This window comes from Camellia sinensis, chromosome 5, assembly GCF_055761805.1.
Source record: "Camellia sinensis isolate YWXY chromosome 5, ASM5576180v1, whole genome shotgun sequence".
NCBI classification, from domain to species: Eukaryota; Viridiplantae; Streptophyta; class Magnoliopsida; order Ericales; family Theaceae; genus Camellia; species Camellia sinensis.
Window position 1 is genome coordinate 57,883,193 of NC_138965.1, and position 72,089 is coordinate 57,955,281.

The following is a 72,089-nucleotide window of genomic DNA, read 5'->3' on the forward strand; positions in this document are numbered from 1 at the left end:
ATGTGGCCAAAGGCCGACTTGTGACTTATGAAGCTATGAGGCCAAGGGCCACACTTGTGAACTTGTGAATCCAAAGGGCCGAAGGCCGATGTGATAAGTTGTGACTCTATGAAACCCAAAGGCTATTGTGAATGTGAAAACCTCTCAGGCCAAGGGCCGAACTATGAAATTGTGAAACCGATAAAGTCATCTGTAATCTAATGAAAATGTGCTTACTTTTCGTTACTAATTATCAGGAATGTCCTATCAACTTTACGTTAATTATGTCAACTCATGGGAATGATGTAACGGTTACCATTAGGATTCTGTTAATTACAAGGCAAGGCAACTATGTTAACATATATGAATGATTAAACAAAGGTGTATGCTATTGATTAATAGAGCACGTAGAGTAAGTCATTTACCCAAAAGAGCTTATGTTCATTCTTGAATGATGGATTCTGAGTAAATATAAGAGTAACTATGTGCATCCATATGAATTGAAGTTATTTTGCTATGATGCTTATAAATTGGAAGTTATTCAGAATCTACGTTATAAGTGCAAAGTTTAGAATCATTGTGTGAACCTCATGAAAATGTGAATTAGTCTCTCATTGTTAAGCGTACGATAATGACATGATACAACAAGAAATGCTCTAGTTATGATATGTTCCGTTCGAATTAATGAATGATGTTCAAGTGTGTTTTAGGCATGTTTCCAGTATGTTACAAGTTCAAGCATATTCAGGTATGTTTCAAGTGTATGTTACAAGTTTAAGTCTGTTACAAGCTTAAGGATGTTACAAGTTCTTTGTTTCAAGGGCCTTAGTGCCATATGTTATAAGGGCTTCATGCCACATGTTTCAAGGGCTTATAGCCACCATGTTTATGTTGCAAGATTGAACCTAAGGCCATTATGTACTTAGCACAGAATCAGACTAACTATCTGAATTCCACATCTTTATATGCATTGCCCTGTGTTATGTTTCAAATTAAGCATCGTTTTATTTATGTATTACTATTCACTGAATCTGGCTCACTCTCTGTTATGTCTGTTTCTGTAGGTCACCAATCAGATGGTCAGTCCTAGCCATGACGCTGCCTTCTTTTGTCAACCTTCGTGTGTCCAGGCATTATACACAGTCATTGATTTTGTTAAGCTGATAAGATGTTGGCTTGCTTTTTGAATGTCTATCTAAGAGTGATGTATATAGCTCTCATGTTTTTGTACATGCCCAATAATAGGGCTGAGTCTGTATATATATATATATATATATATGTATATAACCGATGTTCAGGTGTATGTTTTAGATTTTATTTGTTTATTAAAAGTTTGTGATCCTGGCATGATAGTAGTAGCTTGATGGAGTTTGTTTTCAATGTCAAATTTTAATATTTAGTGCTTCCGTTCAGGCCCCATATATATAGATATAAAACAGGTTAAGTGTCCGTTTCTGAAGTGGTCATGCCCAAACGTCTAGGGGCGGGTTTGTGGCGTGACACCACCAACCTTATATCGCCTGTACCGATAAGAGCCGAAATACCTTCCCGTGCCATGTTAGGGTTCGCGACTCGCTTGCGCAAAATTCTAAATCGGGCTCACCCCATCTCTTTTAAATTTTGATGTACCTATTCGATTCCATGTCCCTTTACTTTGTCCAATTCACATTTTGATGCATGTACGAGTTTTAGTTTGAAAACTATAGTGACATAATGTTTATATAGCACGACACAATCGTGTATGAAAACCAAAATAAATATGATAAAATGTCTTAGGAATTATCACAAAATTTCTTAGGAATTCACACACTACTTCTTTCAGCACTGTATGGTTAAAAAAAAAAAATTTGAAACCCATACCAAACGATGTTCAACCATTATAATATTTTAACTGGTGCTAGTTCATCGAGTTAGGAAAATATTTTGAGAAGAATACCAGGGCTAAAAATGATTTTAAAATGGAGAATTTTTTTGAAGAAGATTGGTTTGTTGGAACAGTGAGTTACATTCACCTCCAGCACAGGTGATCTGGGTTTGAAAAATAAATAGGGGCCTCAAACGGTGTTAAACATAGTCATGGTCAGAACATTTTGCTAAATTTTTTAGTTTAGAACATATTTCCAGAAGAATGTGAAGGCTGAAAACCAGCCGAAGATGGTCAAATGATTTTTATAAGAAAACTGGACAGATTCTGTCACCTTTTGAAAAAATTGGTGTTTCTCTCTCAATACTTAGAAAAAAAATATGAAACTAGTGGCGTTTGAAAGGTAACTTAAAAATATAACTTTTCCAATTTGAATCACTTGAAAATTCATTTTATGGAATAAACAGTGACCTGGTAAAATCAGCATTGTTGCTGCCTCCAAACAGCAATGAGGTTAAAAATATATTCAGGCCATGAAAACGTTGTCAAATAATTTTCTTCAATATTCTAGTGTCATGAAAACATGCTAAACTAACTCCAGTAGTTTTGAATTTTATGAAAGGGTTCTCATGAGTTTGTTTAGGGTTTATTCAAAACGGATTAAAATATGTTTTTTTTTTTTTTTTTGCTAGAAGTTTATTAGTTTTGCGAAAAACACACTTTGTGTCCACCATGAATCACATGCAAGACAAAAAAAAAATGTTTCTTACTATTATTCCCATGTGAAACTCTAATCCTTCATATTTACTTTCATTAGTGATAGCAGAAATTAATATTGATGAAGAGTAAGCATAAATTCATAAACATGGGAGATTGATTCAATAATGGAGAATACTTGATCACATAAAGAGCAAAACCATTAGCTAAGCCACCTAACCCATATTCGTAAAAAAAAAAGACAGAAATCACATAATCATAAGATTATCATTCTATCCAAATATAACATGCATTGAGCATTTGTGTATTATCAATACACACACTTGCATATTTTTAATGTGTAGGTTTAAGAAAACATCTAACGAAAGGAAAGGTAGGGGTTGAGTATTTCGTTACCTCAATGAAGTAAGAAAAAAATTCTCCAAGTATTGAGCCCTTCTACTCCTCTCTTCTCTCCTTCCCCTCTTGCTTTCTCTTCCTCTCCCCCTCTTGTTTGGTTAGTTACGTATGTGTGTGCAAGGGACTGCTGAAGAATGCTCCTAATTGTACAAGTTTGAGGCCTAATTTATTATTATTATTATTATTATTATTATTATTATTATAGTTTTACTTTAATTTATCTCTACTAAATTTTCCTATTGGCTTGAATTGTTATCTAAAAGTATAGCCTAGGGGTGACTGTAAGCATGCTTGCTTAGCAGCCTTCTTTCTTGGAAATGAAGGGCCGAATTCCTTTGCCCCAAAAAAAATTCTGATTTCATTTTTTTTTTTTTTGGTGTAAAGATAAAAATCAATAAATATATATATATATATATATCGTAGTCACTAAATATTTTGCTCTCTACTATTCTATAACTAACTTAGTTATTATTTGATTAACTCATTTAGTTTCCACAACTGTATTTAGATACAAAAAATTTTATCACAAAAAGATAAATAATTTTATTTAAAGGAATCTAATATTGGTATTACCCATGATGCTATTAACATTATAATTCAATAATTTAGTAATTTAATAGTCTCTATTAATTGACTTAATATTATAATATTATTATATGTAATTAAAAAACTTGAGATTGAACCAATTAATATCCATGGGTCAATTTTCTTGTACACAAATTGCTAATGCAAAACTTTATACAGAACGATTATACAGAATAATAAATATTAAGAATTAGATTTCTGTAGTCATAAAAGTGATGACAACGACAACAATAATAATAATACTATGAAGATAAAAATTGTACTAATTAAATAATTAAAAGTTAATTATAGAATTTCGCCACAAAATGTTGTTATGGAGTTGGATTATAGATGTTGATTACAAAATTTAAGTAGCTAAATATAATTACCAAAATAATTTAATATGCAAAAATACGGGTTCTCACAAAGGGAGTCATCGTCATCTCCCCCGCTGGGGAAAGGTGGAAGGAATCGGTGGTGTCCCACCACCTCTTCACTAGTGCGCCAAGAAGGGGCCTACTCGCAATGAGGCGCGAAAGTCCCATGCAGAAAATGCCGAAGCCGGCCTGATCGACGATATGGCGAACCACGTCGGGCAACTCCATGTACCAACCTCGGGCAATAGTGTTCCCATACCCCCGGAAGGCATGGGAATCTCCCTATGTTTAAGACAAACAGATATGAAACAGTGTTAGAAATAAGTGTTTGAATGCGTTCAGAATTGATAAAAATGCAGTGTGTGTGCATGTGTTCGAGTTTACACAGATATCGTGTATGATTGTGCTCAGGGTGAACTAAGCATATGATGTATCAGTGTGTTTGGGTTATTCGGTTGAATAACAGAATTGACTATTCTAGATATCTAATCTACATTGCAGAAAATAAAAAAGAGGAAGAGTATACCTCAGTGGCGCCGAAGGATAAATGCGACTCTGGCTCATGTAGCAGGAACTCCAATGGCGCGCCTCGCACGTAGCTCCTGAACTGGTGGATGCTATCAGGAGGCAGTACGTGTATCGCCGGCCGGTATGTCACCGGGTCGAACGGTCGAACACTGAGAGGCAAGAGCTCGACCTCAAGATCCGTATCCATCTCTGGGGGAGTCCCACCTCGTGGAATATTGTTCGCCATCTCGAGAAGAGTGCAAAAGTGGTCGAGGGTATGGAAAATGGGTGAAAATGCAAAAAGTCAATCAAAAGTCAACCCCGAGGGGTGAAAAACAGAGGAAAATGACAAGGCTCAGAAGAGGGCACGAGAATCAAGGTAAACTCGGGGGAAACAAACCCCAAGTGGTGGAAATCGAGAAGGAGACACCGAAATCGTGTTTTGTTCGGTTCAAAGTGTTTGGAACGAAGAGATTTTTGCGAATCGGAAGTTGTGGGAGGCTCGAAAACAAAGGAAAAATGCGGATCGAAGGAAGGAAAATCACCTAGAGAGAGAGAGAGCAAGGATTTTCAACTAAGGAGGAGTGAGGAAATATGGTTTGGAACCCTATATTTAAAGACCCAAGGCAAATGGACAAAATTGCCCCAAATCTGCTACTTTTGGCCGATCGGCCAAATTGTTAGCCGATCGGCTAAATTGTTGGCCGATAAGCTCATTTGACGGCTGATGGATGGCCAATGGCCTCCCCTTGTGGTCGATGCACCTCCAATGCCCTTGTTTGGGTCAGTTTTGTTGATTGGTACCCTAATCTCTCAAGAAAGTGCAAGAAAGCACACTTTTGAAGCTTAAGGGGCCTTCGTGTTGACCTCGAACCGTGTCTTCCATGTGCGGCACTCGATATGCACAAGGTGTATCCTTTTTCGTATCCTTTTGTATATTGCGAGATTTGAAAATTGCTTTGATATGTTGCATTACAATGTTTTGTCATGTTTGTGATAAGCGCGCTTGTTATATCTCTTTTCGCTCTTGAATTGAGCATGCCTCGTCTTGCTTTAAAGTTGCATCTCAACATCGCGAATAACATGCCTTTACCAAGCTTCCGTTGAACATATGCCTCTTTTTGTTGTTGCAATGTTATGAACATCCTACTCGCATTGTTATGCGCACGTCACTTGCATTGTCATGCACATCCTACTCACATTGTTATGCACACTTTACTTGCATTGTCATGCACATCCTACTCACATTGTTATGCACACGTCACTTGCATTGTCATGCACATCCTACTCGCATTGTTATGCACACATTACTTGCATTATTATGCACACTTTGCTTGCGTTGTCACACACGTTCGACCTATATTATTATGCGCCCATTTCGCTTGCATTGCCATGCATCTTTTCACTCGCATTGCCATGTACCTTCTCACTCGCATTGTCATGCACCTTCTCACTCGCATTGTATATGCATGTGTTTATCTTATATTGAACTGATATCTTGATCTAACGTTGGACGTGTGTTTCTACTATATTGTACCTGTTGAATTTTTTTTCTTTTGCAGGAATGATATTGTATGTGCGGTTGCTTAAAATGTGTAGGACTGTTATTTCTAATTCGCTTGCTTAAAATGTTGTATTTGTTTTGCATGAATGCTTCATTACATCTCTCTTTGCATGATCATGAGTTATGCTCAGCATTGTGCATGTCATTTACATCTTGCCCCTGCCTGCGAGCGCATATCTTTGTCATCTTGTATGCTTGTCTAAGTCTTCGGCCTTGTCAAAAATGGGTCATCTCTGGGCTTTGACATTCACTCTCGTCATCTTATGACTTTCGAGTTCTGTCAAAGAGGGGCAACTACAGACACTCCATTTTTGACCGTCTTCAAGACTTGGATGTCATCGTTTGAACACTCGATGATCATCCATGCTCGTGTTCGTTTTGAGTTCCCAAAGGTCTCAGCTGCGCACCTTGCCTTAGGATCTCTCAACTTGTTTGTTTTATGCTTGGTTGTGGACCAAGGACTTGTGGTTTTTGCTTCTGAGGGAAGAGGGTGGCTTGTTGGCCATCCCTACAACCCATCGGCTAGGGCCCTGTGCCATCGGCCTTGTTTTCTTGCCATCAGCCATAAGTGGTGGCCGATTGGCACTCCTTTTGGTCGATCGACACCCCTTTTGGCCGATCAGTCATATTTCTTGGTCGAGACCTTTCCACCTGCTTTTGTAGATATTTTTGTGCCAGCTGTGACAGTTGGTGAGCACAATTCTCATCCTCTATACACGTGTATGGAGGGATTTAATCAAGACTCAAGCTTGTTCAACAAGCTTGAGAATTGATTTTCTATAAGAAGGGAAGCCCCTCTCCCTTTCCAGAGGTTCTGAAAAGTTGATATACAAAAACATATATCACTCTCTCTATATATTTTACCTCTCTCTCTCCATTTGCTCTTGTTTGTGCTCAAAAGTGTAAAATCTTCATACTATTGCACACAAACACCTACTAGAACACCATCCTTTTGTTGCTGAGGTCCTTAGAAGCTGATGTTAGAGTTTTTGGTTTGGTTTAAGCTCAGAAAAGCTGCTGGAGTTGTGTTCTTGAAGGTGTTCTTTAAGGGTGAGTCAACTAGCCCTTAATCCCTTGTTTTGGCTTAAGCTTTTAGACCTATTTGCATGTTGATTTAAGCTTTTCTACTGTAAAAAGTTCTGATCTTTCATGCTTGTAATGTTTGTTTAAGGTCACTTTTGTGTTGGGGGTTGTCTACCCCCTCTTAGGCATTGTTCGGTCATGTTCTTGTGCCTTCCTTTTAAGCTATTGGGACCACCTTGTTTGCTCACCACTGAAACCCAGAGGATTTTCAGTGGTGGAAAGGTGGTTTTGAGGTCCCAAATAGGAGAGGGTCATCCCCTCTCCTTGTGTCTTGTATGCTAGTATAAATGGCTCATAATAGTGGCATGTTTGTCTAGTATGTTTTGGCTCCATTTCAGCAAGTATTTGGTGTTATTTTGCCATGTTATACCTCTGTTTAAGGTTGGTTTAATAGCCTCTTGCATGCACTATGCACTTGTAGTGCAGTCCTCTCTATTGCCTTAACATGTATCTTGTGTTTAGATCATCATTCTTGCATGTTTTGGCTCAACTCAAAGAAGTTTTCCCTCATGTTTTACCATGCTTGAGCTCTGTTTGGTGTTGTTTTAGTCATGCATGCACTGTTTTGTATAGCCTTGGTTCAATCTAGCTTGTTAGCTTTGTGTACCAAGTCCACTAGCATGCATTGCTTAGACTATTCTCATGATTTGGTATCATTTGAAATGATATTTCAATGCATGTTTCATGGTCATACACTTGCCTTTGTCATTCTTTCAAAGCTTTGAAGAGTTGGTGTTTTATGCCTTAAGAATGGATCATAGTGTATGTCTCCATGCTTAGGCCTTTGGGCTATCATTCCAGTGCATTTTTGGGCTTATTTTGACATGACATAACTCTGATTTTTATTGGTTAAGTCATACCATGTATCGTTTTGATAGGTGTAGTGCAATCCCCTTTGTTGGCCTTACTTGCATCATGCCTTATGCCTTTCATGTTGACTTGTTTTGGCTTTGGTCCATACATGTTTTAGACTCACTTTGGCATGATCTAGGACTTTTTTGTTTGTCCTTGGTCTTTTTGGGGCTTGATTCATGAGGCCTTGGTACAAGATCTTTGGCTAGCCTTATGCTTTGAACCTCCTAGCATGCTATGCATGTATTATGTGCATGATTTGGCATCATTCCATGCATGATTTCAAAGCTGATAGTGTTGTTACACTTCCACTTTTGTCACTCTTTGAGCACTCTTGAGAGTTGTGCTCTTATGCCTTGGTGATACGCCATTACATGTGCATGCTTTGTTTTGGATTTCATGTCATCATTTTATCATTTTGGCCACTGATTTGGGCATGATTGAGGTCTGTCCATTTTGGTTTAAGTCCATCTTTGCATGTTGTTGCATGTTTGTTCCATTTTGCATATTGTTGCATGCTTATTAGATTGCATGTTGTTGCATGCTTGTTCCATTTTGTTGTCATTGCATGCTTGGTACATTGCATGTTTGCATATTTGTTGCATTGCATTTGGCATACTTTTGTTGTATTGCATAGCATCTCCATGTTGTATACATTGCATTGTGTGTGCATGCCTTGCCTCTTGATCAAACATGATAGAGGTTAAGGTCCCTTATGTGTTTCTGTGCATTTCATTTACAGTGATTTGTGCGACTCGGCCTCTTTGGCCATCATGCATCGAAATGCGTGATTGATGGCCCGAGGGCCAAGCACTACACTCCTTTGAGCTTCAAACATGATAAGGGGTGTAGTTGCACAACATTTTCTTGCAAATGTATTGCCATGCCTCTGTTTGTACTCTGCTGCAGCAAAAGAGCAGTTTGCAGGAAGAGATGGCCGATCAGCTATCTAGTGTGCCGATCGGCTATCAATATTTGGCCGATGGACTCAAAACTGGTCGATGACCCTCATCTCTTGGCCGATGACCTCTCAGCATATCCCTAAGGTGGATCAGACGTGTTTCAGAAGTTGGCATAGTTTTCAGCAGCCTAAAACAGTGCAAACAGAGGCAACATGAGGCATGGCAACGAATTTTCGAGCGAGGCGATCAAGTATGCATCATTCATCATTCCGAGGAAGAGTTGTGGTAGCTTGTTTTAGCTTCTTTCTTTTCTTACTTATCTTGTTTTGTAACTTAATTAATTTTCTTAATTCGTTAAGGTTTTGTAATAATTAATTAGTGTAGCATAGCTAGCTAGTTGATTTATTCAGACCCTCTATCGAAAGGGCAAATTTTGTAATAAGTGTGAGTGAGTGTGTGAATGTCTTCCAACCCCACGTCTTTCTCCCTTTTACTTAACCGATTATGATGGTTAGTTCTAGGTCATATTTTGATTAGCATCCTTATGCTTGCATGTTTGCATTCATTCATCTGTCTTGTATGCACCGGGCTCGGTACATCATACTAACTGCATTGTATTTCAATACATTTACTTGAATACGTGTTCAACAGTATGTTATCAAGTTACATTTCATATGCCATCTTAGAATAGTCGAGCCTATCTTAGTTGAACTTTTTTTGCATGTGTTGCATTAGCCATCTTAACATGAACTAAGATCATGCATGATTTCTAACTAGTTCTCTGTTTTGGCTCGGAATACACTGTGAGTGTCTACGCTTTAGCATACTGCATGAGATGTGTATGTTGCCATGTTAGCATGCTTGCCATGAGGCTAACTGCTTAAGTGATTAACTGCTTGAATGCCTGTGGGTGAAGGTTGGATTGCTTGAATTGGAACAATTCATCAAAATGCGAGCTTTAAGCCCACTTGAGGTGGCAAAATCATGTTTTTTAAGCCCACTTGAGGGTGGCAAATCTACGTCTTAGCCTACTTGCGAGTAGCACCTTCAAACCATTTTCAAACAAATATGCAATGTTTTGTTCCAAATTAGGCAATCTAGTCTATACTTGAATGTTGTGTGCATCACATAGTAATTCTAGGTTAATAACTGGAATAAGAACACATGTGTTTTAAAAAAAAAATATCATGTTAGTAAAGGCCGATCTTTGATCGGGCGAGCTGGGGTGCTCATTGCATGACCTTCCCCTCTCGTACCCAAGTTCCCGAGCCGAGGCAACTTTGGTGATGACGGACACGTGGCCTTAGGCACGAGTCAGGGTTTCCTAAATTTCCCAAAACAAAACATTTAGGTGACGACTCTGTATCTGGCAAAGCAGTCCATGTGTGGCACTTCTTTATAAAAACCAGTTTTCCAAATCGATTTGCCGGATTTAGACTCTTTGGTGATTTATCGGTCTTGCATTGCACTTTGGAAGATTAGATTCAGAACTGTGACATTGAGTCCGAACTGTAGTAGCTAATGAACAAAACGATTTCATACCTACGCGCGCCGAGCCGAGACGTTTGGGCACGTCTACACTACCCTCAAGGGAACAGACAAGCTGAGGCGACCAACAAAACCCTTATCCGAATACTAAGTAAAATGATGGATAAAGCAGGGGGCACATGGTCCGAACAACTCCTCGTCGTGCTCTGGGCATATAGAACGTCAAAGAGAAAGCCAACTCAGGCAACCCCATTTTCCCTAGCATATGGGTCTGAAGTTGTGTTACCAATTGAGTTGGCAGTACCCTCAATAAGAATGGCTATGTCAACACACTTAGTTCTAGACAGCAGGAAGAATGACGTAGAGGCAGCTGAAGAAAGAAGAGATCGGGCCTCACGGGCAGTGGAAAAGTATCATCAATCCAGAGCCCATACCTATAATCAATCTATTCAACACAGAATGTTCAAGGAAGGGGACATAGTATGGAAAATAGTGGATGGAATTATGCAGGGGCTGCGAATTCCCAAATTCTCACTCAGATGGGAAGGCCCCTACAAAGTTGTTGAGGCAAGCAGTAGCGGGTACTACAAGTTGACAAGAATAGATTATGGGTGCAGAACTGGCCCTGTCAACGCCAAGTGTCATACACTTAGTAAACCTTTTGCTCTCATATACACTTAGTTTGAGAAAAGTTTTCCATACTTAGTGAAATTTTACACTTCTAAAAGATTAGTCATGGTGAAGTTTTTCTCACTACAAGAGTTTTGCTTATCTTTAGAAGCTATGTAAAAGCAATGTAAAGAAAGCGATGAAATGAAACCCAAAAGTACTACCAAACATCCATGCTTTTCATTAAAGTCAAACTTCCAAAACATGATTACAATGTTTGAAAAGAAGTTATGACATAGAAGCAGAATAAAAAAGGCGCACCAAGCGTGATGAAACAACAAAATAAAGAAGGGGAAAATGGAAGAAATCATAACAAAGTCACAGAGTTACAGAAAATCAAGTCAAAACCTTCAACAGGGAGTCCATCAAAGTCACATCTCAAGGCAACTGGGCAACCAATGTAAAGTCTTTCTCTTTGAACCGAGCCAGGTTTTGCTGGTGCTGCTCCAGGGCACCCTCACACTCCTTAATAGTCTCCTCCAAGGACGCAATCATCGCCACATTGTCGGCGTGCTCAAGGAAACCATCAACTGCCTGAAGCATGTCCCTCATCCATGATAGGTTCAAACCATTCCTCTCAAAGCCGCTCAGATTGGCCTCGGCACTCTCCACGAACTTACTGGGAGTCGTCAGGATCTGCTTGGTAGCAAGGTCACGAATAAAACCAGCAAGTGACTCCAGCAGCGCCATCTGTACTATAGATCCAGGAACATTAAAGGCAATAAAGGTGTCTGGATGCAGTGCTTGGGTATGAGTAAAGGTGGAAGCAGCTTCGGAAGAAACCTAATAACTTAGGAAGGAAACTTTCTCTGAGGACTGGGGGGACTGTCTCACACCACCGCCAGCTTCAATCACTAGAGGGAGACTGATGGAGCAACCACCAATGGTCTGAGGGCGGCACACTTCTCCTAAAGATGATTTCCTAACAGCATTGGAGTGAGTAGATGCTGGCTGGCGCCCGGGCGAACTGGCCTCACGAGAAAGGCCAAAGCTGCCTGCACCGTCGTGCCGCTTTGAAAAGAGGTCGTCCATCTGATAATCTCTAACATTCAGATCTGGAACAATAGTGGTATCCATCCCAGCATAAAAATCTTGGGACATCCCAAGGTCAGCTGGCACTTCGGGGAAGTGAGTGGGGTACAAGTCTGCCAGCTGTTCAGAGGTTACCGAAGTAACTGGGTCAGAGGTCCCAACGGTAGCAGTAGCAGTCTGGGCGGCTAAGATGACAGTTACCTCTGTAAGTCGGTCCAAATTCAGAGGGGCCACGGTAGGAACAATGGCAGCAGCCGCTACACCTGCACTCCCCTCAGCCACTTGAACGTCTGGAAGTGGAGTCTGCTGAATTAACGGAGACTCGGTAGACTGGAAAGAACCGCCAGATGCAACCCCGATGGGAGGTGGCGCTACATCCAGCGGCTCTCTCATGTCGCGATCTTCTCTAAGGGTCTCAGGTACGAAATCATCTCCGCCAACAGAGGAACGGCTGGAGTGCACAGAGTCAGAAGGATGCGGAGGCTCTAAACCCTCAGCAGCTATGTCAATCACTGCAACTTCCACAATAGGGGGAACTTGTACATTGTCTGCAGCCTCCACAACTGGCTCAACCTCGGCAATTGGTTCAGCCTAAGTAGTCGGTTCGGCTCTCACACTTGGTTCCTCTTCAACATCTGGAAGAACTGTCCTGCCGGTCCTAAATCTTGTGACCCTAGTAGCAATGGGAAGGTTGTCATCGTTCTCTGAGTCTGAAGAAATGCCAATGGCAATAGAAGAACCTCATGGACCAGAGGGTAGTGTGGTCGATGGACCCTAAAAAGAAGAAGAATATCATGCGGCTATTAAAGTGAATACAAGAAATCCAAAGAAGTAATATAAAAATATATATATATATATATATTTTTTCTAAGTATGGATACCCTTCGGAGTTTCTTCCTACTGAGCGAGGCATGCACCTCAGGAACTGATGTTGCTGCTACTTGGCCTGCCCTCAGCCTGGAATGGGTCATGCATACTGTTGCGCCCACTTCAGGGGGAGCAATTTACAAGGGTTGAACAAACATTGCCCCGGAAGAGTGAGGCTCTTCCACGACAGGCCGGGATAGAAGCTTGAAGTGACAAAATATGCTAGTCTGTTTCCCTCGGCCAAAGAGTAGACGAAGGGACAAGTCAGGCTGCGGGATGGGCTCCATCGCAGGAACGACGGGAGCACTATCACAATTGAAAAAAGAATTAAGGTTGCGGTGCCAGAATAGTTTGTTGCTGGGAGTAAAGGCTCCCTCTCTCCTAAGTGAAGGAAGCTCCATGAAGCCTAAGCCCTCCACAAGTAGAGCAACGAAGTCGCAAACCGCTGAAAGCTCTGGTGGAAATCAATCTGAGGAGGAGGGGCATGTGGGATACCCTGATCCATTCCGAACTACCTAAGGACCCTGTCCGGTCAATAGACGACGCTGGACATGCCCTCTTCATTCCACACGAGCAGAGATCCTGGGCGTATCATAGCAGCAATGAGAAAGGAGTTGGCCTGGACACTATCGAGAGAAAAATCAACGTGACGAGCCTCTGAAAAATAAAATGGAACCATAGAAATGCCTGGGAGAGGCTGAGTGAAAGGGCAGGACACGCACTCCTCCATACGGTCAACATAGTCTGCAAAAGGACTGTTGGTGCCAAGACCAGACCACCGAGAGATGCGAGGAAGGGATTGGCACACTTGCCTTGTGACAGGCCGGCCCTCTACATCTAAAATAGGGCAACCCTCCACATCAAAGACTTCATCGGTGAAGAAAGATTCATGCTCCTTAGGGATAGGGCCCATGGCAGGAAATCTTTTATAGAAAAAGGCAATCAGGAATTGAGTGTATACAAAGCTCCACACATCATAGCGGCCCATGTATCGCTCCATGTCTGAATGGATAAGGTCAGGACGAAAATATAAGTAACCTAGAAAAAGAGGGGCTAGAGGAATCTAATTGCCATTGTAAAGCTTGACAGCCAAAGGAAACACCAAGGGATTAATGCTTTCGGCAGGGTTACTTGGTAGAATGATGAAAAAGATAAAATAGCTGATGAAGGAAGCCAAGTACAAGTCGCTGCGGTAGCCCGGCCCAATTACAGAGTCACGGTTCTCCTCGATGACGTCGCGTACAACTAGTTGTAGGTCCTTGAAGAAATGTTTCAGCCAAGAAAGGTAGGTGGTTTTGTCCTTTTTAGGCCTCTCCTGGAGCAGTTCCCCGGTTCTAAGGTCATACGAGGAACCAAACTTTCACATCTCCTAAAAGGCGCTTTGGAGAGCAATGACGGCAACTTGGTCTTTAGAGGTCAAGAACGCTAGGTCAAAGGGGTGATCTCAATGGGTGCTGAGGTGTAGAAGGACAGCAACATCTTCCAAGGTTAGGGTTATCTCCTCCCATGCCAAGGCAAAAGTGTGAGTGTCACGACTTCAGCAGAAGACGACCATGTCAGTGTTGGTCTGCACCTTGGGCACCGATAACTCCCTTGAAATCAGAATGGCGTTGAAAAGACAGACATCTCACAAACACTGCTCAAACCCATCATCAGCAATAACGTCATCAACCCAGAGGGACCAATCTGCTGGAGGACCTGAGTGAGTGCGATAATAGACATATGAATGTGGAAAGTCACCACGCTCCATGCGAAACTGCAACACAGAGATTAGGTTCACCATGTCCGCGTCATCCAAAGTGGTCTCCCCAAAAGGAAGCAGAGGCTCCTCCAGAGGAAGGGCATCAAGAATAAAGGAGTCAACTGCCTTTCAGAAAGGGCCAGCCAGCCCCCCCGAAGTATGGGGCCCTCCTCCGCTCAGTAGGGAGTGGGGCAGCCCTGTCGAGAAGAAATCTCGTGCTGGCCATGAGGGAGAATAAAGAATAGTGAAAAGGATTTGGAAAGTGGGGACAAGAAAGAGAAGAAGACAAAAGAGACAGAAAGGTGTATTAGGAAGAAATAGGGGACCAGTGGACCTAAGGGCATTATTTATAAAAAAAAATCATCAAAGGGTGCCAATACGTTTCCCTAGGCCATTATGACTTGGCAGTCAAAGAGGCACATTTTCAGAGCTGACGCAACTTCTGACCCAACTGATGCAATCCTTGGGTTGCTTGCTGATGTCATGCACGCGCAAGAATCAAGGAGCATGTCCCACACGCGTGCAGGGGGCAAAATGTAAAGGGTCAAAAATTAAACCCCAAACTAAGTACGAACCTAAGCACTGAGATCGCCCCAAAGAGGCGACCAGGGATAAGAAAGGAGCACGGGCCAAAGCACAAGGGAAGTGGGCCAACAAATGGGTCGAGGCAGGTCCGACCCACCAGGGCTCCAAATAGACTCCTCGAGGAGAAATGCCCAAGTCAAGTTGCAGAGGCAACACCTGCAACGGTAAAGTTACTGAGGGAACATGTATAATGGGAAAGTTGTTGAGGCACTTTGCCTCAGTGCCGCCATTCCTAATATCTTCGGTTCTGCTGCCATCCGAAGTTGCTGAGGGAAAGAGAAAGCCGAAGCAACTAAGTCGCAGAGGCAACACTTGCAGCGACCAAGTTGCGGAGGCACTTCGTCTCAGTGCCGCCATTTCAAGTAATGTCGGTGCCGCCGCCATTCCAAGTAATGTTGGTACCACAGCCATCTGGAATCACTGAGGAAAGGAGAAAACCGAAGCAACTAAGTTGCAGAGGCAGTACTTGCAACGCCCAAGTTGCGGAGGCATTATGTCGGCGCCGCCATCTCTAATATTCTCAGTTTTTCCGTTTGGACTCGCCGCAGGAAATGATTACCGCAGCAACTAAGTTGCAGAGGGAACATCCTACCAAGGTGATAGCAACCTTTGAGAGAGGCTTCCCTCTGCAAGTAGAGGCTAATGCTTGGCGCTGATAGCAGGCCCCAAGGCATTACTAGCCTAGGGCTGATAGCAAGCCCCAAAGTTTATTAACTTGGGACTGATAGCAGGCCCCAAGACTTGCTGGTTGTAGCTGATAGTAGGCCCAGAAATACCAGTTTATCGCGGCAACCCCACGAAGATGAGAGCAAGGTAGCCCGAACATAAAGGACTCCATTTCCATTACCCAGGTCATGGACCTGCCTTAGTCATACTGGCATGACTAAGAAAGCCCCATTGGGCTTGGTACTAAGGCACAACATAGCTGATAGCAGTCTTGGCTGTGGCCTTCGCCCTGGGAAGCTGGGGAGTTTGTGATTAAGTGGCTAAAGGTGGAGGCTACGCTAAGGTGAACATGAATGTAGTCGATAGTAGACTAATGGAGTCCTGAGAATGCATGTACTAGCCAAATAGAACTACGAAGGCAAGTGCAGCGGCAAGGTTCACCACTGTAAGTGCACTTGCTAAGGTTCAAGCTAAGAAGGCAAGTGCAGAGGGAAACACTCCCGCTACAACTGCACTTGCTGAAGCTCAAAAGGGAGTTGCAGCGCCAAACATTCCCGTCGCAACTACACGTGGTAAGGCTCAAAAAAGGTAGTTGCAAAGGCAAACAGATAGTACACAGTATATGCAAAGGGACACGTGGCACCTTCAGCCTGGTGGCTCAAGGCAGAATATTTCATCTGATCCTCTAGGACACATGTCTTCTCTCTATTTGGCCACTTGGTTTCCTCTTGGTACCAAGGAAAATCCTATAAATAGAACCCATTTCCTAAGGTTTAACAAGGGGAATTTTGGGAGATTTGGGGGAGATGCTGTCCATTTTGGCACTGTCACTATTTTCTTCTTGAGCCAGTTGCTTCACACTCACCCAGCTACAAACTCTCCAATTCCCAGATAGTTGTTGCTACTCATTCTTCAGCCACTTTTTCCATTATTGGACCATTAATATAGTTTTGTCTCTCTAATCACTTCTCTAACCTTGAACCCCCTACATGAATTAATTTGAAATGAGTGATTAATATATCACTTGGGATTAACTGGATGGGGTTAATATTCATAAAATGGTAACTAAACAATTGTATTATATCTCATACTTATAGTCAAAACAGGATTTTGATATAATTGGTTGGTTATAGTCCAAAGGGAATTTTGAGAAAATTAGATAAGTGTTGAAAGCTAAATGAAAATTGATTTTACGTAAGTATGCAGTAATTGCACATGTGTTTACTATACTGAATTGATTTCCAGAATTTGTGTCGGGATTATTGATTTTATGGTCATGACTCGGGTTATAGGCTTATAGCTGATATTATTGGTCTAAGTTGTGAAAGATAGCGGTACTAACTATCTGTGCTGTAGAAGTTTGTACATTGCACAATTGAGAGAAATAGTAATCACAGTAGTTGTGGATGAAGTTTCTTTCTGACACATAGCTCAGAATGAGCTTGAGGTGTGGTAAGGGTAAGATCTATGGCCCCGTTTGTTTGGGGTTATGGGGAGGGGATTGGGTTTGATAGTGAGGAGGGGATTGAGAATGGAGTGTTTGTTTTGAGAGATATGGAGGAGATTAGTAATTCCTTGGTATTAGTAAGGAGGAGGAAAGGGGATTGGTAAGGAGGAGATAGAGATGGTATTAGAAAAATAGTGAGAGGATTAGAAATTTTTTTATTTTTTTATTTTTTATATATTGGGAATTTTTTTTAAATATAATGTTTATTTTTTTATATTTTTTTATTTGTTTTATTATTTTATATAAAAATAATTTAACAGTTCCTCACTATTAATCCCCTCACTATCAATCCCCTTACTATTAATTCCCCCCATTATCAATCCCCTCACTATTAAACCCCCCACTATCAATCTCCTCACTAACAATCCCCGTACTATTAATCCCCTCGCTATCAATCCCCTGCATTCTATCTCCCAAAACAAACGGGCCCTATTATTGATTTTACGGCTACAACACGATATTGGCCCTGTTTGGTACAGCTTAATTTCAGCTTATTTCAACTTTCAGCTTAATTTAAGCTATTTTGAAGTGTTTGGTTTAGCTTAATAATACAACTTATAACTTTTTGTAAGTCAAAAATCAACTTATTCTTTGAGTAGGGCAGGAGAAGTTTAATTTATAAGTCAGAAATTAACTTATGTTTATAATTATGCGTTATAAGCTGTTAAGATATAAATTATAAGTATTTTTTCACCGCCCTAGCAAACAGGGTCGTTAATGACGGGTTATTGCCATGTTGACAAGTATTGTATGCCCTTTCTGATAATTATTATGATTGTTTTCCTATTGGCAGGAATTGTACGTCCTGTTAGTGGATACTATATTTCAAAATTTATTCATTTATTTAAGTTATCTAGAGTAATTTAATTAAATAACATGAGATTTAGACGTTGGCGGCTATAATTGTTTATTTATTTGAGTTGACATGAGTACATTAAATAAAAACGAAATTGATGTCCTCACCGTGTTTTGTTTAATTATTTATTTAATTAAAACAGATAAATTAAATATGTTGGGATGGATGTCATGTTGACAGTTTTATCATATTTTGGTTCAATTATTTAGTTAAATTAATCGGTGGGGTTAGTAAATCGATTTTAAGAGATTAACTAATTAAACTACAAAATTTGACATGGTATGATATTATGTATATATACAATATCATTGCACCTGTATGTCTTTTAAAGTAATGGTATGAGATTATTTAGTCAATGTTTGGTTTGCTGACTCCCTATTAGACAATTGCAAGTGGACATCTACAGATTTGAGGATCAGACGTCTTGTTTTGTCACATTATTATTGTAATGTGGTGATGAGCAGTATGCTCTTATTTGTTATATTTGGCTTCAAACCTTTATTTCTTCGGTTGAGTGTCTTTCCCTTGTATATCCTCATTATTATTGTAAGCCCCTGGGCATTCGGTTGGTAAGAAACATAAGCAATGTTTGATTCTCAATATTAATAGTAAATTATTAATAATTTTATTAATTTAATATAATATTTACTATTTAATTAGATTAATAAGACAAATTATTCATTGGATTAATAATCTCACTCCTACCCCATTATTAATAATTTTACAAATTTGTTAAATTAATTATCTATTAGATTAATGATCCTAAACTAAAATATTAAAACAAACATAGAATAATTAAGTCTACGAATTAATAATCTCAATATCATGCTCTAATCCATCCAATCAAACATGCCCATATTATATTAAATTTATTGCGCAGAGAGTGCATTCATGATTTCTATTTATGTTATTATTATTTTGTTCTTCAAATATACTATCTTTTGAAATAAAGATTTGGGATGAATTTTTTAAGGGTAAAAAAAAAAATTGTTAAGAAAATTGATTTTTTGATAATTAAAGGAATGAAAATGAGATTTCTTTAAAAAAAAATTATACTTAGATTAATTAGTTTTAACCTAATTAAGTTTTGAAAAGTAGGATGCGACAGTGGTGGTTGTAGAGCAAGGAGTCAGGAGGAAAATGAGAGTGAGAGAGAGAAAGAGAGAAAAAAAAAAAGGGAAGAGAGTTGACTTGATTTTTGTCCACCTCACTTCTATGTCACCATGCCTTGAAAGATGGAGCAAAATTAGGGGAGCCACATTGTTTGAAATTAATTGGGTAGACTTTATAAAAAATAATTTTAAATTAAAATTAACAAAAATAATATTTAAATAATATGAGAAAAGAATAGACAATTTATTAAAAAATATATTTAAAATGTGTGTAGTTTTAAAAAAAAATACAAAAACAAAAATTGTAAAAAAAAAAATTCTCAAAATTTAATCCTTATAACAAATTAAACCTCAAACTTTAAGTTTCTTTAATCCGTTCACTTATGTTACTTAAACTTTTTATCTATTGATTTATGTTAATTTTGTTAATTTTTCAATCTTTATTCTCTTTCTCTTCTTGTATTGTACAAACACCATCACCATGAACAGTTCCATCACCAATGCCATCTTCATTCTCTCACATCTCTCTCGGCTACTGTCCCTCATTTTAAACATGTTGGCTTTTTTGGCTTTCGAAAGTTATTATAGTAATTTTGAGCGTGCCAGCAAGGATCAATCAGTCCTTACGGAAATTTAATTGCCAACCAATTATCAGACGATTGTGTTTTAGTTCTTTCAGCCTCAATGAAAAGGACTTTTACTGGTGGCTTTACTTAGGAAGAATAAACTGACAATGATTAAATGAAGAACAATTACAGTATTTCATTAAGTAAAATGAAAGACTTACAATGATCCAATTCAGTCTCGTAGAGGTTTATAGCAACAATTTACTTGAAACTACTCCTATGAACGAAGTGCAGTGCAGTGCAGTGCAATACAGGAATTTTAAAGCATAGAAATACAAAGAACAGGAAATGTAAAACTAGAAAGGAAATAAAGTAGATAAAACTGATTTTTTTGATCGGAGTCTAGGGGTTTTTCTAGGGCTTTCTCTGCTATTTATACTTCTCAAGGATGACCATCGAACTGCACCTTTAACCGTCAAATCGCTCCTCTATGATCGTTGATCATGTTGCCTTATAATTAGCTCCACTATGCCATTACCTGCAGTTAGGCTTCCCTCATGATTTTGAATTTGAATGTGAGTAACCATTGAAAGCACATCACTTTGCATCTCTTTGTTGATCTAGTGCTACGCAGATCTTGTAAGAACCAATACTAACTGTCACGTGTACGATCACGATCGAAGACTTGAATAGTCTTCCCGTATTGCCCTTATTCTGCCACGCGTTGAATTGTAATTGGTTTATACAAAATATGTAGTCAACATTACCCTCCGCACTAATATACCCAATACTTGGTGATATTAGTGGATCAAGGTCTTTTATCCATGTCGTAGAACGTGCATGGGCTTTGCATTCTTCCAGAAATGCAACCGTCATTCATCATTTGTATTAAATTCTCTTTTAATCTTTTGAACATCCCCACCACCTTAGTATTCGAACAGACTGATACATCTTTTATGGCCAAACCAATTCTCTCTTCTATTGATCGAGTATACGAAAAGTCATCTGATAATGTTGTTCTTCTTCGAAAGAACCTTCATGCATTGATTAGCCACCTTTACCCACCTCTCTATATTCAAGACATGGAAGCTTTTGCAAACTATCAACCTTTGGATTACGCACCCGCTACTCATAATTCTCTAACCCAAAATTTTGCAAAAATGAACATTGGAAGCTCTTCTTCTTATTCACAATCTTCTGCATAGGATGAGGTTGTGGCTTCTTCTTCCTCTGAGGCTTCTGGTTGGAGAAGCTGGTCAGAACTTGAGGCATGGAAGTTAAGGGAGCGAGTTAATCATCACTTTGTCGAGTTCACTGATCCTCTAGAATTCCATTATGATGCTCGGAGTTCAATGGTTTATCCTTACGTGCCCATCAACCGCCGACGTAGTTTAGAGGACAATCTGATTGTAGCATGGTACACATCCTCCATGCCTACAAAGATAGTACAAGCTACCCAATGCCCAGAAGAGGCACAAGGGTATAACCCATCGTTCTTAGCCCAGAAGGCGAGGCTTTGCTCTTCTGACTGGCTTGATTGTGTTAATGCCCCTCTGTTTCCTCCTCCTTTTGAAATGGAAACTTCTATACCTCCTCCTCCGCAAAATCCCTGCTAGATAGAGAGACTGAGGCTTACACTTTCTGCGGACAAGGTTTTTCCCCCCTATAAGCCTCCACCTCCCCCTACTCCAGCTCAACGAAAGCAAGCCCAACTTCTGCTTGCGGCTTTTTCTCGCTTGCTTTTCAATGTTCTTAAAGACGATGTTCCTCTCAATAACTTTCAATGGGCTTGTGATGTTATGACTCGGGGTCACGTCCTCAACCCCATCCCCCAAGCAGAACTTCAAATGTTTTTGGACCAACTCCCGTTGCTTTTTCATTGGCACCGGACTTCTGTGGTTACCACCCAATCTTTGAACCAACTTTCATTCCTTCGAGTTCATACCCAGTACGAAGCAGAGAACCTAATCGAAGAATATGATGACTTCAAGAATAAAGACTCTGCGTACTGGGATGACTTGGATATGGATGAGTTGGAACAAGGGTTAAAAGAAACAGCGTTTGAAATAAAGGCAAAAGAACTCTTTTATCAAGTAAGAGCCCATCAACTTCAGCAGCCAAGCTTGGAGAAAATAGAAGATAGAATAAAAAAAAGAACATAAATTTATTGACCATAACTGGATCAAATTCCATGATCTTGTTATTTATTCTGTTCCTTACTTTTATGAACTCGAATTTGTACCCAAAGAGGGCCTTTTGATGTAATTACTTTTGTTTCAATACAACTAAGACTTTTCTCTTTGTTTGGCATGATTTAACTTTATCTCCGTTTGTCTTTACAAGCAAATTTAGGGCTTCGAACTCAACAATCTCATCCTTCGAATCTAGATTCAATCATCTCAAATGAAACACTGAAAAACCAACATGAACTTTTTCAATTCATGGAATACAGTTGACAACTTTTGCTAGTTTCCATTTAGAATCAGTGCTTCGAATTTAACAACCTTACCACTTAAAGCTTGTTTTAATCATATCCAACATATGGTCATGGTTAGTACGATCAACCAGTTTTAAATTGACCATTTTTGCTTCGAACAACAGTTCATACTTTCAAAAATATGGAAGCCCCCCTCGAGGGCTACACTGTTTTAATCCGAAAAAGTAATCTTTTCCATATATTATCAAACCAACTATTGGTTTTGATACTTCGAACAACAATTTTCATCCTTAAGGGATCTCAAGTTTTGCTTCGAAGGATCTACTCTCACTAAGAAACCCTAAAACAGGCTTTCAATCCTGTTGAGGTAAACAAATACTTGAGCATCCTTGCATCCTTAGGTGTGGAATGTGCTTCGAAGCCGACTTCCCAGTATCAAAGCCGTTGTTATTTGACTTTGGTGCCAAAATCTGGTTTCGAAGCCAAATATTTTATTTCGAAGCTGTCATCAGCATCTGAGATGCGTTTCCCTCCAAAAGTATCAATATTGAAGAAAACTCTTCATATCTGTACTTTTAGTACTTCTTTACGAATTACACGATATATTTTCCAGACACAAAGGTTTTAGAACCCTTTTATTTCATGCTCTGAATTCACTCGTTTGCTCAACACATAAACCCTTCCCCTCTATTAATCCTCTCTTCCTTACTGCTTGCCACTGATGGATTTTTCTTCTCTAAAAGTACCAACTGGTGATCGTATAAGCCCAACAATGGCTTTGAAGAGATGTATTGAGGAAGAGATCGCCAAATTTACAGCTGATGGGTCAAGTGCCATAGACGGATGTCTCTTTGTTCCTCGCCATAGCGATAAACAAGAATATGTCGTAGGTCCCATCTTTCGGGAAGCTCTCACTCAACTTCCAGCTTTATACCCTCGTTTGGAGGACCACTTTCTTCTTTATAGAGGGGGGCTCGACTGGGAAAATTGGAGAATGACCCGACCTCACCATTGCTGGCCGACATTAAGGGCTGAGTGGGAGGAATTGTATGACAGAGTTGTGTCTGCAAGAGAATGTGACCTGCAAAAGCTCTGTATTCTCGACTCCCTTCATCTTTCCAGGTTTATCATTCCTGAAGATCCTTTTTTGATTTCTGTTGCTCTTTGCTTTTGGAACATGGCTTTTAATTTTTTTTAGTTTTGGTGTGGGGTTCTTGATATCTAGCATCTCTTAGGGCTTTCACCACTTGGTACTCCTTTTACACCCAGCTACCCAAACCTTTATGTTAAGTTTTCCCTTCCACCCTTAAATTCCTCCTACAGTGATTTTGTAAAGGCTGAAAATAAAAGGGAAGGCCCCGTGAGAGATAGAGAACTCTTTTCCTTTATTTTATACTGGTTGTGTAAATTTTTCTTTTGGACATCATCTCAGCGGATCATGCCTGAGTTCGCCCCACTTGTGAAGGCCCTTGTTTTGAAGAAACGCATAGCCTTGGCCCCTTATCTCTTAGGCCATGTTTATAGAGCCTGCTCCCAATTTTGTGAGAAACCTCTTGATATCAACCAAGGAGGTCCTCTTTGGGTGCTCCAACTCTGGCTCTTTGCTTACTTTACTGATTTGCATCCCAAATGCTTAAAATTCTTAGTTCAGGATCCTAGCACCTATGGAGAAAAATATGCCTGAATTGTTCTTTATCCTGCTTCATTTGCCTATTACATCACCTTTTTTCATCAACTGCCCCCTTCCTCCATCTGCCCCCTTCTTCTGCCCCTTTGATGCCAACAAAGGACCAGCTTGGCTGCAAACATTCTTGGCTGATAAAGAGTGTTCCATCCCATCACACAAAGATATATGGGCTTCCATTTTGTTACCGAGGGAGCTGTTCATTGGTACTTTAAACCCTCGAGCTTATAAGTGTATATCTGAGGTATACTGCCCTTCTCAGTTTGCCAGGTAGTTTGGGTTTACTCAAGGGATTCCCATTCCACTTTGCAGCCTCTCGAATGTCCATCTTACAGCTAGAGATCTGAGAGTACCCAAATCAAAACTAGAAGAGGCAACATTTAAACTGTTGAAAGATTTGAGTGAGTTCAAATTTGTCCCCTTCCTTCCCTCTGGCTTGGCTTTGAAAAGATTTCAAAACTGGTGGACAACCAATATGAAAATGCGCCTAGCAATACACCCTCATGATTTACTGATAGGGTTAGGAGTGTCTTCTAAGGCTAAACCAACAGCAGTCGAGAACATTCCCTCTCTTTCCACAGCTGCCAAGACTGTTCCTGCAGCCTCACCCCCTCCTGCTAGAGTTACCAGAGCTGCTTTGAAAAAAGGTAAGTATTTTCAGGTTTCTTTTCTTTTAGACTCTTTTGTTTGTTTCCTTTACATTTATATCTCTTGGTGTAGGGTCTCCACAAGAAGAATCTCCTAAGAGAGTTGAAGCTCTAGCTACTCTCAAAGACAAACATCAGCAGAAAAAGAAAAGGAAACTAATACTCACTCCTGAAGAGTCTGAATCTCAGATGGAAGAGAGAGAGATTGAGAAAGAGCAGGAAGCACCATTACAGAAAAAAGAGAAAGAAGATGACTGTCTCTCCTTCTGATTTGGTCGAAGACTCCAAACATGAGGCAGCTGCCAAAGTAGTAGAGGAGGAACTCACTCCTGAAAAGTCTAAATCTCAGATTGAAGAGAGAGCGATTGAGAAAGAGCAGGAAATACCATCATAGAGAAAAAAAAAAAAAGAAAAAAAAAAGATGACTGTCTCTCCTTCTGATTTGGTCGAAGACCCCACTCATGAGGCAGCTGCCAATGCAGTAGAGGAGGAACATTCCAAAGAAATAATTGTTTTTCAAAGAATTGAGAAAAGGCGACAACAACAATTACTAAGGGATGAAGCAGCCGCCACTGATGCAACCCAAAGGAAAACAATGAGAAGGCAACACACTGCCGAGCATTATTCCCTCCGTAATTCTCCTGTCATTGCCACCACATCTGAAACCAGTAATTTTCTTTCATGTCTCCACTTTCTTTTCCCAAATTGTTGATATTGAGACTTAACATTGTTTTGTACCTCTTCCTTTGCAGTGACAACTACTGTGCCTATTCTCCAAATAAGGACTGCCTCAGTTTCGGTTGAAGTTGATCAATCGCAAAATGTGAAGTCTATTCAGATAATACTCCCACTTTCTAGGACTATATTCTCTGTACCCTCCTTGCGGTCAATTATCCCTATATCTCCTTCTTTTGGCTTAACACCGTATTTTCCTCATTTATCCTTCGATTCAACTCAATTTGATTCTCTTTCAAACTTTGCTTCTTCCCCCCTTCCTAAGGAAATTTCAGCTACTATTTCATCTTCGATGATAGTTGATTCCTATAAAGAGGGTACCGGTAACCCTCCAGTTCATGGTCCATTATCTCTGCCTATTTCCAGCCCTTCTTCACTTGACCAACTGGTAGCCAAAACTATAGAGACTACTAAGGATACTCCATCTTCTTCTCCTATTCCTATGCAGTCCTTTCTTCCCTCGACCAAAGCTCTTTCTGCACCTTTCATGTCCACAGATGAGGTGGATATCTTCGAAGCTAGACTAGCTAGTCTCTTCAACATACCTTTCACCTCTCCAATGGCTAGTAATGAGACTGAGCCATTAGTTCTGGCTGATTCTCTACTAGAAATTTTTGAGAGCTCTTCCACCAGTAGTAAGACTTCCTTGCCTCTGATAGATTTGGGCAGCTGTCTGGAGCTACTGACATCCTTCTCGAGGATCCCTTTCGAAGCCTTACAGAGGCCTATAATAAGAAATGGCTTCCTGCAGTGCTACAAGATTATTGAACAATCCGACATAACTGTTTCAAGTCATTTATCTCAGGCAGCAGCCACCATAGATTTTTACATCATCATCTGTCATGCTGTTAAGGCTGCAGAGGAGAAGTTGCTGAGAGATCAGAGTTTTGTTTCTAAAGTTCATGCTGAAGTATCAGAACTGAAAGAACAACATTCCTCTGTCTCCCAATTTCAAGCTCAACTATTTAAAAAAAAGGCTCAACTTGAGTAAGAATTATCAGCAGTTAACCAAGCTTTGAATCGGACTACTACCAAGCTGCAAATCACTAATCAAGAGCTAGCTGATTGAAAGCAAGAAATGACTACAACCATTCAATTGTTTTCATCTCTCAAGAATAGAGCATCTATTGTAAAAGAACAATTTAAACATTGTACTGAATTTTGGGCCAATCTATGGCTACATGTAGTTGACTCTTTATGAAATAAATTCTTATTTATCATTGAAGTGTTCTCATGTTTTTTATTTAGCACTTATTCTATTCCTTGTGTTTCCCACACGGTTGGATAATAAGGCTTCAAATATTTGCCATTAATCTTTTTGGAATGTAAATATCCATTCAAATTTCTCAAATGGTATGCTCCAAAAGACAGGACTCTATGAACTTGATATGGTCCTTCCCAATTAGGTGACCATTTGCCAAACTTATGGCTTTTAATCCCTATTGGGATTATTGTCTTCCATACCAAATCACCTTCATCAAAGGCAATGTGTTTGACTTTCTTATTATAGTTTTTGGCTAATTTATTCTTTTGGAAAAGAATGCCATTTAATGCCAGAATTCTAGCTTCACCTATACTTTCTAACTCCAAGCACATACTCTGATGGTATTGCTTAAGATCTAACTAGTCTTGGCATCTTACTCTCAAGGACTTAACATTAATTTCCACAGGTAACACTGCATCATGCCCATATACTAAGGCATAAGGAGTGATTCTTGTGCTTGACCTTGGAGAAGTTCTATAAGCCCACAATACATCCAACAATAAGTTATGTCAATCCCTAGGATTGTCTTCCATAACTTTTTGTATTCCTTTTTTCAAAGACTTATTGGATGATTCAACTTGACTATTGGCTTGTGCATAATAGGGGGTGGAATTAACAAGGCTAATTCCAAACTCTGCCACAAAAAACTTTACCATTTTTCCATCAAATACAGTCCCATTATCAACCGTTATAGTCTGTGGGATACCAAATCTATAGATTAATTCCTTAATGAATCCAATGACTTCAATCTGGTCTACAGCCTTGTATGGCTTAGCTTTGACCCACTTAGTGAAGTAATCAGTGGCCACTAAGGTGAAACAATGATGCTTCGAAGAGGGTGGGTGTATTTTCCCCATCATGTCCATGGCCTATCCTCTAAATGGCCAAGGCTTCACAACTGCATGTAGGTCAGTTATAGGCACGTGCCTTATTGTGCCATGCTTTTGGCCTGCCTAGCAACCTCTTGCATATTCTATGCAGTCTTTAAGGATAGTTGGCCAATAGTAGGAATGCCTTCGAAGCAGCCATCTCATCTTCACACCGGGCTTATGAGCACCACATATGCCTTCATGAACCTCAGCCATAGCTGTCAATGCTTCATTTGGGCCTAAACATTCTAACAATAACCTATCTCCTTCCCTTTTGTAGAGTGCATTACCATACATTAGCCCTGTTTGGTAGAGCTGTGGGAAAGTGCTTATAGCTTATGCCTAAACAGCTTATAACTTATAACTATGAACATAAACTGATTTCTGACTTATTCTTAAAGCATCTCCTGCCCCACTCAAAGAATAAGTTGATTTCTGACTTTTAAAAAGCTATAAGGTATAAGCTATAAGCTAAACCAAACACATCAAAATAGCTTAAATTAAGCTGAAAGCTGAAAGCTGAAATAAGCTGATTATAATTTCTGCCAAACAGGCACATTATGTATTGCATAAACTACAATTTAATTTTTCTACTGGCCTTCGAAGATGGGCCAGCCAGATACTGTATTATTGGATGCCTCCAATCTTGTTCTTGTAAGTCATTATGATTGACTTCCAAGACCACATTTCTTTTATTTAAGGGTGATATTAATTTATGATATGTTGTTTGGCTTATGTCCCTTTGAGTATTATCCCTTCTCTTGAAATTCGAAACTTTCTGAGCCACATCATTAGCTTTATTATTCAAGATTCAAGGGGCATGAGTTACATTTGCTATCTGAAATTGAAAAAACAGATGTAATGTAACAACATAGTATGGCAACATGCTTATACTTTGATATTTGAAAATCCCTTTCACTTGGTTAATTACCAATTGAGAATCTCCAAATATGTCAACAGCATGAGCTTGTAATCCAATAAGTATTTTTAGTCCCATTATTAAGGCTTCATATTTAGCTTGATTATTGGAACAAGTAATTTCATCCACTCTCAAACTATGCGTAGTTTCTACTCCTTGTGGTGACTTAATTACTACACCAATTCCAATTAGACCATTGGCTTTTGATCCATTGAACCACATTTGCCATTGTTCAACACTAGCCATACCTAGTTCCATTATCTCTTGACTTTCTGTTTGACATGGATGGTCTGCCAAAAAATTAGCTAAAACTTATCCTTTTACTGCCTTTTGGGGGGACGTATTCTAGATGAAATTCTGATAAAGCTAGTATCCATTTGCTAATTCTTTCCCTCAACATGGGTCTAGATAACATATATTTAACCAAATCTGTGGTTGCAATTACCAAGACAATTGTAGGCAAAAGATAGTATCTTAATTTCATTGCAACAAAATACAATGCAAGGCACAACTTTTCTACAGCTGAGTATTTACATTCACAAGAATTTAGAAACCTACTAAGGTAATAAACAGCTTGCTCCTTGCCTTCTTCATTGTCTTGGGCTAAGAAAGCTCCCAATGAATCCTCTACTGCAGCTATGTACAATTTCAAGGGCTTATCACCCTTTGGTGGCATCAGCACTGGAGGGTTGGCCAAGTAGGCTTTGATTCCTTCGAAGGCAGTTTGATGCTCTGCTGTCCACACAAACTCCTCTTCATCTTTTAGCCTTAACAAGGAAGAAAATACTTTAGTTCTCCCTGCAATATTAGAAATGAATCTTCGAAGAAAATTAACCTGTCCAAGGAACTTTTGTAATTCTTTCTTACTTGATGGAGGTCTGGCTTCAATGATGGCTTTGGCTTTATTTTGGTCAATCTGTATTCCTTTCTTGTGTACTACATAGCCAAGAAGTTTCCAGATGATACGCCAAAAGCACATTTAAGAGGATTGAGTTTCAACTTAAACTTTCTCATTCTTTCGAAAGCTGCTTCTAAGTGAATCAAATGTTCCTCCATGGATTGGGATTTCACTACAATATCATCAATATAACACTCTAAATACCCTCCAATGAGGTCATGAAAGATAGTGTTCATAGCCCCCTGATATGTAGCCCAGCATTCTTCAGGCCAAATGGCATTTTAACCCATTCGAATGTGCCAATATTCCCAGGACATCTAAATGCTGTCTTGTGGACATCCTTCTCTGTAATGCAAATTTGGTTATAACCAGAGTGCCCATCCATCATTGATAAAATTTGATGCCCTGCTGAACTATCTACCAACAAATCCACTATACGTATAGGATACTCATCTTTTGGGGTTGCTAAATTCAAGTTTCAGAAATCGATGCATACCCTCATTTTACCATTCTTTTTAACTACAGGCATAATATTGGATAGCCATTCAATGTACCTGGATGTCCTAATAAAGCCCGCCTTGAGGAGTCTAAGAATTTCCTCCTTAACTTTATGAATCACTTTTGGACTCATTCTTCTTGGTTTTTGCTTGTATGGCTGGAAATTAGGCCTCATAAGGAGCCTATGTTCCACTAATGGTCTATCCAATCCTGGTAGTTCATTATAAGACCATGCAAAACAATCTTTGTATCTCTTTAAGACCACCAACAACTGGTCCCTGTCAAGAGCATTTAAACAAGCACTTACATAGGTGGGCTGCTATATGGAACCTTCCCCTAAGTCCACTTCTTCCAAGGGATCTTGTTTCTGAGAACTTACTGATGCTCCTTCTTTGATTCCTTCTGACTTCGAAGCAATCTCCTTGCTTTGTTCTGCTCCCAGCTTCTTTGATTCAACATCTTTACCCTCCTCCTCATAGACAAAGTTTGTCCACAAGGCATCCTCCTTCTGTATCTCTTGGACTTTTATTTCAATATCCAAAGCATAGTATTATCCAAGGCCAAACATCGTACCTATTGATGTTCCTTCTTACAACTAATCATCATGGCTTCTTTCTCTTGCTTTTGCATTTTCTGGACTATTGATTTTACATCCAATACTGAGAACTTAATTAGAGCCAAAGACCTGGCTTCTTGGGTTTCATCTCTTTGCCTACAACCAAGCATCATTGTCATCCTTAACGACAAACTCTTCATCAGCACTCTCCTGGACCAGGTGCTTTACATGTGCAAACTCCTCATCAGCCGTCACTTCGGCTGATCCATGAGGTTTTCTCAATATACTGAGTGGTGCTACTCCTTCAATATATAATTTGGCCTCTGTGAAATCTGCACAAGCTATGAAGGGTTGAGGATCTGCATTGATCTCCTCCGTCTCTCCATTGCACAAGCCGTCATGATTTTCTGATGTAAAGAGGAAGGCACACATTTGTTGGTGTGAATCCAATCTCTTCCAAGTAAAGCATCATACTTAGCATTGCTGTCGATAACGAATAATGCTGTCATGCAGTCCCTGGTTTCCACACTCAGTTTGATGGGTAAAATACCTTGGGCCATTTGTTTGTCTCCAGCGAAACCAGCAATGGCTGTACTGGTTGGGATTAGTCTGGGGTTCTTCTTTCCTAGTTTCTTCAACAAAGATTTTGGAAGCAGGTTTACTGCTGCCCCATTATCCACCAGTACCCGATTCATCTGTATTCCATCGAAGAAGGCCTTGATATACAAGGGTTTGACATGCTGTGTCATGGACGTCGTGGGATACTCAAAAGGGTATGAGAGGTTAATACTTACCTCATCCTCACTCTCGTCTTTAGTTTCTATTGGTGTGGCTACTTCGGATTCGTCTTGCACCAAACTTACTTGTGAGTCTTCACTGGAGACTGGAATTGGGTCAATCTCCTGACCTTGGTTTTTATTTTCAGCTTGAAACTCTTGTGGTAATATAAGCAACATATTCACTGACACTGGAGGGAACGAACCAAATTGGATGACTGGCTGTACCTGCTTTCCCTCTTGGTCAACTTGTTCAATTACTTCAGAAGCGTCCTCCATGCTGCATTTTGGAACTTCTGTATTAGTGACTTCCTTCGAATGGTCTATTTATGTTGGTTTTTTGACCAAAAATGTCTGTTCAACCATGAAAGCTTCAAACATTTCTTCCTTGACCATCCTCTTCCTTTGGCCTAGGACGACTTCATCTTCTATCTCACTATCACTTTCCATCAAAGCTTTTTCCAATCCTACCAAACTGGTTCTTTCCTTGGCCTTTAGTTCGGAATGAACTTTGGCCAACTACTCCCTGCTACAACTTTTTTTGTCTGGAAGAGTCGATTTTAGATTATGGTCTAACTTTGAATCTTCTTCTCCCTCTGCCTGGCTCTTTAGTTGAACCAATGAAGAACTTGCTCTACCTTCTTTCAGATCCTTCTGGTACTGAGTGTACCTTTATTGGATCTTCCTTCTTTAGGACCTAGAAATCATTAGGACCATATTTGGTTCTTTTGTTTTCGGGTGCTTAAGCAATACCCAATTGTTTGGAGCCACCAAAGGAGGTTTGACCATCCTACCTTGGTTTCCAACAATATTTCTTTGGGTAGACATCTCCCTAGATTTGTTCTGCATAACAAACCAATCTGGAACTCTAGGTACCCACGAACCTACTGACCCAGTTGTTGAACTGTTTCTTTCTTCCTTCGAAGCCATCTTCGAAGCTGGTTGTGAAGGCCACTGCTTGGCCCTGACTCCCTGTTTTGGGCCCACCTCAGGCCTTTGATAGAGGTGGCCACTTTCCATCCTGTGTGAGGCTGGTCTAGGAGGCCAACCTCTGGCTTTGATCCCATAAACTAAACCCTTCTCCGATCTGTTTTCAGGATGATTGCTCTTCATTATGTAATGATTAGGTGGTCTGAACTCATATAAAGGCCTCTTGCCTTTAGAATGCATTCTAGCGGTTGTTAGCTCAGCCATTAATGGTTGCTGCCTAATACTAGTTGGATATGGCCTTTTATTGTAAGCACTGGTTGGTTTAGGACGCCTTTGCATATCCTTGTAATATTGTTTCCCATCAATTGGAAGCCCTTTTAACCACTTGTAGCTCAGCCTGCATCTGGGACATATTCTTTGCATGACAGCTGCTTCTAAAGAATCATCATCCAATGCTTCTTCATCAGAGTCTTCCCTCTGGTCTGAGAAACCTTGTCCAATAGCTGGTAGATTTTCTGTGTCTTTCTTGACAGTTATCTGGCTAGCAACATGCATCTGCACATTGACTTCTTCCAATTCTTTCAAGGACAAGTTCTGGAAGTCTGGCATAATAACATTGGCTGCCACCTCTCCAATTTCTGGAAATGGATTAGTATCAATCCCCATGGTCTTTTCTGCTTTAGTTGGGAATTTTAAACTCTCATTTCGAATCTGTTCTTGGATCTTGTCTCGAAAAACAATGCAGCTTTTAGTTGAGTGAGACCAAGAATTATGCCATTTATAATACATTTTTCCTTTAAGTTCCTCTAGAGACGGAATTTTGACTCCTTTTGGTAACTTCAGGAAATTTGTAGCAAGCAAACGATCAAAAATGTCATCTGTCTATGTTAAATCGAAAGAGTATTTCCTATGAAAGTCTTTATTTTTAAACTGCTGGTCAATTGTTGTGTCTTTATGAATTAATATTTCATAGATCACAAGTTCTTTCCCTACAATCTCTGCTACATCAATCTCATAATTAGGATCTCTATAATACGTCTTGTATGATGCATTACTTTGATCTTGTTCTTCTTCTAGTAATGCTTCATACCTAGACACCTTATAGGTTAATTCCATTAAGTCTTTAAATTCAGTTGAGTCAAACTTCTTTCGAAGCCTAAACTCTAGACCATTTTGAGCCAATCTCACAAATTCAGGCTCTAGTAAGATGATCCTACATTTATTTCGTGCTCTTTTAAATCTGGCAATAAACTGAGTAGCCTTCTCATCAGGCCTTTGACTCAATCTTGCCAAGTCTGCCATGGAAACCTCTGGCTCTGTTTGGCAGAATTGGGCATAAAACGCCTCTTCCATTTGTTTCCAAGTTTGAATAGAGCCAGGTGTAAGGTTTATATACCATACAAATGCTGGCCCAGTTAGAGAATTTGGGAACAATCTTAACTTCATATAGTCATTGTTAGTAAATTCACCACACTGAGCAACGAACCTAGCAATATGTTCAACCGTTGACTGGTTTTCATTCCTATAAAAAAAGAGCGAAGTCGGGTATCCTAAACCCCCTTGGGTATTCATGTACCCTATCTACCCATTCTGGATATGGCTTCCTGTACATAGGAGTTTGAACCCCCGAGCCATTGGTCCACACATCTCTTTAATAATATCAACAATTTGGTCCCTGGGGACCATATTTTGTGCTTGTTGAACCACTACCGGAGGAACAAACACAGGATTTGGTAGACAACCTTGTGTTTGGGGTCCTCTTGGTCCATAGGGTGGTATGTTTGGGACTGGTTGTCCCTATGGCGCTGGCTGCTGTTGGGGATATGGGTGACCCCTTTGAGCCTGTCCTACAAAAGGACCTGCGAAAGGCGCTGGAACAGGTGTTGTGTCTTTTCTAGTTGTAGGAAAACCTTCCAACCCCCCGGGTATAAATTCGAACAAAGGATTAATGAACCCCCTCGTGCTAGGTATGGCTTCGAACATGGGATTTTGGACCATCCTTACACCATTATCCTGTGTTGGGCCAGATCTACCAATTTGCATAGCTTCACTGTTAAGTAATGAAGCATTTTGATTTGCCATAGGCCTCGAAAGAGGCTCATACCAAGACTGAGGTGGTGGTCTTTCATGATTTTGGTTACTAGTTTGACCATTAGTATGCCCATTACTCTACATATGCTGTTTATCTCTAGCCAATCTTTGCTGATGGGCATTTGAATTTTCCTCTATATGCCTTGCATTTGTTGGTTAGTGGGTATTCATTCGATCCAAAAAGGATGTTGCCTATCTTTCTATTGTGTTCATTAATTGCTGTCCCATGGCATCTACTAGGCCACCCCATAGATTTATTGGTTGAGTAAATAGAACAGTGGATGGTCCAATTCCTTGGCCTCGTCCAATATTATGAATATGTGGTACTTGTTCCGAAGTGCTAGTCTGTTCAACCGTAGGTTCTGATAAAGTGGGTGTTTCTACAGGATGTGTTATCACATTAACCTCTGGATTAAACATTTCTATCTCTCCTTCCACACTTTTTTCCAAGCGTTTATTTTCTCCTTGTCTCCTACGTCTAGCCATTTCAATTAGTCCCATTGGGCGTGCCAAAAATATATGTTGGCTTTTTTGGCTTTCGAAGGTTATTACAGTAATTTTGAGCGTGTCAACAAGGATCAATCAGTCCTTACAGAAATTTAATTGCCAACTAATTATCAGACAATTGTGTTTTAGTTCTTTCAGTCTCAATGAAGAAGACTTTTACTGGTGGCTTTACTTAGGAGGAATAAACTGACAATGATTAAATGAAGAACAATTGCAGTATTTCATTAAGTAAAACGAAAGACTTACAATGATCCAATTCAGCCTCATAGAGGTTTACAGCAACAATTTACTTGAAACTATTCCTATGAACGAAGTGCAGTACAGGAATTTTAAAGCACAGAAATACAAAGAACAGGAAATGTAAAACTGGAAAGAAAATAAAGTAGATAAAAACGATTTTTTGGATCTGAGTCTGAGGATTTTTCTAGGGCCTTCTTTACGATTTATACTTCTCAAGGATGACCATCGACCTGCACTTCTAACCGTCGAATCACTCTTCTATGATCGCTGATCATGTTGCCTTATAGTTAGTTCCACTATGCCATTACCTGCAGTTAGGCTTCCCTCCTAATTTTGAATTTGAATGTGAGTAATCGTTGAAGTCTCATCACTTTGCATCTCTTTGCTGATCCAGTGCTACGCAAATCTTGTAAGAACCAATACTAACTGCCACGTGTACGATCACGATGAATAGTCTTCCCGTATTGCCCTTATTCTACCACGTGTTGAATTGTAATTAGTTTACACAAAATATGTAGTCAATAGAACGTCATCCTAATCTCTCGCCTTCTCCATCCCACTAGAATCTAGGCACCATTCACCTCATCCACTATCATGAAATTCATCAAAATGTCTTCTCTATATTAATGTCGAAGATCGATCCCCCCAAGGACCCCACAAAGCAGATAGGGTTCGAGGTCTAGGCTTTGAAAGCGAATTCGATTGATTTTGAGTTGACAGAGATGAGGGCGGTGCCACTGGAGGAGGTGGAAAGGCTGTGGGGAAGGAAAGGAGCAGGGTGCATGTAGGGTCGGCCTTGAGGTGAGGCAACTAAGGCGGTCGTCTCGGACTTTCAATTTTGAACAAAATTTAAAGTTCTTAATTAGAGAGTATATTATGTCGTATTCTTTCATAATTAATTCAATAGTATCTCAATTTATTTATTTTCATGTTGTTGTATAGTGTTATTTTGATTCATGTCCGATTGATGTCTAATGTGAAAACTTTCACTTTTAGTTAAAAATAACTTAGCAAGTGTATGGAGAGATTAAATTTTTTTCCATAAGTTAAATTTTATAAAATTTATTTCTACTAAATGAAATTACTTATAGAATATTTGATTTTAATTTAATTACATTTTTCTAATTAAAAACATTATGCCTTATTACTATATTTTTTTTTACTAGATTGACTCTAAAATAAGTAATAAAAAAATACATATCTTAAATGAAAAAAAGATAGTAGTCGTAATTATTATTTTGCATACTTTTTTATTCAGTTAGATAGAGTTAAATAAAATATTAAAAAGACGTCATGGCATCCCTTAGTGAACGTTAAAATATATAACCAATAATTCGTGTTATTGAGTTGTCTCATACTTGGATTCATGTTGAAAAATAGTCGACCCTAACTTGTTAATTTTATATATTGCTTAAATTGTATCAAAAATTTTCATCCTTACCCCCAATTAATTTTAGTTATTATAGCATTGATAATCAAAAAAGTAAAGATTTAATTCAACTAATTGAAGTTCAACTATTTTATATATATATATATATATATATTTGTAATCTAAATTTTGTTAAATTGTAATGCAATAGAAATAAATTTTTATACTTTTTGTTTTATAATTAGGGATGGTCACGGTCAGGTTTGGAGCAAGTTAATTGAAATCCGCTCACGCCCTGTATCATATTGGGAGTGGGGCAAATCAGGGTGTGACAGAAGTGGGGCAGGCAGGAGGCGGATTAATTTTATAAGTTGAAAAATAAAAATCATAGATAATATATTATATTATGAATAATAATTTATACTTAATGAAAATTATATTATATAAGATAAAAAATAAATAAATAAAAATTAATATAAAATATAATATTTTAATGTTTTAACTTTTATTATAATAAAAAATAAATAAATTATATATTTTATATACATATAAATATATTTAATAAATATAATCAAGAAGATTCGAATGTAATGGGATAGGAGAAGCAAAATCCGTTTCCGCCGCACTTTTTAATCAGGACGGGTAAAATTCGTGTTGGACGAGACAGGGATTTAGGGGCGGAGCAAAAGCAAGGCAAAATGACCGTCTGTATCTATTGTCAATCACTTGTACCGGTGACAATGGAGGCTTTTGATCAAGTTGATGTTCATAACAATTGTGATAATAACTTAGAGTAGTCAAGTTGAAAACTAAAGAGTTGTTTGGGGTTTGTTTATTTAGTATATTTTTTTTATTTTTTTTTATAAAAAAATGTGTAAAAAAAGTAAAAAAATGATATAATCTAAATAAGTATACTTATTTGATGCATTACCAAACAATCCCTAAGACTTACAAGAACAAGTGAAAAAATTACACCTATTTTGTTTTTTATTTTTATTTTTATTTTTTCCTTTTTCTATTAAATCAATTAATAGGAATAAAAGGAAAGTTCAAATTGTATCTAATTTCAAAATTCAGGATTTAAATTGAAGAAATTGAAAGTTTAGGATTTAATTTGTTATAATAAGCTTTAGAATTTTTTTTTTCTTTTTTTTTTTTGTAAATTTTCCCAAAAAAAAAAAAGTATAGCCAAAATTTAAAATAAATAAATAAATAACTTTTAAACTAAAATATGACAAAATTTTAACTAGATCAATAAAGATGCTCTTAAGAGTTTAGCACTTGAAGGCATTGCCAAATAATTTTGAAAATTGAATTTATGGTATGAACTCCAATTTTTCATTCCAAGTGCTGATATGCCAAACAAAAAAAAGCCTAATAAGAAATTATTATTTTTTATTTTTATTTTATTTTTTGGTGTAGGTTAGTGATTGAGAGCTCTAGGTATAGAGCTTTATACAAGTGACATTGAAAAAAAAAAAAAAAAAAACCAAAATATCACATCATAAGTGGATCTCTTTTCAGAGCTCCAAAGCATTTCTGATTTTTAAATACAAAATACTCATTAAATAACATTTTTTTGATGATCTAAATAAATATACATTTTAAATTTTTATGAAAAAATGTACAAAAAAATAAAAAAATAATATAACTCAAAAAAGATAAAATATGCTTATACAGCACACCCTAAACAAACTTACAAATCTATTAATACCTCATCTTTAATTTGTATGAATATCATATAGGATATACAAAAATATTAATTCCTCATCTTTAATTTGTATGAATATCATGTAGGATACAGATTGTCTCTAGCCTACTTTGTAGACGAGACAATATTGTTTGGACTTGTAGGGCCCACTACAGATTTAATTTTGATGATCCGAACTGTTCAATATGTAAAACTCGTCGACTACTTCATCCTTGCTAAAAATCACATTGATCGGTTATCGATAGCCACTTAATCAGAACACATTTTGTCAACAATTTATTTTTAAAAATCATATGTATTATTGATAAAAATATGATCTGATCAAGTGACTATCGACATCCGATTAAAATGATTTTTTATAAAGATGAAATACTCAACCAGTCGTAGACATTAAACAATTTAGATTATTAAAATTAAACTAATGATGAACTCCACAGATCTAACAATACGCTACAGTACGATTTCGGACCAGTGACCAGCATCATCCTATCATATTTGACCCCACCCCTTCAATATACTTTAAAGACGGTATTCCCATCTTATAAAAGAAATATTTCCATTGTTGTAATATTGTAGGAATCACTGGAGAATCTGCAAAATCCTGTGAGTTGGATATGCGTTGACTATTTGTGGTTTTACATGCCCCTAACATCTTTCCTTCCTTCCTTGTCTATATAAAGCAAACCAAGTAGAAATCCTGATTCCATCGCATCCCTCTATCTATTCTATTTATCATCATCAGAAGTAGCAGCAGCATCGTAGTAAGCATCATATTGGGCTCATATACAACTTTGTCAATGGCCTTTGGTTGTTTTCTTGTGGCTTCTTCACTTCTTCTCCTCTCTTTCTTCCCTGAGGCCTGCTATGGCGTCACTTTCTCTTCCCTTCAAAGAACTCTTTTGGTCACCGCTTCTCCCACAACAGGACAAGGTATGTAATCCCATCTCTCTCTTTCTCTCTCAATATATATATTACTTTGAATCTAGCTCTGATGAAGATGCTATAATTGATGTGGTACCTTTAGCAAATCACTAGAAGACAACAGCTCCCTTTGACAGAGAAAGTCAAAAATTTATTTAATAATGTTTGATAATTTGAATTTTCATACATTAGAACCATTCGAATCACACAAATTTCATTTTTCAAATTTATTACATACACAACTCATGAAATCCAACAATACTTTTTCTGTCTTACCTCTTTCCCTCCCTCTTATTTCCCAAGAAACCCACTTTCGCTGGTACTCTTCTCCCTTCACAAAATCATCTCTTCTCAGCTTCCATGAAAGTAGTTTGATTGTTATCACCACACTTTGATGTGGGTCAAATACTTTTCTGTTGCGCGAGTTTTAACTTAAAAAAAAACTTGTCTTGAAAGGTTTGAATAAGTTACCAAGTTATAGTCTTCTAACTCGGAAGGGATAACCGGACATTGGATAATCTTTTTAAGAGACGCTGTCATGAACCAGCAGCAGAGTGGGAGAATTTTTCTGTAAAAAAAAAAATAATAATTTGATTTGATCTCTTCCACCACAAAATCATTTCACAAAGACATTACTTTAATTTAGAACCTAGATCATGAAAAAGATCGTATAAATATATTTGCGGCACTAACATAATTCAATAACAGGGGTGTTGGGTTGAACAATTTTTCACTAGATTATACTGTGTTTAGTTGGAAGATTTAGAAAGAAAAAAAGAAAAAGAAAAAACAAGTGAAATGTGAATAAAATAAATTTATATTTTACTTAATTTCATAACTTTTTTCTCTTTTTTTATTTATTTTTTTAAATTTCTCAATTAAATACTGCGTAATTTTGAGATGCTACTAAAATAGCATTTTTTTTTTTTTGGTCATTATATCAAATTATTTTTGTACTTTTCTATATGTAAGGTAAAAAAGTTATTATGTGACAGAACTCGAATTGGGATCCTCCCCTTGAGCCCCCTCCTTCATTCCCTCCTTGCAGGGGCCTTCGGGTCTACTTTGAGGCCCAGTTTTGATAATCCGAATCGTTCATATTTTTAGATTTATTCAGTATATCATACCTGTAAAAAATCAAGTTGATCGAATATCATAAAGTATGTGTTCGGAAAACTGTTTATTAAAAAATAGTTTGTAGTCCCAATTTTCTGAATGCATACTTTCTGATATCCAATCAACTTGATTTTTCACAGGTATAATATACTGAATAAATCTAAAAATATGAACGGTTCGGATTATCAAAACTGGGCCTCAAAGTGGACCCGAAAGCCCCTGCAAGGAGGGAATGAAGGAGGGGGCTCAAGGAGGGGATCTGGACTCACAGAACTCTGCCTTCACTAACTCGGTTGTTGAATTGTTATTAGTGGAAGGCACCAAATATGCGTGCCAGCGCGGTACCACTTTGCATACAATAAATTTATATTGGTACAAGCAATTGTCATCACAAACTTATCAAATTGATTTGAAACTGACACCCTGTTTGTTTGGCAAATTGATGCTCTCGCTGTTACATTTGGAATAAAATCTTCCCCATTCTAATGGATAAAAACCAAAATCACTAGTCTGCGAATCAATATCTTTATTCCATTCATGTAATAGAAACTATTCAAATCCCTATTTGGTGCAATTTATCCAACCATTTATTGCTTTCTTTTTTTTCTTTAAATATATGTCAAGACTTCTGCAGTTTCTACACAAAAGTTTATTTTGTAAAAATAATTTAAATAAGTTAGAAGAGAAAGAATATCATAATTGAGTGAGGCTGTGAGAGTGGTTGTTTTAGCTGCTGTTTCTTAAGGTTAAATTATATTTTTCTTTTTTATAGTTTGACGTATATTCCATTTTGATTGTAATTGTTTTAATTTGAACAATTTAATTATTACACTTTAAATTTAATTTCAAGTTAGTTATTCTGCCCAAATTTTTATTAATTTTTTCTACGTGTATAGTTCAAAAGATTGACAAGTGTCTAAAAATTATTAATTTTAATCTCTAACTTGAATGAAAAGATTAAATTGGATCTAAACTTACCGTGTATTGATCAAATTGTTCAATTTCAAACAATAAGAATTAAAATAAAATTGAAGTCAAATTATAGGGGTTAAAAATGTAATTTACCCCCTTTTTCTCACCAACTTCTAATTAATTTTCCAGAAGCTGAGGCCCTAAACCTATGATCATCATGAAGTGAATGATCCAAATTGAAGTTCTAACAGATGCCCAGAACAAAAGGTTTAAACAAAGGCACTATGATACAAAGTACTGATGTACACACCTTAGAAATGAAAGTTTTTTCCCAGAAAATAATGCAGTTTAAACTAGTTCAAATTTTGCAGTTTCGGTAAAAGTATATATGGTTGGTGAATACTCTGATTGTAAATGAACCTTGTAGTGCTGAAAGCTGGGCAAGACCAACTGACTGTGACATGGTCATATGACCAGACCTTCCCAGCAGGGACAGACTCATCCTACAAGACCGTGACGGTCAAGCTCTGCTATGCACCCATCAGCCAAGTAGACCGTGCTTGGAGGAAGACAGTGGACAACCTTATGAAGGACAAGACCTGCCAGTTCAAGGTGGTTGTTCAACCATATAGCCCCTCCAGCAACTTCTCAACCACTTGGACAGTTGAGAAGGACATCCCGACTGCCATTTACTTTGTAAGGGCCTATGCCTACGACTCTAATGGTGTTGAGGCTGCCTATGGCCAAACCACAGATGCTCACAAGACCACAAACTTGTTTGAGATCCAAGCAATCACTGGCCGCCACGGCTCGCTTGACATTGCATCAGCCTGCTTCTCTGCCTTCTCTATTGTGTCCTTGATTGGGTTCTTCTACATGGAGAAGAGAAAGGCAAAGTTGTCCCAGCAGACGTGAAGAAAAGAATATTGTAATTTGAATTATATATGTGGAACTTACATGTAGTTTTTATTTGTTGGTCTTAGTTTTACTTTTCTTATGTAGCATAAGGTGCTCTATAGTTTTCCATAGCAAATAAGTCCTAATGTGGGGAAGGTGTTTTATGTTCGCATAGACATCGACATGTAATGTATGGTTCAACGGAAGATTGGGGTCATCATCTTTGTTTGTTTTGTGAGAAATTCAGAAGTAAAATGCTTCTCCACTATCATTGATGTCCACAGCGTTTTTGTCAATCTTCTCACTTTCCAGGACTACTAAAGAGATATATGCCTTGTGGCCAAGATTATCAAAATGACCTACATTAGCTTTTCGGTATTGAGTTACATTAGCCTTGATCATTGTATAAATATAACTAAAAGAACAACAAAACCCCATTAGAAGCCCTTGGGAGATTAAAAAAATGTTTGGAGTGACAAGATCTGTATAGTCTCTATATATATTTTTTTCCTCTGCAGCCAGATGGTCAAACCTGGTAGTACCAAAGAACAATTTGACATTTAAAGGAAGCAAATCTCTGTACATAGTGTCATGTTTAATTCAACCATTCCATTAGTACATGCCCATGGTTACCTTCAGCAACCGCAACCAGTTGAAAAGTAGTGTGCACATAACCTATATATTATGCCATTCGGTCACTTTCTTACTTTGCTTGATTGCGAATGCAAGAGAGGGTCAACTACAGCCAATGGGTTTCCATCAACATCTAATACATCCAACATGGTGATAAAAAATGAAAAGCAAAAATCACTATCCAAATTTGGAGTCTGAAAAGTAAGAGCTCGTACAACAAGAACTAACTTGCAATGCATGATATACAAGCATCAATGCTTTAAATACTATACAAGGCTTATATAAGACTGACTCCAAACAATAAGGCATACGTAACTGATTTTCCATCGCAAACTTTAAGGACAGAGGTAGCCATTGCATTATTACATGTAAGAATTGAAGTCACAAGACATCCAACAGACTGAAATTGCATATTATTACTTATTCTTTTCGTTAGTACATATTAAGTTCTTGTACATGGAGGAGAAAGGCAAAGTTGTCCCAGCAGAAGTGACAAATAGAATGTAATTTGAATTGTATGTGGAACTAGCATGTAGTTTTTCTTTAGATTTACTTTTTCTTATGTGACATAAGGGGCTCTATAGTTTTCCATGGCTAATAAGACCTATTGTGGGGAAGGTGCTTTACGGGAGTTGACATAGACATAGACATGTATGTAATGTACGGTTCAATGGTAGATTGGGGTCATCATCTTTGTTTGTTTGTTGAGAAAGTCCAAGTAAAATGTTCTCCATTATCATTGATGTCCAATGCGTTTTTGTCAATATTCTCACTTCCCAAGACTACTAGAGAGATATATGTGATTTTTTATTTTTATTTCTAACGATTTTTTCTTTTCTTTGTGCTTAAATTGTGGCTAATATGATCAAAATGACCTCCATTAGCCTTTCGGTATTGAGTTACATTGGCCTTTAATCATTTTATAAATTTAACTTAAAAATCAACAAAATTCCATTAGAAGCCCTTAGGAGATCAAAGTAATGCTTGCAGTGACAAGATCTATAGTCTCTATATAGATATTTTTCTTTTGGAGCAAGATGGTCAAAACTAATAGTACCAAAGAACAGTTTGGCATTTAAATGAGGCAAATCTATCTGTACAAGGTGTCAAAATTTAACCATTCCATTAGTAAATGCCCATGGTTACCTACAGCAACCGCAACCAATTGAAAATTAGTGGGCCTATAACCTATATATTATGTTGTTCAGTCACTTTCTCACTTTGGTTGCCAATTTAAGAGAGAACTGCAGCTAATGGTTTTCCATCAACATCTAATACCTCTAACATGGTGATAAAAAACGAAAAGCCAAAATCACTATCCAGATTTGGAATCTCAAAAGTAAGAGCTTGTACAACAAAAACTAAGTAGCAATGCATGATATACAAGCATCAATGTTTTAACTGCTCTACAACGCTTATATAAAACTGACTCCAAATAGCCATTGCAGTATTACATGTAAGAATTGAAGTCACAAGCCATCCAGCAGACTGAAATTGCATATTACTGCTTATAGATTTTTGTTAGTACATATGAAGTTCTTGTACACGGAGAAGAGAAAGGCAAAGTTGTCCCAGCAGAAGTGAAGAAAAGAAGATTGTAATTTGAATTGTATATGTGGAACTTACATGTAGGTTTTATTTGTTGGTCTTAGCTTTACTTTTCTTATGTGACATAAGGTGCTCTATAGTTTTCCATGGCTAATAAGGCCTAATGTGGGAAAGGTGCCATAAGGGAGTTGACATAGACATAGAACCTTCTTTTTTTTTCTTTTTTTTTTTTCTTTTTTTTTGATAATTGAATGTCCAGACCAGCTTACGCGCACCTCGACTAAATATAACTAAAAAATCAATACAATTCCATCAGAAGCTCTTAGGGAATCAAAGTAATGTTTGGAGTGACGAGATCTATATAGTCTCTATATAAATTTTTTCCTTTGCAACAAGATGGTCAAAACTAATTGTACCAAAGAACAATTTGATATTTAAACAAGGCAAATCTATCTGTACATAGTTTCATGTTTAATTTAACAATTCCATTACTAAATGGCCATGGTTACCATCAGCAACCATAACCAATTGAAAATTAGTGGGCCCATGACCTATATATTATGCCGTTTGGTCACTTTCTCACTTTCTTTGGTTGCCAATGTAAGAGAGTGTCAACTGCAGGTACTGATTTTCCATCAACATCTAATACATCCAACATGGAGAAAGAAAATGAAAAGCCAAAATCACTATCCAAATTTGGAATCTCAAAAGTAAGAGCTTGTTCAACAAAAATTAAGTAGCAATGCATGATACACAAGCATCAATGCTTTAAATACTATACAAGGCTTATATAAGACTGACTCCAAACAATAAGGCATACATAACTGATGCTCCACCACAAACTTCAAGGACAGAGGTAGCCATTGCAATATTACAAGTAAGAATTGAAGTCATAAAACATCTAGCATACTGAAATTGCATATTATTGCTTATAGCTTTTTGTTAGTACAAATTAAGTTGTACCCATACCTCTTTCAACAAGGGAGAAAACACTAGAAACTTGCTAGCTGTTAATTTCAACTCCTGGCGAGGAAACCCATTTCAATATTGATATCCATTCAAAGCCTTGGACACTTTCCTCTAAATCACATTGAAAAAAAGAACAAGTTGTAGATTATCATTTAAAAGAAAGAAAGAAGAAGAAGAAGAGGTGGAGATTCTGCGGGATGATATTATCTGGCATGCTTAAGGAGTGAAAATCATTTCAGTGCTCTTCATTCGATCAGTTCCAATAAGCAGTAACCTATCATCAAAAACATCTATATATCCAAATGCATCCGTTCCAGGAGGGCACTCCAACGCCGCTTCAAATACATGATGGTGTACCCCATGTGAGTCTATTGAGTGTCCGCCTGTGTGATCATGTCCAGCCAGGCAAACCTTGACACAACTATATCTATGTACCACATCCATTACTTCATCATAATTCCACAAAAGTGCTTCTTGGGACGTTGTACCAGGATCTAAAGGCACATGGCAGCAGAGTACAACTTTTTGGTTCGACTTTGTTGCATCCTCAAGCACTCCATCCAACCATTTTAATTGTTCTTTTCCAACCGCTCCATTGAACTTGAGAAACCTTCTCTCCAGGCCCATCAGCCCTTCTGGACTGTTTTTTTCTGAATTGGGATTTTTCTCCCTAAGAAATTTTAATGCCTCAATAGTGTTTGGATGATCTTGAGGCCAACCAATGGCACTAATATCATAGCCATCAAGGACTACAAATCTGTATTCCGAGATTGGACAAAAATCATAGTATGCATGACCATTTAGACTAGGAATTTTCAATAATGGAAGTAACATGTCACGAGGAAGATTGTACAGGCAGTGATTTCCAATCATGTGATAGATAGTGCCTTTGAAAGTCTCAAATTCATCAACAAGAAGCTTAACAGCATTAAGAGATTGATCTTTGGGGCAACAGCCATCAACAATGTCCCCAAAATTGACCACAAATTTAAGTTTCTGTATCTCATTCCATTTATGGATTGCCCTTTGCAACACACAAATGCTGTGTCGATAATACCGAAGAACACCAGCAAATGAACGGCGAACAGGCTGGTCAGCATACTGGACGTCTGATATAACTCCAAAGGAAAAAATTGTTTGCTTTCCCTGTGCACTCACTAAACCATTAGTAGAGCCCATTCCAAGCAAGCACAAGAGTCCTATCAAATTACAAGAATGAATTGTTACTAAACTCGTGGTGCATGTGCAATTAAACAACAACAATTTCCATAGTTTGTCAATGGTGAAATCATAAGAAAAACCAATGGCCAACCTACTATAATACATGTCAGATTGCTTAATATATGTTAGCGTAGTCGTGTGTTGCGTATGTGTGCAATTTAATTCTATAATGAGGGATACTATTGTTATGTTGTCATATTGTATAAACGCATGCTGAGGTGAAGGGTTGAATCAATCACCCTAAACCTATCATTGCCGTACTCTTCGTACTTCTCCTCTCTCCCTCTAACCCCAACCCTAATTTGTACATACTTTGCACTTCAACTTGGTATCACAGCACTCAATTCTACTCAAGCAAGCATTCAACAGACTGGAGCTCATCACTAGGTGAAGGTGACGTGCTGAGATCATCATCCGTATGATGACGTTAGTGTGACGTCAGGTTTGTACAGGCGCTGTGATCCGAAAAACACATGGTGTGACTTGGTTTTGCCTCTTGGTATCTATGATGATTTTTACAAAATTAATTGAAGTCATTTGATGTTAGTTTGTGAATTTTGAATGATTTTCGTAATTTTTGTGGCCTATTTTTTTGAATCACGATTGTGGCCCTTTTGATTGTTTTTGGTTGTTGGAATCCCCTCTCTAGGTGCCAACTTGCACTTATAAGGTCTTCTTTGGTGTTTGTTTGATGAACTAATGGTGAGTTTGTTCCACTTTTGACTGGATTAGCCCTCTATTCTTGTTTGGAAGCTTGAAAGAGTAATAGTTTCTATTCTGAGTGTTTCTAATGCCTCATGTTGTTGTGTGTCTTCTTGTCCTACTGTGGCTGATTGGTTGGGTGAACTTCGTAGTTCTTGGTTGTGCTTTGATTTTGTTGTCCTATTCAAGTTCTTCTTTGGTACTGTTATTCTCTAGTTATTTGTCAACAGTTAAGGATGACGTGCTGCACTTCGTTGATTAAGGATGATGACTTGCCCAAGCCTATTACTCTGTATAGGATGTCCTAGGGGTAACCGAGCGCGCCCAACAGTTTGAACTCCCGATTTCAATCTAGTCTCACGAGTGCAATGAGAAACATAAATGAGAGTCCATATCCGGCAAATCTATAGAAAATCCATTAATCACAAAATGTGCTAGAAATGGGTTGCACCAGATCACAGAGTCGCCACCTAATCTTTTGAAAAAACTAGGAAACCCATGACTCATGCCAAAGGCCACTGTCCCTCACAACCAAAGATGTCTCAGTTCGGGACCTTAGGTATGAGGGGAGAAGGTCATGATTCATGAATTGAGCACTCTACTCACCCAATCAAAGGATCAGTCTCTACTAAACCATAATATGAGTTTTATAAACAATATATGGCTCATATTCCTACGAGTTTTATAAACAATATATGGCTCATATTCCGATTATTATTAATGCTAAAATTTATTATTTGAAGCAATCAGGCATAGACTACCATTCAACTCGGAACGTTTTGATTTCATACATTTTAAAAGAGTTTTGAAAAATGTACAGCTCGAGGGAAAATGAGCTCACGTGCATAAAAATCAATATCATTCCAATTTAAACGACACAACCTCCATCCACTGACAATCATAGAGATAAATCACTTAAGCAATTAGACGCATGGTAAAATGCTAAACATAATAAGAAAATCATGTACAAGCAGGATGCTAAAACTATAAATGTTCACCTAGTATTTACTTGCATCCAACAAAAAGATGAAGAAAAGAGTAAGCAAAATATGCATGGTCCTACATGCAAAATACTAATGCGATACATACACGAGAATGCAACTATATATTTGGCTACTAATGTATAACGTGTGAGTCATCTCAAAGCATGAGGTAGCACACAAAATCACATAGGAAATGATAGAGTCCATAAATGTAAATGAGTCGAATCCAAATGCATGAAACATGGATGGAAGAATAAGGATTATAATAAAGAAAACATGATGCTATCAACGGATATGAAAAGCATGGAAATAAAGGGGACAGAAAGAAATGGGAATTGGAAGATGTGGGTATCTATATTATGCTTTGCATGTGGCGAGCCCTACGGGTGTCACGTCATCACCATCATACATACACATGACAGACCCCTGAGGCACCATGATGAGTACCATCACACATCTACGTAGCAGACCCCTAGGCACCACAATGAGTTGGGGTCGTATGCCTAGCCTAAGCGGGGGCATGCACACCACCAAGTATGAAAACAGGGCCACAGCTCACTTTGATAGAGCTGGCTTACCTAGAGCTCTCCATGGCCCTTCATAACTCAAGAAATATATTCTCTACCCGCTCACCCCAGCTCCATAGCAAAATAGTTGAACTCTTGGCTCACCTATGTTTGGCTCTCCTATGTTTACTTAGCTGCTCAGAATGAGCCCTTGGCTCACCCATGCACTCACCCCCTGAGCTGCCTAGGTTGGGAGCAGGACCTAGGCACTCCCGTTTGGGATCCTTGGAGGATTGTGGATTGGAGGCTAAGACCTCGAGATCGTCAAGGTCGTATAGCTGTCTCCCTGCAGTGACAGCTCCCCCTTTGGCCTAGCTTAGAGAAAGAGATGTAGACCTTACACTTACATCTGATGCGCAGATGATACGCCTCTCAAGATATCATACGTACACCTACAGCTCCTATGATGCAACCTTCCCAAGGACCTGAATCATAGGACACAGCTCAAAGGACTGATATCACCCTCCTATCGAGTCGAGGAGAATTTGCCACTTGTTTGGAGGTTGCTTGGGCTCCAATACTCCTAGAATCCATATAACGGCATCATAAGTGCAGCTACAACAACACAACAAGAGCAACAAGAATCACATAACATACACTAAGTGTTCAAGGTCTCTCACTGCCATTCCTTTCCTCTCTAAGCCTGCCTTGGTCTTCTCCTCTTCCACCTCTGGTGATCTTAGGCCATTGAAGTGCCCACCATCTTCCTAGAGGTCAACGACCGATCGCCTCTAATCTCTATCACCCATATTATACTCCACTAGGGAAGAGTGGCGCTCACTTCACATGGCACCCCAAAAAGAACACCAGAAACGGCACATCAACATCCCAAGGTGGCAGTAGGGAGACCCTGGTGGAGACCTCGAAACACAGCCCTAACGACTTTCCGAAGGAACAATCCTCTCAATCAGCCATAGAGGAGCAGCTACGTGTATTGACTAAGAGTGTCACCTCTCTCTAACAGAACCAACAACTCTTGATAGATGCCCTACTAGCCTTACGAAGGGCACCTACATTTCCATCATCATCTAACCCCATTTCTTCATCACAAAATGGCGTGCTGCCATTAACTCAGAATGGCTTAGAGGCTAGCCCCACTCCACCAAACAACTTGCAAAACCAAACAGGAGGACAAACATCTGCCATGCTCCCTCCGTTTGGCTCCAAGCCAAGTACCTCCACCACAAGTTGGTTCGATCAGCGGAACTCCCACCGCAGTAGCTTCAACTTACTCTCCAACTCTTCTGCCAGACCAAACTCTTTCAGCCCAACCATTAACATTGGACGTGGTGAAAGAACACATATACAGTTTACTTCAGACAAACAAAGGGAATACTGTACCCAAGTTTGTCTGCTTTGACAGACGAAAAGGGAATACTAGAGAGCACGTTTCGCGCTTTCTTGATGCTTACCGAAACCTCAGCATGAGAGAGTTCTCCAAATTCGTCACAAACCAAGCATTTTCTTAGTATGCCAACCTCACCGTTGGTTCCATCTCTTCGTGGGAAGACTTGGTGAAGAAGTTTTATATCAAGTTCTTTTATGTCGAAAAGAGATTAACTACTCTCCACCTCATAAGAGAGACACAACGACAAGAAGAAGATATCTTGGTTTATGTTTGCTGCTTCAGAGAAAAAGCAGTAGACATTCAAGATCTGATGGAAGAACATCAACTGGTGTCAATGTGTATCGAAGGGATGCTCATAGCTTACAAGACCGGCCCTCTCCAATAGGCCAGCACACTGGCTTCTCTCGTGGCAGAATATGATATCATTTGCAAAACCCGTAAGGCCATCAAGAGCCAAGGTTCGACTGACCTCCTAGCTCACTTCCTAAGTAGAAACATGAGCCACCCTCAAATGAACTTCCAGGTGATGAATTCCATGCTATTGAAGTGAACACCGAAGGAGAACAGAGCTTGAGCTTCAACAGATCATCTACTTCCAAAGGAGAAGAAGTTGGAATTGTCCTTCTCCAAATACAATTTAAGTCAATTTATCATACAAACTGAAGTTTAGATGTTCCAACAACGAGGCAAAGGATGAAGCTCTGATATTGGGGCTTATAGCAACACTCCATCTAGGAGTAAGTCTCCTATGTATGAAAGACGACTCTAATCTGGTGGTCAAGCAGACCAATGGAGACTATGCTATCAAAAAGCCCCCTTGGCTTCATACAAAACCATTGTCTGAAAGCTGATAGATGAATTCGACACAGTAAGGATAAAGCACGCTCCACGCTCCAAAAATCGACACCCAAGTGCCTTCGCTACCTTGACTTCTAAGGTAGAATTCTCAGAAGAACTAACCAAGATAGAGTTCCTGAAACACACCATGCCATGCTCAGTAGCAGCTATCTTTCAAGGTGATAGAGCTCTCTTTGATAGAGCTAGCTCCAAATGATTTCATCAATTTTTGGCTAAGTTTCCAAAGGAGTAGAGCCAACAAAAGTAGAGCCCATGTAATGGTCGAGCTCTCATTGGTAGAGCTAGGTGGTAAATATAGCTCTACTAGGTAGAGAAAAACTCCAAGGTGGTAAAGCTCTCCTTGGTAGAGTTATCTCCAAATACATTTTTATCAATTTTTCGGCTCATCAATTTTTTTCAGCGAAGTCTCCAATAAAGTAGAGCTCTCAAATTTCTTGGCTCTCCAAGATGGCGGAGGCCAATGAAGTAGAGCTCTCCTTAGTAAAGCCGGCTCCCAATTTTCTCATCAAAATTTGGTTATGTCTCCAAAATGGTGAAGTAACAAAGTAGAGTTCTCCAATTCCTTGGCTCTCCAAGTAGAGCTCTCCAATTTCATGGCTCTCCAAGATTACCGATGAAGTAGAACTCTAGCTGGCTCCTAATTCTTGGCTCTCCAAAGTAAAGCTCTCCAATCTCTTGGCTCACCAATGTGTATAGTTCTAAGGCCAAGTTTGGCATACTTGAAAAAAGACAAAAAGTCAAAAAGTCACTATTCTATTTAAGTCACATCACCTCTCTAACACATCACTTCAAACCCATCCCAAACTCAACCCATATTTCATAAAAAGTCAAAAAGTATACTTATTTAGATCATCCCAAACAACCCCTAAATATATTATTATTTTTCGGCTCTCTACATTATGATAGCTCCAAACATATTATCATTTATTTTGAGGGCTCTCCAAGATATTAGAGGTCGACAAAGAAAAGCTCTCTCTAGTAGAGCTTAGGTGATAGCCCACATGTGAGAGCTCTCCAATTTCAGAGCTCTCCAATATTTTATTATTATTTTTAAGAGCTCTCCAATTTCAAAGCTCTCTAATATTTTATTATTATTTTAGAGCTCTCCAATTTCATAACTCTCCCACAAAGTAGAGCTCAAGAGCTGGCCCCCAATTTTCCATAAAACTTGCTAAGTGTCCGAAGTAGCGGGAGTTCACATGGTGACAGCTCTGTAATATATTATTCTTAGAGCTCTCCAATTTCATAGCTCTCTAATAATTTTACAGCTCTCCAATTTTATAACTCTCTAATATTTTATTATTATTCTTAGAACTCTCTAATTTCACAGCTCTCTTATTATTCTTAGAGCTCTTCAATTTATAGCTCTCCCATATTTTATTAGTATTTTTAAGAGCTCTTCAATTTTATAGCTCTCCAAGTTCACAGCTCTCTTAGTATTCTTAGAGCTCTCCAAGTATTCTTAGAGCTTTCCAATTTCATAACTCTCTCATATTTTATTATTATTTTTAGAGCTCTCCAATTTTATAGTTCTCCAATATTTTATTATTAATTCTTAGAGCTCTCCAATTCATAGTTCTCTAATATTTTATAATTATTTTTAAGATCTCTTCGATTTTATTAACATTTTTTATTATTATTCTTGGAGCTCTCCAAGTTCACAGCTCTCTTAGTATTCTTAGAGCTCTCCAATTAATAGCTCTCCAATATTTTATTATTACTTTTAAGAGCTCTTCAATTTTATAGCTCTCCAGTAACTTATTATTATTATTCTTAGAGCTCTCCAATTTCATAACTCTCTAATATTTTATTATTATTTTTAAGAGCTCTCCACTTTTATAATTCTCCACATTTTATTATTATTCTTAGACCTCTCCAAGTTCACAACTCTCTTAGTATTTTTAGAGCTCTCCAAACTTATAACTCTCTAATATTTTTTTTTTTATTATTCTTAGAACTCTCCAAGTTTGCAGCTCTCTTAGTATTCTTAGAGCTCTCCAATTTATAGCTCTCCAATATTTCATTATTATTTTTAAGAGCTCTTCAATTTTATAGCTCTTCAATATTTTTTATTATTATTCTTAGAGCTCTCCAAGTTCACAGCTCTCTTAGTATTCTTAGAGCTCTCCAATTTCATAGTTCTCTAATATTTTATTATTATTTTTAAGAGCTCTCCAATTTTATAATTCTCCAATATTTTATTATATTATTCTTAGTGCTCTCCAAGTTCACAGCTCTCTGAATATTCTTAGAGCTCTCCAATTTCACAGCTCTCTTATTATTTTTAGAGCTCTCCAAATTATAACTCTCCAATATTTTATTATTATTTTTAGAAGCTCCCCAATTTAATAGCTCTCCAATGTTTTATTATTATTCTTAGAGCTCTCCAAGTTCATACCTCTTTTATTATTCTAAAAGTTCTCCAATTTCATAGCTCTCTAATATTCTATTATTAATTTTTAGAGTGCTCTCCAATCCTTTGGCTCTCCACCAAAATAATGTTTTATTATTAATTTTTAGAGTGGTTCAAACTAGAGAGGTTCAAACTACATTGTTTGGTTGCTAGTGAACAAGAAGGCTTCAAACTGAAGAGGTTCAAACTACATAGCTTCGAACTCCAACTCTATAGCTTCGAGCTCCACCCCCACTCACCGCCGTCGCCAGGTGTGTGAGTTTTTTCGCAGAATGCTCTCCATGCCTCCATGGCAATTCCAAGGTCTGCTATTTGAATCCCCTTGGGTCCAACACCCAACATCCCCATATACAGTCGTAGAGGTGCCGAAAGAATTTCAGGTTAAAATAAGGGTATGGTATGGTACAAGGCAAGATTGTGGATTAGAGGCCAAGGCCTCAGGATCGTCAAGGTCATGTAGTTGTCTCCCTGCAGTGACAACTCCCATTTTGACTTGGCCTAGAGAAAGGGTTGTTGACCTTACACTTACATCTGATGCACATATGATACGCCTCTCAAGATATCATACCTACACCTGCAGCTGCTATGATGCAACCTTCCCAAGGACTGGAATCATAAGACACAGCTAGTAGGACTGGTACCACCCTCCTGTCGAGTCGAGGAGAACTTGCCACTTGTCTGGAGGTTGCTTGGGCTCCAATACTCCTGGAGTCTATATAACTGGATCATAAGCGCAGCCACATCAACACAATAAGAGCAACAAAAATCACATAACATACACTAAGTGTAAAAGGTCTCTCACTGCCACCCCTTTCCTCTCTAAGCCTGCCTTGGTCTTCTCCTCTTCCACCTCCAGTGATCTCAGGCCATTGAAGTGCCCACCATCTTCCCAAAGGTCAACGACCGATCACCTCTAATCTCTATTACCCACAGAAGACATACATAGAAAGGGATAGAAATAAATAGAGGTCGGAAGTTATTTCATCAAACCTTTACAATGAAAGGAATAAAAAGACGTGGGGTTGGAGATTATTACAACAAGCAACTATAATGAAAGAAACAGAAAGAAATAGGGTTGGAAATTATTACAAGAAGCAACTCTATTCAACTAAACAAAAGTTGAATCTAACAAATCATAAAAAAATATAAATGAAAGAATCTGTAAGTGCCTAGGAGATCATCTGTCAAAAATTGCTCTGTTTGCTACTAGGGAGTTGCTCTATTTTGCCTAGAAACACCATTTGGCTGTTCAAATAAATGGTTAGACCGTATGAAATAACTATTGGCCATACAATTTATTGGGCCGCCCGTACAGAAAATCTAGAAATACCTGTTTTTGTGCAGCAGAGCCAAAACAGAGTAAACAAAGCATTTCCAAATGATCATCCTTTCTACTCCTACCTATCATGAGGATATTCAAGGAAGATGTAGATACGCTTCACCCATCATTCAACAACAAGAGATGCTATATGATATGTACAAAAGCTATTAAATGAAAAATCTAACAAGTATGGAAGTTGAAGCTAGAAAAAGTCAAGCCAAAGAAATAAATAGAAACTTACATTCATTTCTTTGTGAATAAGGATAAATTAATACCCAAATCCATGCTATTAATTGGAGTAGATTGCCACCATTTCTAGGGGGAAGCTTTATAGAGCTAGTGAAATCTTTATAGAGATGTTGAACGCTTTGTAGAGCTTCTAAGAAAATAGAGAGAGTAAAGGAAAATGAAAACTATAAATTAAACAAAGAAATAGATGGAAACCTACATTCAACACTTCGTGAATAAGGGTAAATTAATATCCAAATCCATGCTATTCTATGAAGCACAGGTACTCCAAAAATAGTGCCATACGAGTACCGAGTACTTACCAGGTGCGGGTGCGGGTGCGGGTGCGGGTATGTGTACCGGTATAGCTGCATGCGTACCGGGTACGGCAAAAAGGGGTCCGGTACATTTGGTTCATTTGGCTACGGCGTGGGTATGCCATGGGTACGCGTACCAAGTACAACAACAGGGGGCCCGGTACGTTTGGTTCATTCGGGTACGGCGTGGGTACGCCATGGGTACGCCTGGGCCTTTTTTTTTTTTTGTGCCCTTGCAGATTAGCAATTTATTTATTTTTTATTATTTTTTATTTTTTTAGTGCCCTTGCAGATCAGCAATTTTGATGTTTCTCTGTTGTTCTGTCTATTTGTATGAATTGTATAAGCATATCAGCAAATGATTTTTTTAAAAAGCAATTTGAACAAAAAAAATATCAAAGCCTATAAAGGGCAGTTATGTGTATGACTATGCATTATGCTTTTACTTCAAATCCTCCAAGATTTTCTTTATAAAATCTTTAATCATAACAAACTTTTAAAGTTTATGCACAAAACATTAAAAATTGATACGGTATTAGTTGATTAGTAGTGGTTGAAAATGATGCAATTTTATGTATTATGCAAATTGCAATTGCAACCTGCCTCAATTGAGAATTTTTTTTCCTTTACTTTTGGCAATTAACTTTAAATCTTTCTTTGGTCTCCTGTTATTTCTTTGGTCTCACCCTATAAAAATAGCAAATTGATGAGCAAAAAGATAGATTTTAAAAATAAATTATGATAACAAATTCACAGTGCATCTACGTTACACGGACTCGGGTGCGGGTATCGGGTACGGAGTGTGTATCTAAAGGTCAGACACTTTAAAATTAAAAATTAAGGATACGTGAATACGGATCCAAATTAGGATACGAGTACAGAAATACGTTAAATAGTTATTTTTAAATATACTTATTATATGAAGATGAGTTTAAAAAGTTTAAGGAATAACAAATTTTATTAAAAAAATAACAAATAAATAATAAATAAAAATTATAAACATTATTTTAGACATAAAATAAATTATATTATATATGATAAAATAAATTGTTTTAATTTTAGACATAAAAGTTATGTTATTTATGACATTATATTATATAATATTTTTTTGAATAAATAATATTATATAATATGAATAATATTATATTAATATAACTTATATTATATATAATTCAAATTATATTAAAAAGAAAAGTCAGAGAGAGACTGATCAAAAAAGAAATAAGAGAGAGAGAGAGAGAGTGACGAAGAGACTTCGCAGATCAAGCGACGAAGAGAGTCCGAGATCGAGATCAAAGGGGAAGACGACGGGGCACAATACATTGACTTCGCAGATCAACTTCGCAGATCGATCGATGCTATGCAACCGATTGAAGTCGAAGGCCAGGTTCTCTCCTTGCTCTCTTCTCTTTCGATTCTTCTGCCGTATCCGTTTCTAAGGAGCCGTATCCTGGCCGTATCCCGCACCCGTACCCGTGTCGTGTCGTGTCGTGTCATGTCGTGTCGACACGGGTACCTTCGAAATTCCAAAGAGTCCGTGTAACATAGCAGTGCATAACAGGTCAAAATGGAAGATTTCACAAATATTATTTTTAACGCTTAATGGTTTTAAATTATAGGAAAATGAGTAGTTCTCTTTTTAGTTTTGATATTTAATTTTAATTTGTAGGTTGGATCCTTTAACCATAATTATGTACCCGCACCCGTGCTTCCTTGATGCTATTAATTAAAGAGAGTAGATTGCCACCATTTCTAAGTAGGATTTCTAGGCGGAAGTTTTATAGAGTTTTCAAAAGTAGTTGAAAACTCATCTTCTTACTCACGGAATATGGATGCAACATCCATTTCCATGTTCAAAAATGGATTGAGTAGAGTTTTCAACACTTTTAATGAGGAAGCTCTTATAGCTTCTAGAAAATGAAGAAGCTAGCAACTTAACATGAAAGTAAGATATAGAATCCTCTTCACAAGTCTATATTTGATCTAGATAACAAAAAAATAGGGAGGCTAAGCCCTCAACTTACACAAGCTAAATTACATGAAAGTACAAGAAAGTTTTGAAAAGATAGTGTTTGGTAAGAGAGAAAGATGGGGAAAATAGATGAGAAAAGTTTAAAAGTCTACCTATGGAAGAAAGGATGAACTCTTTGATTCTCAAACTCTCTTCTTAGCACCCAAAAGGCTCTTGAATAGGTGGTGTATGTATGAAGAGAAAGGTGGAAAAGTTGGACGTGTTTGGATTCAAGGTGGTGTAGTGTTTAGAGCTCTTAGATTTGGTCTCCAACTCTTTAGAAACAATTTCCCACCCTTCAAAATGAAGTGGGAAATGAATGCTACCAACAATTTTCTATGAACCCAGTGCAAAGGTTGTACAAAGTGCTCCAAACAAACACCAAAGCATTTCTCTAAGAACACCTCCAAAAAATTCCGCCCCAACGTTTGCAAAGACTCACTCTGTGTGCCAAAACAATGCAACAGGGTGTATTGTGCCTACATTGTTCACTTTGCAAACAACACCACATTAGGAATTCTTGCAAAGAAAATTTCTCATTAAGTTCCAACACTAGTAGAATATTTAATGCTCGAAATATAATTTTTAGATTAGACGTAATAGCATTAGTTATGGATGTGACAAGAATCGAGCAGATGGAGTGATAGGTCTGGGATGGGGTCGTGATTCTTTCGTGCTCAAGATTGGTTATATGAGCTATGAAGTACTCTCACACTACCTTCCAGTGGTAAACCAATCCACTACCTCTCTTAAGCCAAAGAGTTTTCTCAAGTTTGATGGAGATTTACTAAAAAGACAACATCCAACCATGACACGTTTGCTACGTAACAACAACAAGGCAGCTTACTACTCGCAATTGCAAGGCATTAGCTTTAATGAGAAAAGATATAGATGAAGCAGTGTTTGGATTGAGAAGCAATGGCACTGTGGGTGGGTGCATAATAGACTCTAGTATGAGAAATTCTCATATTGTGAAACCTACCTATGATGTTACAGAGGAGAACTCAAAGTTGTACCTAAAGAGGCACTATTTAAATCCATTAAAATTGGGTTAGTGCTGTGAGTGAGACAAAGCAAAAGGCTATGTAAATCTTCCTACAATCACCTTTCACTTCAAAGCAAGTCAGCCTAATAGGGTAGCTAATTTGGTTATTAAGCCTGAGGGGTCATTCGAAGTAGCGAATAGATCTCAATCAAATAAAGGACTATTTTTGCTTGGCAATGCTATCAGATGACCGTAAGAGTGTAATTGGAACACACCAACAGAGGAATAAACAGTTCATATATAATCAAAAAAATGCTTAATTTGGTAGTCTATGTTCTTATATATATTGTATTAATGCTTTAATTTTTATGCATAGAAATAATTAATAAAGTTAGAGAGCTCTTTGTCTCCCCTATTTGATGTCTAATGCAACATATAAAAATTGATATATATACATAGAGAGAGAGAGAGAGAAAATTCCATTGCAAGTGTTTCTAGTGTTAGCAAACCTCGTCCCAATTAGATATATATTTCTTGGTCAAAATATTTATTGGCATGAAAACAGAAAGAAAAAAATAATATATATATATATACATAGAAGAACCCTCGAAATCATTCTCAACTTAAAAATTCTTTCCAAACAAGCAGTAAATTTACCAACATCTGCTTGATAACAGAACCAGAGACAAACACAAAATTGGAGGAGACACACAATGAGAGAGAGAGAGAGAGAGAAGGAGAGAGAGAGAGAGACTTGCCTGGCTATCGAGGTCGAGGGATGCTGTTGTAGTCGACGGTGCTGCGCTGCCAAAAAAAAAGGTTAGGGCTTAGAAATTGTGGCAGGGAGAGAGGGAGAGGGAGAGGGAGAAAAAGAGGAAGAGAAGGATTACTCTATGCAGAGATGCATGTGTCGGTTGACTTTGGCTACGTTTGTTTGGACCGGAGGACCCGTTTGTCTGGAGAGTTAGAAGGGGATTGAGATTGTGTTTCTTTGAGAGATAGAGCGGGATTTGATGGTGAGTTCTGAATTAGGATAGGCTTTTTTGGATGGATTTTCAGGACTTGAATTAGAAAAATAATTCGGCGTATCAGAAAAAAAATTATTTACTTTTTATATGTTAGGTATTTTTTTTTTTGAATATTAATGTTTAATTTTTTATATTTTTTGTTAAGTAAAAATCATTATTTTATTTGTTTTATTTTTTTCTGGAAATTTTTTATTTTATTTTTATTTTTTTAAAATTTTTTACATGTTGGGCATTTTTTTAAAACATTAATGTTTAATATTTTTGTATTTTTTTTATTTGTTTTATTATTTTATATAAAAATAATTTAACAATCTCTACACTAACAACTATCATCAAAAGAAACATAATTTTACTTAATTCTCTCACTATCAATCCCCTCACTAACAATCCCTCACATCAATCCCCTCCATTCTACCTCTGAAAACAAACGGGGCCTGGGATTGTAACCCATGAGATCGTTATATATTCTTATTGAGTATTTGGTTAGATTAGATTTGTATTCAATGTTTGTTTAGTTATAGAATTAGATATCTGTATTAGATTATTTTTAGTAAATCCAATATTTGATTGGACGAACTGGATAAAAATAAATGTGTAAAAGACTATTTTACCCTTATAATTTATAATTTTTATTTAATAGATAATTTTAAATTTGTAATCTATAATCTATAATTTATAATTTAACAACACTAAAAAATTTTGATTTATAAGGTCATAATTTTTAATTTATTATTTTTAATTAAATTAAATTTATAATTTGTATTTTTTATTTAATATATAACTTTAAATTAACAACACTAAAAAAATTATAAGGCCATAATTTTTAATTTTTAATTTATTATTTTTAATTTAATTAAATTTATAATTTATATTTTATATTTTTATTTAATATATAATTTTAAATTAACAACACTAAAAAATTAATCTATACATGTTCAAAAGACTATTTTACCTTTTTTTAATTGTTTATTAAGTAATAACATGAGAGTAAAATGGACATTTCACACATTAGTCTCATGTGATACCAATCATAAGGAAATAATCACACCCCTCCCCTTAGGATACAATAATTCCCTCATATGAGAGACTAATAGTCCGGAAGGACTATTAATCCGGAGCAAAAAAATTAAACCAAACAGTGGACTATTGGTCCAGATGGTCTAATAGTCCAATCCCATAGAATAACCCCTCAAAACAAGCACACTCTTTGTGAATTTTGGGCTTACAAAATTTTATTTTGATTATTTAAATTATTTATTTTCTAAATCATGAATATAAAGTTATTTAAAGAATTGTTATTTTCACTCTATTTTATTTTAATATATTTTTTTAATTTTTATTATATATAATTATATTAACATGTTTGTAATTTTGCTTTTTCAGCAGTGTATTTTGTTTTTTTTAAGCATTATGTGTGAAATGTATTAATATAACTATATATAATACGAATAAAAAATAGAGTGTATTTGAAATAAAATGAAATGCAAATATCAGCTCTCATTATTTATGAAAAAAATAATAATTATAAGGCCGCTCGGACTATAAATTCAATTTTAAATTCTCTATGTTCAAACCCCAATAACCACTGTTTTCTCTTTCTTTTTTTGAAACTCCATATTTTTATATGATAAAAATAATATATTTTTACAAATTTTCTTTATATAATTATTTATGTTATTTTGAATTTAATAGGTTGTATATTTTTATATTAAAAAAATTTATTCAAAAATATTTTTAATTTTATATTATTATTCAATATCATTTTATGAATCTTTTCTATTTTTCTCTCTATTTTTTCCAAACTAGATTATATAGAAACATAATATTTTTGTTTCCTTCTTTCTTTCTTTCTTTTTTTTTTTTTTTTGATTCAACAAAAATAAAACAAACCATACAACGATTCAAAGAAATATTACAACTACTAGAGGATTAGTCCCTCACAGTAGCAACTCCAGTCATATCATCAATGATTAGAGCTCTATTACAACTACTAGAGGATTAGTCCCTCACAGTAGCAACTCCAGTCATATCATCAATGATTAGAGCTCTAACGTCTTCCGGTGGCTCTTCTAAGATTACTACATGATCATCCTGGGCCACACCCATGTTTGCCAGCTTATCTGCAACTTTGTTACCCTCCCTAAGAATGTGGCTGAGAGAGCAATTACATCTTCTCAAGAGGAATTTTGTATCTTCAATAAGGGCCCTATGTGGGGAGTTGTGGCTTGGGCCATTTTGGATTAGGTTGACAACTTGTTCAGAGTCTGTCTCAATCTCTACATCCAATTTGCCTTTCTGAAATAGGATTGTAATGCCCCTGCAGATGCCCCATAGTTCTGCCTCTAAGCTTGAGCGGTGACCTAGTTTGCCATGGTAGCCCCATAGCTAAATACCAGCTTCATCTCGTAGCAGTCCTCCATATCCAGCCTGACCGAGGTCACCTTTAGAGTATCCATCTGTATTGAGTTTGTGTTTACCTGCAGATAGAAGACACCATTTAATTAGTTTAGGTTGGGATGTATGGGGGTGGAGAAGGGATTGGAAAGTCTGCTCAATCTCTTGAACATAATTCCTTATGCTCTTGAGACTAGTTTGAATGGGATTAAATATGCTTTCAAAAACCAATTTATTGCGATCCTTCCAAATCTGCCAAAGAGTTACTACAAAAATGAGGTACCATTTGCTTCCAAAAATAAGTTTTTAACTCTCATATTGAAAGAAACCCATTCAAACAGGGGATGTCCACATTCTTGCTCCCACCAATTGTGATTCATGATTTTAGTCCAAATTTCTTTGGATTTAACATAGTCCCTGAGGAGATGGCTTATATCCTCACTGAAAAGTCCATATCTAGGACGCAGATCAAAAAATACCATGCTTCTTACTAGCCACAGATGGTTAGTAAGCAATCTTTCTTTCAGTACAAGCCAAAGGAAACATCTTAATTTCTGGGGAATTTTAATTTTCCAGATTCATTTCCAATCTCTGCCATCCCCTTCATGATCAGTAATGATTTTATAGACAGATGCTGTAGAGAAGTTACCATTAGAGGATCCAATCTAAGATGAGACATCAGTACTGTAAGTTACATACCTAGGTCTATAGATCCTAATTATATCTTGGAGGTCATGCTGATTGACCAGGTTGGCAAGCATAACAATGTTCCAGTTCCCTTCATTATCAAGCACAGAGCTAACCTTGTCAAGATCATTAACTTGTGAGGTGTGATAGGTTTGGGCTAGTGGTTGTTTCCCACACCACCAATCATTCCAAAATAAAATAGCGTCACCATTTCCAACTCTCAATTTAATACCTTTCCTAAGTGTGTTTCTATTCTTACAAATACTTTTCCAAATGTGGGAGGATTTTTTTTTTTTTTTTATGAGCCAACTAAAAGAGGACCTGTTTTCCAAATACTTGGATTGGAGCACTTTGCACCAAAGCTTATTATTGTCACTCAGGATGTTCTACCAAAGCTTGGTTAGAAGTGCTGAGTTTTGGTCCCTAGCCTTTCCAATGCCAAGACCTCCATCTTCTTTGCTCTTGCACACATTATCCCAACTGACTAAATGGACTTTTTTATTATTCTCAGTATCACTCTAAAGGAAGTTTCTATTAATTTTGTTAATCTCATCACAGACTTTCCTAGGGAGCTCCATGGTTTGCATGTTATAGCCGGGGATAGTAGATGTAACAGATTGTATGTTGTATGAGTATGAGTCTACCTGCTAGGTAGAGGTTTCTAGCTTTCCAACCTGAAAGTCTAGCTTTTAATTTCCCAATAGTCTCATTGAAGGTGTTTTTGTTAACCCTTTTGTGAAGGAGAGGAGAACCCAAATATTTGCCTAGATCTTGGGTAAGGGGTATACCACTTTGAGCACTTAAGGACCTGGCTTTATTGCAAGGTAGGTTGGGAGAGACAAAAAGTTTAGATTTCAGGTAGTTAATTTTCTACCCAGAGACCTCATAGAATTCATTAAGCACTTCCATAATAGTTTCACAAGTGGTATGATCAGCTGTGGCAAACAAGATAAGGTTATTAGCAAAAAAAAACAAATGGGATAAAGAAGGACTATTTCTAGATGTTGTGATTCCTTTCCAAGAGCCCTCACTAACTTTAAGGTTTATCATGTTAGACAATCTTTCCATACAGAGCACAAAGATATAAGGTGAGAGGGCGTCTCCTTGTTTAAGACCTCTCTCATTTTGAATTCCCTCAATGATTTCACCATTCCAGAGAATAGAAGAATGCTTATTGGTGACACAACTCATTATCAGATCCACCCAATTAGTATTGAGTTTGAATTCCAACAAGGTATCTCTAATAAAATCCCAAGATAGTCTATCATAAGCCTTTTCCAAGTCAATTTTAAATATCATACCACCCCTTTTACCTTTTTTGTTTCTCAAAGTATAGAGGATTTCCTGAGTGATAGTGATATTGTCAGTGGTGTTTCTTCCAGAGATGAAGCTGCATTGGTTAGGGCTAATAATGCTATCTAGAAGGGGTCTTATTATACCCACAATAAGCTTGGTGATGATCTTATAAGAGACATTACATAGGCTTATGGGTCTAAACTGTTTGATACTCTCAAGGTTATCTGCTCTGAGAATTAGCACAGTCAGGGTCTCATTAACTTGATTAGGAACTCTATTATTCTCAAAGCAGTTTATAACAAAGTCACACATAGATTTTCCTAGTGTTCTAATAATTCTGATAGAAGATAGCTTGAATACCATCTTTTCTTGGTGCTTTGAAGGATCCAATATTCTTAATAGCTCTTAGTATCTCAAGCTTTAATATGGGTTTGATGAAGTCATCATTCTTCTCTCTAGAAAAACAGGTAGGTGCAATATTTCTCCAACGATCAAGAATTTGGGTATCAGCTCTTCTAAAGAGGTTAGAAAAATAACCTAAAATAATATCTTTGATTCCCTTATTTTCTGTAATCCAATTTCCATCATCATCTTTGAGAGCATTAATCTTAATTTTCCTTCTCTTGTTAATGGTAGACACAGGAAAAAACCTGGTGTTTCTATCTCCAAGGGAGATATACTTAGATATGGATTTTTGGAACCAAAGCATTTCCTTTTGAAACAGAGTTACATTATATTGTTTAATGAGATCCTTTTTTAAAACTTGTTAATTATGAGAAAAATTATTAGTCAGAGCGCTTTGGATGCCTTCAATCTTGGCAAGTAAATGTCTTTTTCTTTTAAAAATGTTGCCAAAAACTTCCTTGTTTCACTTTGAGACACGTAGAGTAAATTCAGCCATGACCTCAAAGAGGTTATTGTTCATATCATTCCATGTGGATTTAACCACCTCAATAAGGCCAGGGTAAGACATCCAAGCAGCTTCAAACCTAAAAGGTCTATTGAGGGGGTTAAGTGAATGCATACCTTGGGTGTATACTATTAATGGAGAATGATCAGAATAGGTTCTTGGGAGCACTCTAACAGTAGCTTCAGGGAACATGATCCTTCAATCTTTGTTACACATAGCCCTATCAAGTCTCTCCATGGTATTGGCAAGGCCTTGTCTATTGTTCGTCCATGTCATTTTGGGGCCAGAGCTTCCAATTCTAATAGTTTGCAGTTGTTAACTCTATCAAGAAATTTTTGGGTTCTGGTAGAGCTTTGGTTTGTGGAGAAACTACGTCTTTCACTCTGGCTACCATAGTCATTGAAGCCTCCTGCAACTAGCCAAGGCTTCACCATGTTTACCACTGTTGCTTCAAGCTCATCCCACAAAGCCTCTTTTAGAATAGGATTAGGACTAGCATCCTCATAATTTGCTTTGTGCACAGTAGCATGAATAACTTGAGGACTGATTGAAGAGGCTCTGACATTGACTTGGTCAGTGTCCCAAACAATCCAAATACCCCCTACTATACCAATGGGGTCAACAATGGTTGATGCAGTGAATCCCAAGCTATTAAAGAAGTTACCCATTCTACTAAAAGCTATCTTAGTTTCCATAAGAATCAATATTTCAATTATGTGTGATCGAATGATCTTAGAAAGGTTGTGCTTAAGGTGTTATCGCCGGCATTGCTAGAACAAAATTTTTATGGCTCTATGATCAACCGGATTTACTCTATCCACCAAACAAAAGCGACGAGGTGAATTGCTTTGCTCTCAGGATCTAACAATAGACCCACTGAGCTGGTCTGGTTCTGGTGTTCTTACACTTCCTTTTTCTATTGGTCTGGTGCTTGACTTCTTAATTCTCCATTGTCCAGTTCACCTGGGTCTAGGGGCTTTGCTTCCTTATTCAACTGATCCTTATCACTATGTTTATTGATAGTTTCAGGCGTTGGTTCTTTAGGCAGGTTATCTAAGTGAGTAATCTCTACCATGGTTAAGTCTTCTTGGTGAGGTGGGTTTATCAAGGTGTAGATCATATCAGTTGGCCTTTGCTGTGTTTACTGATCACTAGTGCATCTGGTGTTTCTTTTCTGGTCAAATGCACATGATTCTGAATAGGGCTTAGTGTGATGATGTGATGAGCTAGCTTCCAATATCTTCAAACTAGATTGTTCCTTGGGTTGGGGTTCTAGTTCCTTTGTTTTGTAATGCACTGGACCAATTTTAGTCTTACCTTTATTATCTTTTGATTGATTTGGGCCTATTTGAGTAATGGGCTCTCCTTAGGCCTTCTCCTGCCCAGTTCTGGTGGTTTTCTTGCCTCTGGCATATTCCTTATAGCCATCTTGGTCTTCTTCCAAATATTAAAATTTGTTGGGCTTTGAGGTTGGGCCTGGTAGCTCTTGACTTTTCTCAGTCTGAGCTGGTCTACGACTGCATTTAGTTACTAGCATCCATGGACCAAATGTCTCTTCTTCCCTTTTAGCTTGTTGCAGGTTATCGTTGGTTGATGAATTTGGTGTGATAGTGACCCTTCGCTAGAAACAACAATGTTTTCCTCCGCCATTTGAGTACTTGGGGGCTTAAATCTACAAGCTTCTTTCTGACGATCAATTCTTCCACAAAGAAAATAGAAAGAATGCAGGGATTCGCACTCTATATTGTAACACTCATCTTCTAAAATGAATTTGGATCTCAGCAGTTTACGAAGATCAAGCTCCACACAAATCCTAGCAAATTTTCCCCTAGTAACCATTGAGTTGTCCAATCAATTTTGAGAGGCTTACCAATAGTTTTGGCTATTGCAAACAAGACTTTATCCTGATAATATTCAATCGAAAGCTCTGGGAATCGAACCCATACTGTGGTCGTGGTTTCAAAAGCTTCCAATAGTTTGAAGTTAGGCTCTCACTTCCCCATCGTGAGATAGTGATTCATGATTACCCAGGGACATCCTATGTAAACTATAACAACCCTGACCTATGATTGGCTAATGATCTTTGATTAAGAAGGCCTAATAAGTAATTAAGATGCGAATTGAAGGCCTTACGACCACATAATACGAAATTGACTCCATTTATGTGTTATCTGGAATTTTTAGAATATTAAGGTAGGTTTAATTAAAATTTGATTCAAAACCCAATAATTAGAATAAAATAATCATTTTGGATTATCCTAAGAAAGAATTAATTAAAATCCACTAATTAGCCTCTATAAGGCCAGAATATTCTAGAATCAATTCATTCTTCATTTCTTGAGCCTCAAAACATTGAGAGAGAGAGAGAGAGAGAGAGAGAGAGAGAGAGAGAGGTATGATATTGAACTCAACATAGGAATTGTTAGAGGTATTGGAGAGATTAAGAGGAAGATCAAAGAATTGCTTAATCTTGGAAGACTACACTCGAGAATTCAAAGCTTGAGGTAAGAGTTCACTCATTTAGTTGTGTAGTTGTGGCACTTAATGCATAAATTCAAGAGAGTAGATAATTAATCCAAAGAATTGAGCTAGGAAGAAGAATTAAGAAGATAACCTTACTTGCATGCAAATTCTCTTGCATTTGGAGTTTTATTTTGAAGAATTCTCACATGTATGCATTGATCATAGCTTGGTTTTGGAAATTCAACAAGTTTCATGCCATTTTATATCATTTGATCATGTTTTGGAAAGATGGAGTTCATAACAATTCATGCATGTTATGTTTTGGAAGTTCTAAGTTTTGTTTTGTACAATTGGCAAAACTTCTAGGCTTGATTATGCGCAATGGTTTGTAATTCATCATATACTATAAGTTTCTCAATGTTTTACCAAGTTTTGGCCCAAATGTTGTGTTTTGGAGCTTTGAAATTGAGTATGGATTTGAATCAGAGCAGTGGAGTCTGCACTCGAGTGAAAAATGCGAGCTCCCAGTATTTTTGCAGAGTTGGGGGTTGGCTCAAGCGGCAAAACCTGCGCTCGAGCGACCACCCTTATATTTGTACCTTTGCTCGAGCGAAAAATTCTAAGCTCGAGCATAAAATTCATGCTCCCAGAAGTTTTACAAAATTTTGCAGACCGCTTGAGTGACCAAAGTTATGCTAGAACGAAGACCCTGTTTACTTAGGCCCCGTTTGGTGTGGCTGTTAAAACAGCTTATAGATTATAGCTTAACAGATTATAAATTATGACTTTAATCAGAAGTTGTTAATCTGTTTGGTGTAGCTGTTGGATTATAAATTTAAGTTGCTGAGTAGTGTTTGTTAAATAAGCTGTGAAATAACTTTTTCAATTAATTTTTATTTTTTGTTTGTCTACATTTCTCATAAAAAATAATAATAATAATCTATAGTCCATTTGAGTCTTTTTCTATTTTTAAAAAAATAAAAAATAAAAATTTAAGAGTATAACCATAAATTAACATGTCCCCAGCAGAAGCTGATAATCAGAAGCAAGGGGTGAGCAACTTCTCAGAATCAGCTTTTTTGAGTTAAAATAAGCTGTTAGAATCAGAAGCTGTTTGAAATAAGTTTAACCAAACAGTCCAAAATAACTTTTTCAAAGCTAAAAGCCATAAGTTGGCTCTGAAAAGCTGAAACAAACGCCCCCTTAGTCTTTGGCTCAAGTGACCGTCGAGCATCCGTTGAGTGAAAAAATCAAGCAACCAATACTTTTGTAGACTTTGCAGACCGGTCGAGCGACCGAGGTTGCGTTCGAACGGACTACCCTGCTTTTGAAAATTTGACTAAGTGTTTCAACTTACATTTTGGCATCTTCATTGCATCTTAGACATTATGAAGCCTTAATTAAGACATAATAATGAGGATAAGGATTAGAAACACACCAAGATAGAAAAGGAATGAGTTATGTGTTTTTCGGGAGTGTGTTTCAATATGCATTTGTTATGTGTTTGTGTAGGTCACACGCCATAGGCTATCCGATCTGTTTGCTCTGTCCATTTTGCTATTGGAGCTATTTGTGAGTAACAACTCTGTAAAGCTATAGTTGATTATAAGTATTTTCAGAATGATAAGATATGATCTGTTTTATGAAATGCTATTTTATGAATAGTGATAAGTGTCCAATTTTTTGAAATGTATTTGTGGCATTCTTAGTTCACATGGCCCTCGCCCGGGAGAAACAATACCGTGGCATATGTTTATACAGCCCTCGCTTGAAGGAAACAATATCGTGGCTTATGATCATATGGTCCTTACCCAGGAGAAACAATACCGTGGTTTATACATGGCCCTTGCCTGGGGGAAACAATGCCATGGCTACTTGTGCACAAGATATGGACCTTTGGGGTCGTTGGTACTAACTATGCATATGGGTCCCAGGACCAAGATGATATGATAGCTAATGGATGTACCATATATAACTGTTTATGACTTCTGCTTAAATATATGAATCTGAATCTGTTTTTGATATGAACTCTAATTTCTGAATCTGTTTGGACATCATTCATAAAACCTTCACTCTGTTGTTATTAACTAGGCTCCAGCTCACTATGTTATTTATATATGTAGATGATTAGGCACGTGACCAAGCCTAAGCTATTGCCGTCAGTTTTGTCTAGCCAACCACAGTGCCTCCAGTGGAGGTTCCAAAACTTGCTTGTGGTCGATGTTTTGTAATCCAGAATTTCGTTCAAGTTTTGTTTTGTTTTATTTGTATGTTGGGCTATGTCCCATTTTGGTTATCTGTAAGTGAATTGACGTAATATTGTTGCTTATATGACATTACGTTTATGTAATTAAAGTTTAAAATTTTTGTTCCATATATGTTTGCACAGTTCTATGGATACTATAATTTATTATTTACTTCCGCTAGCCCCTGTATTTTGTTTATTCGTTTAGAGGCTTTTGGTAATCCCAAGATTACTGGCCGGTTATGATGTTAAACCTATCGGGGCGGGTTTGAGTCGTGACATAAACTTTAGTGTAATCTTCATGTTTACAAAATTTGAAAAGAAAATAGTTACTCCCCAAATCTATGGCATTAAATTCACCTAGCAATCCCCATAAATTCTTTACTCTCGAGCAAAGCATTCGGTACCCAATACTCTTAGGGTACTTTTCTATGGTTTCCTTATCTTCTCCACTAGTTTCTTAGGGAGTGAAACTTTGGGGATGCCCATATGTTCAGAGTAGGTATTCTCAATTGAGGAGTGGCTCCCTTGTTCTTTGTCTTCATCCTCCTCATCTAATGAGAGGATTTCCACTCTGTTATCAAACATATAATCCTCATTTTTTACCGTAGTGAGGGCTTCTTTAAACGATTTAGGTGGAGAGATCTCTATATGTGGGAAGTCCTGGCCAGTAGTAGCTTCCTTGAGAACTTCAGTTTCCATATCTATAGTATTCTCCATCTCTTTATCTATCTGGGAGACCGAGCTCTTGATTTTCTTGGTGCTTCTGATCAGATGATCCTCTTCCTCAGATGATTTTCCCAGTTCAAATGTATTACAATGATCGAAGATGTTACTTGGATTACTGCCTGACATACCCACAAACGTTTCTCTATCAAACAATTAGACAGGGATATATGCATATGCCCTAACCCCAACTTGTTGCCTATTTCAACTTCCTCCTCGCGTCTCTCACTATTCCTCTCCCCATACTTGTCTTGCTCTCCTCTCTCGATTGTCTCCCTCACATGCTCTCTCAATCATTTATATATATATATATATATCATCCCTGATTCTCACCATCTCTTAATGCTCTCTCTTCCTCCTCCTCTACTTCAAGAACCACCCGAACCCATCAACTTCATCACCACCAAGAACATCACCATCACCATGACGTTTCAACACCAAACCCACCTTCATCACTCACTCTTCATTTTTTCATTTCTTTATCACCTTCGTCAAACCTCCATAGCTACCACTTTGATCACCATTACCTTCATTAATATCATTTCCACCACGCAACACCATCAACCTCGATTAGCTGCGAGCATCATCGTGGCTATTATTGGATCGCCACCACCACTATCACCTTACCCCATTACTACCTAGAACCTCTGTGCCATAAGTGAAGAAGAAGAAGATGAAGAAGAAGAAGAAGAAGAAGAAGAAGAAGAAGAATAAGGAGGAAGATGGAGAAGAAAGAAACAAAGGTAAATTTTTGGAATATTTGAAGTTGGTTTCAGGCTAATTTTGGCATGTTGAGACCACCCATTTCAGGGAGGCGTAGAAAGCTGTAGACACCCCATTTTTGATCGTCCTCAAGACTTGGACGTCACTGTTTGAACACCCGGTGATCATCCATGTTTGTGTTCGTTTGGAGTTCTCGGAAGTCTCGGCTACGCGCCTTGCCTCAGGATCTCCGAACTCGACTGTTTAGTGTCTGGTTTTGTACCAAACACTTGTGTTTTGCCTTGGAGGGGCAGGGAATGCCTTGTGAGGCATCCCCACACATCATCGGCCATGGCCAGAGGCCACCGGCTGGTGTTTTGTTGCCATCAGCAATATACATTGCCGGTCGGCACTATTTGTTGCCGGTCGGCACTCAATTTTGTCAAAATGGCATTTTTGAGCGGCCGACTACTGTTCATCTACTTTATGTAGATATTTTGTGCCAGCTGTGATAGCTGGCACCAACTCTGTTCCCCTCCATACACGTGTATGGAGGGATTTCCCTTTAAGCAAGCTTGTGGTGTAAGCTTTGCAAGAGGGACTTCTATAAGAGGAGAGCTCTTCTCCTTGTTCTTGGTTAGCAAGTTTGAAGAGAAAACCAGAGCTTATACATATACATACACTCTCTCTCTATATTTTCTCCTCTCTCCTCCTTTGTGTGTGTTTGGTGGCCTTAAAGTGTATTTCTACCTTAGTTTTGCACTAACACACACACTACCACACCTTGCTTCGACTTTGAGGCACTTTGAGGGTTGTTTGTGGAGGTTTTGGGCTGGTTTTGGTCAATAGAAGGTGGCTGGATCATCTGTTTTTCAAAGGATCTTCAAGGGTAATCACTTTGCTTTAGATTTCCCAAACTTGCACTAGTTTTTTACCTATCTTGCTTGCTGATTCAGGCTTTGTGAATAACATAAAAAAAGCTTATATTTTCATGCTTAAGAACTTTCATTAAGGGTGTTTTGTGGTTTGAGTTCAAACTCACCCTCTTAGGCCTTATTTGGCCCCTTTTGGTGCTTCATTTGTAAGGTCTTGTTTACTTGAGAGTCTTAGCCTTCTCACCACTGAAAACCAGTGGATTTTCAGTGGTAAGAAAGATGGTTTGAAGTCTTGTATAGGGGAGGGACACCCCTCTCCCTTCATTGCTTTATTTCCTTGCCTTTTGGCTTAAAGGGCAACATGCATGCTTGATTGATTTTGGCCCTTTTTCAGAGGTTTTTGGGTGTCTCTAGGTCGTATGTCATCTCTATTTTTGGTCGGATTTGTGCCCTTTTGCATGCTTAACATACTTGCTTTACATTCCTCTATTTGGCCTAGAAATGCATCTTGTGTTTAAGCCATGATTCTTGCATGTGTTAGCCTACTTTCATGAAGGTATTGGCATCACTTTACCATGTTTAAGGTCTATTGGCCATCTGTTTCAGTCATGCTTGCCTTGTTTGGTGTCATCTCTTTGTGTTTCGGCTTGTAAGCCTTGAGTATATTGGCCTCTAGCATGCATAGCTTAGACCATCCTCATGATTTGGCATCATTTAGGATCATATTTCAGCCCATAAATCATGTTTGTATGTTTGCATATGTGACCTCTTTCATGCTTTGAAGAT

The 72,089-nt window shown here is 37.8% G+C and overlaps 3 protein-coding genes across 12 annotated transcripts; 2 read left to right on the plus strand and 1 right to left on the minus strand.

Moving 5' to 3' along the window:
- The first annotated feature begins 10,455 nt into the window (after nt 1-10,455).
- Nucleotides 10,456-10,977, plus strand: LOC145791428 (uncharacterized). Its single transcript, XM_082871784.1, has one exon. It carries the CDS (start codon nt 10,456-10,458, stop codon nt 10,975-10,977), a length of 522 nt encoding a protein of 173 aa, XP_082727910.1.
- A 27,521-nt stretch (nt 10,978-38,498) lies between these two features.
- Nucleotides 38,499-42,142, plus strand: WR3 (nitrate transmembrane transporter). Its single transcript, XM_028223836.2, has 2 exons — nt 38,499-38,958; nt 41,405-42,142. Exons 1-2 carry the CDS (start codon nt 38,826-38,828, stop codon nt 41,890-41,892), a joined length of 621 nt encoding a protein of 206 aa, XP_028079637.2. The 5' UTR covers nt 38,499-38,825; the 3' UTR covers nt 41,893-42,142.
- Nucleotides 42,143-42,410: 268 nt separating this feature from the next.
- On the minus strand, nt 42,411-58,986 carry LOC114281386 (manganese-dependent ADP-ribose/CDP-alcohol diphosphatase). Of its 10 annotated transcripts, none has more exons than XR_014329546.1 (5): nt 58,736-58,880; nt 54,678-54,815; nt 54,446-54,580; nt 45,025-46,223; nt 42,411-42,640 (listed from the first exon to the last, which is right to left on the minus strand). XR_014329546.1 is itself a non-coding variant. In XM_082868936.1 (5 exons), the coding sequence occupies exon 5, from the start codon at nt 46,201-46,203 to the stop codon at nt 45,241-45,243; it is 963 nt and encodes a 320-aa protein (XP_082725062.1). In that variant the 5' UTR covers nt 46,204-46,223; nt 54,446-54,516; nt 54,678-54,815; nt 58,736-58,776; nt 58,868-58,975; the 3' UTR covers nt 44,726-45,240. The 10 variants fall into 10 exon arrangements, 7 of the variants coding, with proteins under 7 accessions (XP_082725062.1, XP_082725061.1, XP_028079636.2 ...); XM_082868936.1 differs by lacking the exon at nt 42,411-42,640 and having other exon boundaries at nt 44,726-46,223; nt 54,446-54,516; nt 58,736-58,776; nt 58,868-58,975; XR_014329545.1 differs by lacking the exon at nt 54,446-54,580.
- Nucleotides 58,987-72,089: the final 13,103 nt, after the last annotated feature.

Bases quoted from the DNA above. Each gene is read 5' to 3' on its own strand.
- LOC145791428 (XM_082871784.1), top strand. From the start codon at position 10,456: ATGGATAAAGCAGGGGGCACATGGTCCGAACAACTCCTCGTCGTGCTC.
- WR3 (XM_028223836.2), top strand. From the start codon at position 38,826: ATGGCCTTTGGTTGTTTTCTTGTGGCTTCTTCACTTCTTCTCCTCTCT. The intron at 38,959-41,404 runs GTATGTAATCCC...TGAACCTTGTAG, and splicing joins TTCTCCCACAACAGGACAAG to TGCTGAAAGCTGGGCAAGAC.
- LOC114281386 (XM_028223832.2), bottom strand. From the start codon at position 46,203: ATGGGCTCTACTAATGGTTTAGTGAGTGCACAGGGAAAGCAAACAATT.